The sequence below is a fragment of the Salvia hispanica genome, chromosome 5 (genome assembly GCF_029641045.1).
Source record: "Salvia hispanica isolate PSC_SH4W2 chromosome 5, Shi_PSC_v1, whole genome shotgun sequence".
Classification (NCBI taxonomy): Eukaryota; Viridiplantae; Streptophyta; class Magnoliopsida; order Lamiales; family Lamiaceae; genus Salvia; species Salvia hispanica.
This window is the reverse complement of record NC_142696.1, coordinates 36,010,055-36,081,289: the sequence shown is the minus strand read 5'-3', so window position 1 is coordinate 36,081,289 and position 71,235 is coordinate 36,010,055. Positions and strand designations below refer to the sequence as shown.

The 71,235-nt window shown below is 37.4% G+C and overlaps 6 protein-coding genes and 3 pseudogenes across 14 annotated transcripts; 6 read left to right on the top strand and 3 right to left on the bottom strand.

The window, feature by feature from the left end:
• Positions 1-19,317: 19,317 nt before the first annotated feature.
• On the top strand, positions 19,318-21,681 carry LOC148926726 (nascent polypeptide-associated complex subunit alpha-like protein 1). Its single transcript, XM_089059579.1, has 4 exons — positions 19,318-19,476; positions 20,448-20,517; positions 20,986-21,113; positions 21,195-21,681. The coding sequence occupies exons 1-4, from the start codon at positions 19,417-19,419 to the stop codon at positions 21,525-21,527; spliced, it is 591 nt and encodes a 196-aa protein (XP_088915705.1). The 5' UTR covers positions 19,318-19,416; the 3' UTR covers positions 21,528-21,681.
• Positions 21,238-22,912, bottom strand: LOC125187006 (putative E3 ubiquitin-protein ligase RHC1A pseudogene; annotated as a pseudogene). Its single transcript, XR_016130872.1, has 2 exons — positions 22,848-22,912; positions 21,238-22,370 (listed from the first exon to the last, which is right to left on the bottom strand). The product of XR_016130872.1 is annotated as a putative E3 ubiquitin-protein ligase RHC1A pseudogene (transcript).
• A 3,772-nt stretch (positions 22,913-26,684) lies between these two features.
• LOC125186984 (E3 ubiquitin-protein ligase RZF1-like) lies at positions 26,685-28,664 on the bottom strand. Of its 5 annotated transcripts, XM_089058291.1 has the most exons (4): positions 28,524-28,608; positions 28,137-28,205; positions 27,959-28,051; positions 26,685-27,704 (listed from the first exon to the last, which is right to left on the bottom strand). In XM_089058291.1, the coding sequence occupies exon 4, from the start codon at positions 27,625-27,627 to the stop codon at positions 26,854-26,856; it is 774 nt and encodes a 257-aa protein (XP_088914417.1). In that variant the 5' UTR covers positions 27,628-27,704; positions 27,959-28,051; positions 28,137-28,205; positions 28,524-28,608; the 3' UTR covers positions 26,685-26,853. The 5 variants fall into 5 exon arrangements, with proteins under 5 accessions (XP_088914417.1, XP_047939436.1, XP_047939433.1 ...); XM_048083479.2 differs by lacking the exon at positions 28,137-28,205 and having other exon boundaries at positions 28,524-28,627; XM_048083476.2 differs by lacking the exons at positions 27,959-28,051; positions 28,137-28,205 and adding an exon at positions 28,374-28,432 and having other exon boundaries at positions 28,524-28,603.
• Positions 28,665-40,522: 11,858 nt separating this feature from the next.
• LOC125187679 (calmodulin-binding protein 25-like) lies at positions 40,523-41,449 on the top strand. Its single transcript, XM_048084303.2, has one exon. The coding sequence runs from the start codon at positions 40,682-40,684 to the stop codon at positions 41,273-41,275; it is 594 nt and encodes a 197-aa protein (XP_047940260.1). The 5' UTR covers positions 40,523-40,681; the 3' UTR covers positions 41,276-41,449.
• A 4,534-nt stretch (positions 41,450-45,983) lies between these two features.
• Positions 45,984-47,249, top strand: LOC125189443 (uncharacterized; annotated as a pseudogene).
• Positions 47,250-48,723: 1,474 nt separating this feature from the next.
• LOC125190491 (protein C2-DOMAIN ABA-RELATED 4-like) lies at positions 48,724-49,958 on the top strand. The gene is made up of 3 exons (XM_048087816.2): positions 48,724-48,836; positions 49,001-49,309; positions 49,401-49,958. The coding sequence occupies exons 2-3, from the start codon at positions 49,076-49,078 to the stop codon at positions 49,785-49,787; spliced, it is 621 nt and encodes a 206-aa protein (XP_047943773.1). The 5' UTR covers positions 48,724-48,836; positions 49,001-49,075; the 3' UTR covers positions 49,788-49,958.
• Positions 49,959-50,013: 55 nt separating this feature from the next.
• LOC125190490 (putative disease resistance RPP13-like protein 3) lies at positions 50,014-55,797 on the bottom strand. 2 transcript variants are annotated; one of them, XM_048087815.2, is made up of 5 exons: positions 55,240-55,797; positions 53,021-53,162; positions 50,917-52,912; positions 50,638-50,682; positions 50,014-50,246 (listed from the first exon to the last, which is right to left on the bottom strand). In XM_048087815.2, the coding sequence occupies exons 1-4, from the start codon at positions 55,657-55,659 to the stop codon at positions 50,670-50,672; spliced, it is 2,571 nt and encodes an 856-aa protein (XP_047943772.1). In that variant the 5' UTR covers positions 55,660-55,797; the 3' UTR covers positions 50,014-50,246; positions 50,638-50,669. The 2 variants fall into 2 exon arrangements, with proteins under 2 accessions (XP_047943772.1, XP_047943771.1); XM_048087814.2 differs by having other exon boundaries at positions 50,917-53,162.
• Positions 55,798-58,703: 2,906 nt separating this feature from the next.
• Positions 58,704-62,354, top strand: LOC125189092 (putative late blight resistance protein homolog R1A-10; annotated as a pseudogene). The gene is made up of 3 exons (XR_016130802.1): positions 58,704-59,213; positions 59,453-61,677; positions 62,135-62,354. The product of XR_016130802.1 is annotated as a putative late blight resistance protein homolog R1A-10 (transcript).
• Positions 62,355-63,353: 999 nt separating this feature from the next.
• Positions 63,354-66,816, top strand: LOC125190555 (putative disease resistance RPP13-like protein 3). Of its 2 annotated transcripts, none has more exons than XM_089059460.1 (3): positions 63,354-63,929; positions 64,175-66,432; positions 66,539-66,816. In XM_089059460.1, exons 1-2 carry the CDS (start codon positions 63,498-63,500, stop codon positions 66,407-66,409), a joined length of 2,667 nt encoding a protein of 888 aa, XP_088915586.1. In that variant the 5' UTR covers positions 63,354-63,497; the 3' UTR covers positions 66,410-66,432; positions 66,539-66,816. The 2 variants fall into 2 exon arrangements, with proteins under 2 accessions (XP_088915586.1, XP_047943838.1); XM_048087881.2 differs by having other exon boundaries at positions 63,355-63,929; positions 66,559-66,816.
• Positions 66,817-71,235: the final 4,419 nt, after the last annotated feature.

The window sequence follows — 71,235 nt, the reverse complement described above, 5'->3', positions numbered from 1 at the left end:
TTCCCCAATTGTTAGATTCACTCGATCGCTCATTCCTTACCAGGGATGTTAGGACCGATTCTCTCTTAAGTTATTGCCAAACCACTGAAACCTCGGGTTATGAGAATTCCTCCTTCTATCCTCCGTCACTATCCCCCTTTTTTTCTTTTTTTTTTTTTTTTTCTTTCTGGACTTCGTCCAGCTTATACCTCCTTGATTTCCTGGACTTCGTCCAGCTTATACCTCCTTGATTTCCTGGACTTCGTCCAGCTTATACCTCCTTGATTTTTTTCTCTCTTTTTATTTCCTCCTCTGGACTTCGTCCAGCTTATACCTCCAGATTTTATGATTATATATTTTCTCCTTTCCCCCTTTTTTATTTATATTTTTTTTTTTTCTTCTCTTTTCCTTCAGCATTCAGTGGCAGACTTTTGACATATGTTAGCTCTAAGTGTTATCACAGGCTTATAACTCACCTCTAGAGTAGGGCTTCACAACTAGGCAAGTAAAGGCATTTACTATCGTTCTCGCTTCATTCAGATTGGTTCGGCTTACTAAAGAATCAGGCTTCTAAGTTGGAATACCTCCTATTTTCAATTGCTCTCCCTAAGGGAATCTGCCGTATTATATCCACTAGTTCATGCGACACACCCCTAGACCTACGACTCCTCAAAGCATAATAACACTGCATTGATTCCTCTCCCCCTCCCACTTCACTCAAGCTTGTCCTCAAGCCATCGTCGTGAAGGGGGGAAAACAGAGAATTCAATGCAGAATTAAACAACAATTTCACTTCTCACACTTAGACCGAGCAACGGGCTAAGTGGGAGAAGAATAAACCAACAGAAAACATAGAACTTCTCACACTTAGACCAAGCATTGGGCTAAGTGGGAGAAGATAGCATAAAACACAGCAACGCATGGAAATAAAACACAGAAAAAGAAACACAAAAACTAAAATTTACTTGGTCTGGGGAAATTGCTCATTTCTGGGGCTGGCTCCCGCGAGAGCCAGACGGTGGTGGAACACTGGGGCGGTTTGTTTTCACTTTCTTCTTCGCTGGTTGCTCCAGCTCTTCCTTTCCTTCTGCAGCTTGATCGAGTCCTGGTTTCCTCATTAGCATTTTCGTCCTCGGTGGATTTGGAACTTTCTCGGGAATAGTCGGGGTGGTCAACTGCTGGAATGGCTTGATCGAGGGACTGCTGTGGATGATCTTCTGTGCCTCGCCACTTCGGCCGATTTGGTTAGGGTTTGTAAGCTTAGAGAGAGAATGACAGTAGAGAGAGGGAGGAGCAAGTTGTGAAATTATTATGTGGAGAGAGAAGGTCGGTTCGCATCTTTTACACAGAAGAGAGAGACGGTTGCAGGCATGACATCAGCGACCGTACTCCTCCATAATTGTCGGCATTTTGAATTTCAAATTATAACTTCCCTCCTCAACTGCTCCTTCATGCACTCTTCCTCTAATTGATTCCCTTGACCGCGACCTAAAAAAAATATGAAGACCCCAGACTCCTGGGTCAAGGTTAAAGTACGAGACATAAATCCCCTTTGAGTTTGGGTCTTCGAAAATATTTTTGGAAATTTTTGAATTTTTATTTTGTTTGGATTTTCTTTGTCTTCTAAAGCAATTAAACTATGTACAATTACCTTTGAATATTCTCGAATCCCCTGGATCAGTGTGTAAAAACATAACATTTCCCTTGACCCAGGAGTTCATCGAGAATATTCCTTTGTCTGGCTAAGTGATAACTGAGAGCGCACGTAGTGGTATTTCCTCCACTACGCATAGCTCAGAATTATCCCTATAGACTTTCAATCGATGGCCATTAACAAGAAAAGGGACCGAGTTAAGAGCACTTCCCTGGATTTCCACTGCTCCGTGTGCGCGGAGGCCAACGATGGTATATGGACCTACCCACTTTGACTTCAACTTCCCTGGCATTAGCTTGAGTCTGGACTGAAATAGAAGTACTTTCTGCCCCACCTGAAGTTCCTTGACCCGGAGGTTCTTGTCGTGCCAGAGCTTCGTTCTTTCCTTGTACCACATTGCTGAATCGAATGCCTCTAGCCGTAGTTCCTCCAGCTCCTGTAATTGCAGCTTCCTTTCTTCTTCACATGCCACAGACTTCATATTCATTTCCTTAATGGCCCAGTATGCCTTGTGCTCCACTTCCACGGGTAAGTGACACATTTTCCCAAACACCAACCTATAAGGTGACATCCCGATTGGTGTCTTGTAAGCAGTTCTATACGCCCACAAAGCATCGTCAAGGCGTTTACTCCAATCCTTCCTTGTGGTGTTAACTGATTTTTCCAAAATACTCTTTATCTCCCTATTAGAGACTTCAGCTTGCCCATTCGATTGGGGGTGATATGGTGTAGACAATCTATGATGCACGCCGTATTTCCTCATGAGCGCTTCTATAGTGCGGTTGCAGAAGTGTGTTCCTTGATCTGAGATAATCGCTCTAGGAACTCCATATCTGCTGAAAATGTTTGACTTCAGAAACTTGGCCACCTCTTTAGACTCACAAGTGGGCGTAGCCTTCGCCTCTATCCATTTGGAAACGTAGTCTACAGCGACCAATATGTAAGCATTTCCGTACGACGACGGAAATGGGCCCATAAAATCCATCCCCCAAACATCGAAAATTTCGCAGATCACTATGGGCACTTGGGGCATCTCATCTCGTCTCGAGATTCCCCCTGTCTGTTGACACCTTTCGCAGCATTGACAGTATTCAAAGGCATCCTTGTTCAATGTAGGCCAGTAGAATCCACTGTCTAGAACTTTCCTTGCGGTTCTCCTTGGTCCGAAATGCCCTCCACACGCCAAGGAGTGACAATGATGGAGTACATCTCTTTGTTCCCATTCAGGAATGCAACGTCGAATTATCTGATCTGCACACATCTTCCAAAGATAAGGATCATCCCAGAAGTAATATTTGGCTTCGCTTTTAAGCTTCATCTTCTGGGCCCGGGAGGCTTCCTCTGAACTTGGCACCTCTCCCGTGACCAAGTAATTTGCCAGGTCTGCGTACCATGGTTCTGCGTTACGTACGCGCTTTCCTCGATCAGATTCTCCTGGACCGGTTAAAACTAAGACAGATTCCCAGCTTATCGGTCTAGGTGGTTCGTCCATATAGTACAAATGCTCTTCGGGAAAAACATCGGGAATAGCCTCGTCCGTATCTCCTTGATGAATTCTACTCAAGTGGTCAGCCACTCGATTCTCTGTTCCTCTTTTGTCTCTTACTTCCCAATCAAACTCCTTTGACCCAAGAAGATAAGGGCGGAATTTTTCGAACGAGTAGACGACAGCCAACATTTCCTTCTCCGTAGTATCGTAATTCTTCTGAGCTTGATTTAGTGTCTTGGACGCATAGAAAATTACGTAGTTTTTCCCATCTATCTTCTGCCCTAGGACGGCTCCCACAGCGAAATCGCTCGCGTCGCACATTATCTCAAAAGGGTGATTCCAGTCCGGTGCCCTGATAATTGGTGCGGACACTAGTCTCTCCTTGAGCAATTGAAATGCCCTCTTGCATCCCTCATCAAACTCGAACTCCACATCGTTGTGCAGCAAATGAGTGAGTGGTTGCGCAATTTTTGCAAAGTCCTTGATAAACCTTCGATAAAACCCTGCGTGACCGAGGAATCCTCTAACTTCCTTTTGATTTGTAGGGTAAGGTAGCTTTGCAATCACTTCCACCTTTGCCTTGTCCACTTGTATTCCTCTTTCAGAGACCACATGACCTAAAACAATCCCCTCAGTTACCATGAAGTGACATTTTTCAAAATTCAGAACTAGATGTTTCTCTTGACATCTTTGCAGCACTAGGTCAAGGCTGGCTAAACAAGTGTCAAATGAGCCTCCATATACAGTGAAATCATCCATGAATATCTCGATGCACACCTCTAGTAGATCCGAAAAAATACTCATCATACAACGTTGGAATGTCCCTGGTGCATTACATAGACCAAATGGCATCCTTCGGTAGGCATAAGTTCCAAAAGGGCATGTAAATGTGGTCTTTTCCTGGTCCTCTGGGTTCACGAAAATCTGGAAATAACCGCTATATCCGTCGAGGAAACAGAAATACTGTTTGCCAGCCAGCCTCTCTAGCATCTGGTCAATGAATGGTAAAGGAAAATGATCCTTTTTGGTGGCTTCATTTAGTTTCCTATAGTCGATGCACATCCTCCATCCAGTGACCAGTCGAGTAGGCACCAACTCGTTCTTGTCATTCTTCACCACTTGTATTCCAGATTTCTTCGGTACCATGTGAACCGGACTGACCCACTCGCTATCTGGAATAGAGTATATGATTCCAAGGGACAGTAGTTTCAGAACTTCCTTGAGCACTTCCTCCCTCATGTTTGGATTCAGTTTCCTTTGTGGATCACGCCGAGCCTTTGCCCCTTCCTCTAGTCTGATGTGGTGCATGCAAAGATCAGGGCTAATTCCAACTAGGTCAGAAAGTGTCCACCCTATGGCCTTCTTGTTCCTCCTTATTACTTCCAGCAGCGCACTCTCTTGGTCTTCAGTCAAGCGGCTGTTAATTATCACTGGACAAGTTTCTCCTTCCTCCAGGTATGCATACTTTAAATTTTCAGGCAAAGTTTTCAACTCCTTCTTCGGTGTGATGGCTTCCTGAGGTAAAGGGTTCTCCGCCTTACTTCTTGGCGCCATTTCCTCTAGATTCGCTCCCTCGTCTGGGCTCTTCTCCTGAACAGATCTGGCTGATTGGAATGATAGTGGCTGGTGGCAGAATGCCATGATCGCTTCATTGATCTGATCATCTGTCAAGTCCTGTGTGAAAAAAGTTTCACACCATCCTGTCACCTCCTTTTCTACAGTCTGGCTCAGCTCCGAATTGTCAAACTGTTCCTGCATTAGTTCAGTCTCAAGATATTCTTGGACTAGGGGGTTAATTACATCTACAACATGCAAGTTTTCAACATCAAGCGGTTTTTTCATAGCTTCTTCAATGTTGAAGGTGTATTTCTCCCCATGATAGTCCAGGCATATGGTTCCATCAAACACATCAATAACAGTCTTCGCGGTGCGAAGGAAAGGTCTCCCCAGTAACACCCCACTAGACTCAGTAGATTCATTTCCCCTCATTTTTATCACATGAAAATCAGCTGGGTATAGGAAATCATGCACTCTAACTATAACATTTTCCAATACTCCCTCAGGAGAGATGCATGTTCTATCGGCCAACTGAATCACTACTTTAGTATCAACCAAACTGACTCCCACCAATTTTTTATATATTGACAGCGGTAGGACATTTATCGAAGCACCTAGATCACACATGGCATGCTCAATTTTAATATCACCTATAGAAATAGGAAGAGTGAACATACCTGGATCTGTACACTTTGACGGCATCCTCCTCTTTTGTATCACGGCGGATACATTTTCTCCTATAACAATCTTCCCATCAGGTTTGGTTTTTCCTGCTATGAATTCCTTGATGAACTTGCTGAAGGTGGGTATTTTCAGAGCCTGCAAAAAGGGTAGGTTAATCTCCAGCTTACTAAATATTTCCACAAGGTCCTCAGTATCATCTTTCTTTTTCTTGGCTTCTCCTCGATATGGGAATGGTTTGGGTCGCTTTACTGCATTCGTGGAACTCCCTGCTGGGGCTGCACCTGTCTCCCTGCTTCCCTCTTTAAGTTCCAACTCAGGTTCTGGATCAAGGAAAAATGGGTCACTTAGTCGAGGCATAGATCCCCTTAAATCTCCCTCCTGGAGGTCATCCTGTATAGGAATTTCTCTGAGTCCAGGATCATCTCCTCGAGACTTCTGATTCCCCTTTTCTCCGTTCATCTGTGAGGGTGTCTCCTCGTTTATCACTTGCTTCGGTCCTTCATAGCCTTTCCCCGATCTCAAGGTAATTTGACTAATATTTGCTCGGTCTGGTGGTTTGACAGTGGCAGGCAATTTCCCTTCATTTCCCCGCATTTCGTTCAGCGACGTGGCCAACTGGGACATCTGCTTTGCCAACATGTCCATGGCAGACTTCTGCTCCTGCTGGGCATCTTGAATTTTGTGCACCACGTCATTGTTAGCCTGCATGTTATTCTGCATGTGTTGTTGGAAATTTACCAGGTCATGCACCATGTCATCAAGATTCCGCTGTGGTCGGAAACCTTGAATTGAACTGGGATTAAATCCTTGATTTTGATTGGTTCCAACCACCTGGTTCTGGCGAAAATTTCCCTGACCTCCCTGATTATTGTTGTACTGGGTTGCTGGACCTGGGTGACTCTGTTGGAAATTTTGATTGTTTCCTGAATTGTTCCTCTGATGCGGTGGCACATAAGAATTCCCTTGGTTGCTCTGGTTCCTGTTGTTCCAGTTATGCTGATCCCCTTGGTTACGGAAATTCCAGTTGTTCAGCCCCTCTTGCTGCTTCCCTGCCCAGTTAGAATTATGCTGTGGTCCTTCCTGATTCCGGCTGGGCCATGTCTGCTGGTTCTCCGCTGGACCTGGGTGTTGTGACTGTGGTTGTTGGTTCCCTTCAGCCCATCTGAAACAAGGATTGTCCCTCCATGGTGCCTCCTTAATCTTCCACTGGTTCCAGTTGGTATTTTGATTACTTTGATTCCAATTCCCCATTGCATTCACTTGAGCTTGGAAATCTCCATCGAGTGAGGGATTATTGTAAAATTGAAGCTGATGTTCCTCTTGACCTGGGTTTTTTTCCTTATCAGTCGACCCAGGGGTATTTTTCTTTTCAATGGCATTTAGCAGTGCCTTCTCCAGTCGATCTATTCTGTCTCTAACCTCTTCTCCTTCTCGTTCCTTAACTGTGTTCGCGGAGCTTCTCCTCATGATAGCACGCGGGCAGTCATACGCCTTCTTCGCGTCGATTAATCTTCCCAGAATCTCGCGTGCCTCGCTTGCCTTATTCTTGGTGAAATTCCCCCCGCTCGAGGAATTCATTAAGTCCTTGGACTCAGGATTTGCCCCTTCGTAGAATAGATAAAATGTTTCAGCCTCCGTCATCCTGTGATTTGGGCAAGCGTCAAGCAGGCCTTTAAACCGAGACCAATATTGGCTTAAAGATTCATCGTAGTCCTGCTTACACTCTTGAATTTCTTTTTTCAAAGCGTTTGTCTTATTGGACGGAAAGAAATAGTCCAGGAACTCCAATTTGAAATCCCTCCATGTGGTGATCGAGTCAGGTGGAAGCCTCAGCAACCAAGTGTTTGCCTCTCCTTTCAATGCAAATGGAATCGCTCGCAGGCGATAGTCCTCCTCGGTAGTTTCGTTAGGCCTTTTCTGGATGCTACATAGCTTACTAAACTCGTTCAAAAACTCATAAGGACACTCATTCCTCCGTCCAGAGAATGTAGGTAAAACGCCCAGCACATTCGTCTTGATCTCAATAGACCGCTGACGTTGATTTGACACTATGGCATGAGCTGGCTCTCCGTCGAGATGTGCAGTTAGCGAACCAATCTCTGGGTCTAGGTCCACTAAGTTTGCCATTACAGACTCCTCTTCCTCCCTTTCCGAATGCTCAGTTTCTGACGACGACCGTGAATCCTCTTTCCCCGATGAATTCCACTCTTCTTCACTCCCTGATTCAAACGGAAATGGATCTACAGTTGACAACCCCGATCTGGTAGTTATGGCGGATGTTGATTCCTTAACTTGCCACTTCAACTGCACGTTCCTTGACCAAGATGGGTTGCTCCAGATTCCTGACCTTGAGCCCTTGCTCATAAACTGCCAAAAGCGAAATTCAAAAGATTAAAACTATTTACACCAAATCTCTAAACACATAAACAAACTACGCCATCCATCCCCGGCAACGGCGCCATTTGAAGAGTTGATTTTCTGCTTGCTGTATCCTTTCAATTTCTAATTACACACTTCCTAGATCCAGTAAATCAACTAGATCACAAGGTCTAGAGACTCACAAGACTGGAAGTCTGGTCGTTGGTACGCAAACAATCCTTCAAAACCCTCAACCACAGATACTAAACTAGCACAGGGAAGTAGGGATCGATCCCACAGAGATGGACTCGTAAAATACATGCGTAGAGAATTGGAAACTATTTTTGGGTTGGCTGCTGCCACGCATATTTTGGGTTGAGGAATTTAACTAAGTGAATTTGGAAATAAAGTATGCTATGCTAACTGCTAGATCTAGGCAAAAAATGAATTATGTATAAGAACTAAATCAAATCAACTACTAGATCTGGGACTTCTACGAACATCTCTAGACCAAGGAGATTAAAACAAGTGGGGACCAAACTCTGAAAAAGGTAAGTACGGACAGAATCGAATCTGCAGCCTAACTAACTAAAGCATCAACTGAAAATGACTTCATCTTCTTCAACGAACACAAATAAATGCAGAGATCGAGAAAAACAAACTCAGATGTAGATTGGAAACATAATTTTAACGGTAAACGAAACAACGACGGAAATCACACTACTAGACGAAGCAAACCAAGCAGAACAAAATCCCCATAATCTCATGCACAAATTTCACCTCCCCTGTTCAGATCCACACTTCGGATGCTAAATCCACTCCGGATCCAAGCATCAGAACAAAAATCCAACCGAACACAACTTCAATACCACGATTCTCGAATCTCCTAAAATATTCAGCAACAAATTCAAGAGAACATCTCAAATAAACAAACCAAAATAGCAAGCATCATAATAATCAACACGAAATCTAACTTCATCAAAGCAAATCAAATGTAAACAGAACGGTTAAACTAATCCAGCAACAAAAACAGCAAGCTCGACTTCCAAAAGTGAAGTTCGAGACGGAACAGAGTAGTAAACAGAAATTAAGAGAACAATTGTTTCTTCGCCCTCAAGGGACGGTGGTGCACTGATACGTAATTCACGAAAACGAAAACCTCCCCCAATTCCCCATTTCCCTAGTGTGTGTGAGCTAAGAGCGTGACTGTGTGTGGAGTGTGACGGATCTGCCATTCTTGTTGCGCACTCCTTTATTTATAAGCTTCGAGGTGGGGCCCAGCGAGGTATTGATTGACTTGATTGCCCTCAGCTTTTGGCTTCCTTCCTCTAGCTTTTCCTCGTGATTCCGTTCCTGCTCCTCGCTAGATATCCTCCTCCAGCATCTCCTGGATCTAGCGCTACACACACACCTGGCTTAACAAAACTTGTTAGATCCAGCAGAAATGTGATGTTTTTCACTACATAACCAATGCATGAAATTAGCCTTATCATCCTCCTAACAAGATTAAGGCATGGATATGTGCCCTTTGGATGTAGACATAATCAGGTATCCTATCACCCAAAGGTATCCTCGTTTGATCGATCAAAGCAGTTATTAGCATACCGCCTTGCTTTGTCTCGTTTGTTGCATCCGGTATCCATCCCAACAAATCTCAGCACTTGCTGGGCCAATCGGCATATCCAGCATGATAATCACGGCCTGTGAAAACACGACCGTCTGCTCTCAAGCCCCACAGGACTTGCACATCTTCTAGGGTGACTGTCGCCTCTCCAACCGGTAGATGGAAAGTATGTGTCTCCGGCCTCCAACGCTCAACCAAAGCAGTAATAAGCTCGTTGTCGACCTTCATCGACTTCCCACATTCGATCACACCTCCAAAACCAAACATGTTAAGCCAATGCCTCACATTGGCATGAATATCCACAACCCATGTCTTACTTTCCGTCCGGCGAACTTTGAAAATATGTGATGTGCCTTCTGTCAGTAGTTTATTTGATATGTGTTGGTCTGAAGATATAGAACTGACGGATCTTCAGGTCCATATAACAATTGCCCTCTAGAACTTGAAGTTGCCATCTAATCCTACAAGATATTCAGAAAACAATAATTACAAACATCATATTCAAGTTAATGCAACACAGTAGTACACATAACCGGTTTCTCAATTTCAATCCCTCAATCTGTACTTAAACAAGGACCCGAACAATACTTTTTTAGCATAATTCCTAAAAAAAAAACTTATATTTCACAAGCACTATAATATTTAATGACAATTGTATAATCCTTACAAGAACCATAATTCTTGTGACAATTTCAACCGAATTAAAGAAACAATTCAAATTATATACTGTAAACTATCACAAAATCATATTTCACATAAATTCCAAATAACATAGTCAACTTTAGGCATATAATCGATCAGATAATTAATCGAAAGAAATTGACATAATTAGTTCATACCAACACAACACCATACTTCATACTAGTTCATACCCAATGTACACCCAACGCACCCTCAAACCAAATAAATAAAGAAGCAAAGAGATGTTCACAGATGTAGAATTCAAATATTCTTGGAGTATGAATAAAAAAGTATGTAATTGGATGAATTTCACAACTTCAGTAATTGGATGAATTTCACAAACATATAGATACAATTGTTTGCATATCATCAATAAAAACTAGTTACAATTAAGAAAACAACAAATCATCGGACTAATTGAACAATTTCTTCATAAACCCTAATTTACAAAATGACCAAAAACCTACACAAAATATGCAATAAACAATGACTAAGGGAGGAACATTGAAAGATTGAGGAAAACTAACCGAAATATACTGGAAAATCGATTGGAATCGTCGAGAATTGGAAGAAATCGAACTCAAAATCACTGTTGTCCTCTCTTCTCTCTTTCTCTCGCGCAGAATGGTTCTTCTGCTTCTGGAACTCGTCATTTAGTTAGAGGGAGAGACGCATGTCCCTTATGCGTCTTACCCAGAGACGCATGAGGGTCATGCGTCTTTCAATAAAAAAATTTAAAAATTAAAAGGCGCACGACGGTCATGCGTCTTAAACTAAAACGCATGAACCTGATGCATTTCATTAAAGGAAGGCGCATGATCCTCATGCATCTTTCCTAAACTGGGAAGCTAAATAAAGTCTAGTATTAAGATGGAATGGGCAATGTATCCTAGAACCAAAATAGAATTAACCCTTGTTTATTTTTGAATTAATGGTTGCAGAACGACGAGCTATAATTGAGGATGACGAGGATGATTATGAAGAAGAAGACGAAGACAATGCTGAAGGTATGTGTCTTCCCTTGACTCCAAAAGAAAACTATTTCTTCATTTTCATCGAAGCTTCTCATCCCTTTAAATAGATGTTGCTAGATGGTAATTCAATAGTATTTAGTATATCTCAGATTTTTGGTTCTTGATTTTGCAAATGATTCGGAGAAATCATTGTATTGGTTATGATACTGATAGGGACCTAATATTCTATTTTATTCCGGAAGGGAACTGATATTCTCTCCGTATATTTATTTAGTTTATTTATGTTTTAGTATTATTTAGTTTCTATGATTTATTTACTTTCCCAAGTGGTTAGGATTTGATTTGCTTTTGATTTACTTCCCTAGTCCATAGGAGATCTTTTTGTACCACACATTTTAAATATGTGTGGAGTCGTTTATTATTATCAAGCTGAATGAATTAAATTAATATTTATCATTCTCTCTCTACGGTTCTCCCTCGTGGAGAAACCGATTACTCTCCAATCTCTCTCAATCCACGCCTAGTTCTCTCAAATAACTCCTTTGATAGGTAAAATCCTATCAAATTGGTGTTTTCATTGAGTTCTCATCCTCCAATTGATTTCCTTTTGACCACCATGTCCGTTTTGTTGTCAGACTCCCCTCCTACTGCTCCTCGATTTTCTGGTGTTAACCCAGTCAGATGGATTTTTGATATTCAAGAATATTCAAGATTTTTAATAAAAATCTGGATAGAGAAACATATAGGTGGTGTTCGGTTTGCAAGATAAAACAATACAAAGATACAATCAAGGATTGAGTTGTGACTTATGAGATTATTTTAGTCATAGGGGTTAGCTATGACTAATTATCCTATGATTATCTATCTAGGATTGAGTTGTGAGGTTGAATCTCATGAACCAAACACCTAACAAATTTAATCCCGTATACAATCTTACAAACCGAACACCCCCATAGTTGGTTAAGATTTGATACAACTACCTCTCGAAAATGGGATTCAGTTGTTTTCCCTTCCATTTCAGGCTGTGTCTGTTTCTAAAAAAAATGTAGGATAACAACATGCTTTGTGTTCATTTTGATCATTGAACCTATACTATCAATTTTAGTTCCAGCTTTGTTTTCATGGTTAATAACTTGGTAATAAACCTAACCAATTAAGATATCACACTATAAGTTGAAACAAATGTGTAAAAGTTGAGTCAAGAAAAAGAAATTTCTTAATGAATTTGTTTCTCTTGGCAGGAGAGTTAGACGCCAGTGGTAAGTCAGAGAAGAAAAGTCGCAAGGCAATGCTAAAGCTGGGGATGAAGCCAATCCCGGGGGTCAGTCGAGTCATTGTGAAGAAGAGCAAGAACGTTATTTTTTATGCTCTTAATATTTTTTGTCATGCCCCTTGACAGATTCTTATCAACGACAACTTGGACGTGGCTTAATCTATTGTGACACGTGTTTCAAATCTTATTTGCCATCTCAAAGCCAGACGTCTTCAAGAGCCCAAACTCAGATACTTATGTCATCTTTGGCGAAGCCAAGATTGAGGATCTGAGCTCACAATTGCAGACTCAAGCTGCAGAGCGGTTGATACGATCATGGAAGCCGTGCGTCAAGGATTTCAACTATAGCTGGATTCAACCAGAAACCTTCCTATCGAGATGATATCCGAAAGCTATGAAACTACCACCATCGTCTTCGGCTTGGAAACAACTTCGCGTGGGTATCTTTCACATCTCAATCGGAGTCCGAATGAGGGAGTTATGGCGGTTTTACAGAAGTCGCGCAGAACTGGCGAGGGAGTCCAGAGAGAACACCCGGGCGGGTGTTTTGCACCCTGCAATTCACCCGACCGGGTGAATCACCCGAGACTTAGTTTTTGAGGACCTTTTTCCACATTTTGGGCCCTTAGTATAAATACCTTTTGGTGTCATTTTTCATTCTAGATAAGATTGTGATTGAAGTTATCTCCCTAGTGAGTTTTTCCTCTTTGAGGAATGTATCCAATTCCTTCCTTGAAGGTTGCTTGTTTCAATTTCATATATTGATTCAAGTAGAGGTATGCATCAATGGGGTGTATCCATTGAGTAGTGGAGCCAAGGGGTGATAGAGCTATTGAAAGTTGCCTAGGGTTGTTTTCATCCTTTTGGTCAAGGTCCTACGGTCATAACTCTTTTATCTCATCATTATACACATGCTTTTCATTCCTAATCTTCCATCCATTCTTGTTTAGATTCAATTTTTGTTGGTTGGATCTTTATTATCTTTTGCCTTGTGTTGATAAATTGAAAATAGCCTCACAAAAATAGTTAGATCAAGCATCATTAAATGGGTAATCCTTGGGAAATGGATCATAAAATACATGGATCTTTATCATTTGGTATCTAGAGCCTAGTACCCACTAGGTGTTTGATCTATTGTTGCTTTGGGTTGGGTTTTATTTTTCCTTTTGTTCTTTGTTTTGGCTCTGTTTTTGTTGGGATGATCGGATTGATCAATTGTGCTTAGATTAATCTGAAATTTGGTGTGTATGATCTATGTTATGTGACCTAGCTATCTGCAAAATTTCATCAAATAATTCTTTCGTTTGCCTAGTTAACTGTGGAGATTAACATCATTGCCCTGTTTTGGCATAGTTGGGGAAAACCATACAAAACCTATCAAATTATCAAATCTGACTATATATGACTATTTTTCCCTTGATCTAGACTTGTTTGGGAATCTATCCACCAAAATTCATCCAAATTGGGCGCGGGGATCAATACCAAAAAAATTCATAAAGATCAGCCAGATTTCAGCAAAAAGCTTCATCCCATGTCTTGTGTTCGTTAGTGTGTGTGTTTGCTCTAGGCCTAGTTTTCCTTGCTTTCATATGTTTAATCATTATTACTTTGGTATTTACTACTTGGTGTCCATATGTTCTTGAGGTGTATACCTTGGTTGAGTTGTCCGGGCGCCAACGAGTGGGAATTGGATCGAGAGTGTGTGATACTAGCCCCACTATATTCTAAACCTACCGAGTGACATTGGTGAGTGACTTGGGGGGTGTTGGGATACTACATTGGGGTGAGTTAGCTTCTTAAATCTCTCTTTCTTAATTTTACTAATCTCTAAGACTAGTCCCTAGTCTTTGTTTTTGTGTTTGTAGGAAACTTTGATGCCTCCTATGACTCGATCCAACAAAATGGTGGACATCCACGAGGAGGAAGTCGAGAAGGGCGCGGGCTCAAGTAATTCCGAACCCGAAGGGGATGTAGTGAGCATGATGTCCCAAATGATGGAAGATTTTAGTCGTGATCTCAAACAAGAGATGAGAGAATGGGATGCCCGGATGGATGCCCGGAGGAAGGAGTTCGAGATTCGATGGAATTCCAATCAAAACACATTGGTTGGAGCCTTAAAGGAGGTTCGTGCATCAAGATTCGTCACTCCTAAAAGTGACCATCTACATCTCAAAGCTACCGGCATAGAACATGTAGTGTCGGGGGGTAATGGAGCCAATAGGTGGTTTGGAGGAGGAAATGAGGAGTATGGTCGTTTTGGGGTAGGAAACCAACATGGAGGGGTGGAGTCTTGTGGGGAAATTGAAGGAGGGAATATGGCAAATCTGGATAAGAATGGAGGCTATGGTAGATTTGGGATGGGCAATCAACAAGGGAGAGTTGGGCTCTATGGTGATGATAGAGGTGACTATGAATCAAGGTACCATGAAGATGGACTTGATAGGGGAAGTCGTGGGGAACGAGTTCCAATGTCTCATGGAGAGTGGCATTCTAGGAGGGTGAGAGATCATGTTAGCCATAAGGGGTTTGAGAGGCCAATTGAAGAAGAAGTCTCATATAGAGCTCGATTGAGGCCTACCTACCTACATGGTGGTGTTGACACGAACCAAAGAGGTAACTCATCAAGTCATTTGACTACATCCTCTTCTTTCCATTTCTCACATAAGCCTCATGATGTATATGGAAATGTCTCCTCTTCGATGAGCTTAAACCAAATTAGTAGAGAAAAACAACGAGAGAGAGAGAGAGAAAAGGCTTGAGAGTGAAAGTGAGTCTAAAAAACCAAGAGAGCGTGATAAAAGACAATAGTGTGTGGTGCAAAAGTCAAGAGAGAGTGGTGGGGGTGAGAGAAAAGAAAAATATCAAATGAGAGAAAAACCACAAGCACAAGTGAGTAAAGGGTGCTTGTTAGATTCTAAGGCCAACCTTGGGTGGGCACCAAATGATCCTTTGCCTCTTGCCCTTGGTGAGGAAAATAAGCTCTTACCCACAAACACTTCTTCTATGTCCTTTTGTGTTGATGAATGTGTAGGAAGTTTAATTGAAGACATGGAAGTGAAGTATCAAATTGCACATGGCTTGGAAACTATGCCCCCGGAGAAGGACCAAGAGGAACAAGGGCAAGTGGATGAACTCCTTGCCCAAGGTTCAAGTGCACTATCCTTGTCTCCTTGTGATGCTCCCTTGCATATGATTACACTAGAGAAGTCTCTTTGTGTTGATAGATTTGTTATTGATGACTTGTGTGAAAAGTGGTCTCATGAGCTTGAATCTTTGAATGCTAAATCTACCTTTGCACCATATATTGATCCTTTCTTGATAAGCCCAAGCATTGAGAGACATGACATTTCTCTTATGGATTCTACCTTGAATGTTGGAGTGACTTCCTTTTATGCTAAGATGCCTAAGCTTTCATTTGTTGGTAATTTTGAGCTTCATGAGTGTGCGGCTGAGAATAGTAGGACCAAGAGGAGTGACATGGATAGTGACTTTAGAACTTGATGTTTGCTATGTTTTCATTTCAAGGTGGTTAAACCCTTCAATGGGATTGGAGTGTTCTATGGCCGTTTTTTTAAGGATTTTTCCACTCATATGTCTCTTGAGGATGATGTTGTGAATATGGGCATAAAATTGCATTGTTCCCATTATTGTGGTCTTATTTTTATATTGTTGGAGGAATTGTGTAAGGCATATTTTGATAAAAATCTTATGATGCGTACTATGACTTTACACATGTTACATATGCATGATGTTGTGCTTATTATGATCCATGTGGAGCATAAAGATTTATGGATACATTGTGCATATGCTTTTGACCACTTTTTGAAATTGTTGAAGCAAGTGAGTGAAATCCATTGTGATGAACTTTGTTTGTTGAATGATAATCCTTCTTGCAAACTTGATGTGTGTTGTGATGAACCACCTCTATATTTTGACCAAGAGTTTGTCAATTTGTGGAAGAGAACTTCTTATTTGAGCAAGAGTGGTGTGTTAATGATTGAAAATGATTGTTCGTTGCATGAGCGTGAGAATAAAATTTTTGTGCTTAGACCTCTCTTGATAACTTTCCATTTTGCACCATATGAGGACCCTTTCTTGTATATGCCTAGTCTTGATGAGAATGCCAAATCTTTTGTCAAGATGTTCAATAATTTGGGCATCATTTGTATGGGAATGATCGAGCCAAATAGAAACAAGGTGCTTGGGGCATGTGTGTTTTGGCATGTTGATTGCTTTTATTGCATGTCCATCAAACCATTCAATGGGGTTGGGATGTTTTATGATCTATTTGTGAAGAACTTTATATCTAATGGCTTTGTTTGGGACTACATTGTGAAGGAATGCCTATGTTTATTTGCACCCACATCTTGTACCTATATTGTGAGATTGTTTGAGTTTTGGTATGAATGGTATCTTGATGATTTTGTCTTGATTCCTTATGGGTGGGATTTGTACATGAAAAGATTCATTAATTTGTGTTCTCATATTTATTGTGACTTGGTCTTGAGCTTGAGGGAACATGAATTTGGAGGTCTATACAACGTCTTTGGTGTAGTATTGTCTTTAAGAGCCGTTAGTGGTCTTAATCATTTTCATCATACTTTGATATTTGATTTGTTCTTTTTTCATTTTATAGGTGTGCGGAATCCGGATTTGAGGGCAAATCCTTTCCATGAAGGGGAGAATGATATGACCATGAGTGCTAGACATCAAGTGTCTTTACCTCGACGTGAGCCATGGATTGATTGGGGTGGTCCAAGGAAGAGAGTGAAGACATGCCAAGGATTCAATAAAGCTAGAGGGTCTCCCGAGGGTGCGAGGAATAGAGAAGGCTTGGATTTGAGGACAAATCCTTTCCAAGAAGGGGAGGATGATACGATCATGGAAGCCGTGCGTCAAGGATTTCAACTACAGCTGGATTCAACCAGAAACCTTCCTATCGAGATGATATCCGAAAGCTATGAAACTACCACCATCGTCTTCGTCTTGGAAACAGCTTCGCGTGGGTATCTTGCACATCTCAATCGGAGTCCGAATGAGGGAGTTATGGCGGTTTTACAGAAGTCGCGCAGAACTGGCGAGGGAGTCCAGAGAGATCACCCGAGCGGGTGTTTTGCACCCTGCAATTCACCCGACCGGGTGAATCACCCGAGACTTAGTTTTTGAGGACCTTTTTCCACATTTTGGGCCCTTAGTATAAATACCTTTTGGTGTCATTTTTCATTCTAGATAAGATTGTGATTGAAGTTATCTCCCTAGTGATCCAATTCCTTCCTCGAAGGTTGCTTGTTTCAATTTCATATATTGATTCAAGTAGAGGTATGCATCAATGGGGTGTATCCATTGAGTAGTGGAGTCAAGGGGTGATAGAGCTATTGAAAGTTGCCTAGGGTTGTTTCCATCCTTTTGGTCAAGGTCCTATGGTCATAACTCTTTTATCTCATCATTATACACATGCTTTCCATTCCTAATCTTCCATCCATTCTTGTTTAGATTCAATTTTTGTTGGTTGGATCTTTATTATCTTTTGCCTTGTGTTGATAAATTAAAAATAGCCTCACAAAAATAGTTAGATCAAGCATCATTAAATGAGTAATCCTTGAGAAATGGATCATAAAATACATGGATCCTTATCAGCAGTTCAAGGTTCCCAGCTTCGTCCCTGCTGCACCAAAGGAAGAGCCAACAACAGAAATTCAAGATGACGAAGATGTAGACGAGACAGGTGTTGTACCCAAGGATGTCGAGCTGGTCATGACACAAACCGGGGTTTCAAGGGCTAGGGTCGTCAAAGCTCTCAGGGATGCAGATGGAGACATTGTCTCCGCCATCATGGAACTCACAAACTAGACTAGGACCACACTTGTCTTACAAATATCTGATCATTGGGGGCCAAGAAGCCACTTCATTTTCACTTTTCAGTGTATTCATGTGTTATAAATTTGACTTCTGGATGGTGTCTACTTTGGTCTTATGATAACTGTATTTTCAGTTTTATCTGTTTCTGCTATTACCATTTCATTGTTTGTATCGTGTGTTCTTCTAGTTTTGCCAATGCCAGACCCATCATTTTTTAATCCTATTATCATTCTAAAAGCTTCTCTCTTTTAAAAACATAAATAGGCTTATTTGGGGCAAAATGTTCAAATATTTGGCGGGTACTTTAGAAAAAAAAATGATAAAAATTCCTTCCAAAATGAGTGAATATAGCGAGTGAAACTTTGAAAGACATACACTATACTCCTATTAGGAGAGTGATCAATTGTTAACTAATTAGCAATTTCAAACTAAGATTAAATCTTAGCTATTAGATTCTAGTTGTTAAAATAATGTCACATGGATTATATTTTTAATTAAGAAAATTAATAAATAAAATTAGAGGATATTAATGTCAATTCTCTCTCATTAAAATCATCTTAAAACTTTAAATTTACGTAACTCTCTCGATTTAAATTATTTTTTCGCAAAAAATATATCAAATTAAAGATAATTTTATAAGGATTCCAACGAGATCTCAATTGCATATGTTCCGACGACGTTCAGATGATGAAATTTGATATTTTTTATTTTAGTTTTCGTAAATGTGGATTACCAGATTTTTATCAACAAATACATCAAAAAATCTCAATAAAACCATGTAAAAATCTCAATAAATATGTGTTGATATTTTCTTGTACTAGTGTTGATATTCTTATGTCATATTGTTGATATTTGTAATACAATATGTTGATATAAAAAAAACATTCACGAAAATTATCATATGATAACATAATGACGATATTACTCTTTTGTTGATATTTTGTCTACTATTTATTGAGATTCGTAAGATTTAATCTCATTCCATTTTAAAATCTAAGGATGGAGATTTAGTATTGATTTTGAATTAGGGTGCTATAAGCATTAGAATATGACCTCTCCTATTAGTAATGCTAAAAAATAGATATTGTAAAAGAGATAGGTTTATTAAGTTACAAAGAAGTCGTTAGCGTTTTCTAATAGACGGAGACCGCTTTTACTATAAGCTACGCACATAAAAGTATCGTTGCCTTGTTTTCTCCCTAGGGTTTTTAAGCACACACACTACTCTGCCTGCCTCCCTCCCTCCCATCTCTCTCTATATCGTTTACCTGCAGAGAATCAAGCATGACTCAGCAATCCCAGGAGGAGTTATTGGCCCACCATCTTGAACATCAGAAGATTGATGTAACTTCTCTCTCTTTGAGTTTGTGTGGGTTTTGTATGATTGAGTCTGTATTTTCCATCAATTTCAGTTTAGTTTTACGATTCGGTATTTTTTTGGTCTTGGAGTGGCTGGTTTGAGCTAATTAAATAAGAGGGTGACATGACCATAAACTTATGTGTTATTTGGATTCCAGTAATTCTTCGATCTAGGTTTTTTTATGATTTTGATGTTTCAAATTGATACAAGTTAAGTGTAGAGACAATTTGTTATTTGAGACATGTACGAAATAAGTGATTAATTGTTGTAGAGTATTTTGTGAGTGGTATGAAAGGCATGTTTTATTGTTTATTGATTATGCTTGGGAAATTATTATAGAAGTGTATATAGGTATTCATTTATATAGGAGTGCATGGAAGAGAAAAGTATAGAACTTTACATATCCTGTCATCTAAAATCCACTTGTGAGCAACTATCCAAGTGTGTCTTACGCATTTTCTTAGCTCCCCATCTGATCGGAGTTCATGGCTTATTTGACTTTGAAGTTAATTAGAAATAAAGAATATAGAATCTACATTCCAATTTGTTTTGATTGAGAAAATGGAATAGCAAAATGTGAATTATGGAAGACTTTTGTGTGGACTTCATATTGGAGGGCATAAACTGGTCCATTTATCTTTGCTGGTGGGTTTCCATTTACCACATGTTTATAAAGCTTCCCAGGTATATTGGCATTAAGTCCATTGATTTGATTTTATCTAGTACTATATGATGACCATAACTACCATGGCCAGACAATTGATTTGATTGTGTGCATGTAAATGATAGCCGCCCTGAATGAAAAAAGAAAAAAAAAACGTACAAGTTTGTTACTTGGTTGCTCATTGTTAGATTTGATTGTGTGCATGTAAATGATAGCCGCCCTGTATGAAAAAAGAAAAAAAAAAGTACAATTTTTGTTACTTGGTTGCTCATTGTTAGATATTGCCTGCAGAATGATGAGCCTATAATTGAGGACGAAGAGGATGACGACGATGATGATGAAGATGATGATGATGTTGAAGGTATGTTTCCGCACCTGGAGATTAAAGAGATACTCTATTTCCTCACTTTTCAGTTTGCCACCTCTTTGAAGGCTAGACAGTTATTGAAGATCAAGGATATCTCTGCTTTCTGATTCTTGATTTTCTAAATGATTTGGGGAAATCATGTTGGTTATGTTCTTAGGATAGATCTAGGTAATGAAACAGCTAATTTGTCCTCTTTTCCTATGTAACATGTGATACCTTTATGAGTTGTTTTGCCCTTAAATTTTATACTCTCCTTCTTTTCCTGAAAAATGCAGGATAACAATGCTCATTAGAGTTTCTATCTGATGAATGTAGATGATTGACCTATTAATTTTAGTTCCAGTTTCAGTTTTATTGTCAGTTGAAACTTGAAATGGGTTTGTTAAAGTATGACAAACAATGAAAGATTCTTATAGCATCAGGAGTTCAACCCAAATCAATCTGTGCTTGTTCTTTTGCCAGGACAAGAAGATGGCAGCGGTAGGTCAAAGCAGAGTCGCAGTGAGAAGAAAAGTCGCAAGGCAATGCTAAAGCTAGGAATGAAGCCAATCCCAGGGGTCAGCCGAGTAACTGTGAAGAAGAGCAAGAATGTTAGTTTTATTCCCTTATTTCTCTTAATCAACAACTCAGATGTTGTTACACTGACATGTTAATATTGTTACATGTTTCAGATCCTATTTGTCATCTCAAAGCCAGATGTCTTTAAGAGCCCGAACTCAGATACTTATGTTATCTTTGGTGAGGCAAAGATTGAGGATCTAAGCTCTCAACTGCAGACTCAAGCAGCAGAGCAGTTCAAGGTTCCCAACATCAACCAAGCTGCACCAAAGGCAGAGCCAGCAGTTGTAATTCAAGATGATGAAGATGTAGACGAAACTGGTGTTGAACCCAAGGACATTGAGCTGGTGATGACACAAGCTGGGGTTTCGAGAGCTAGGGCTGTCAAATCTCTCAAGGAAGCCAACGGAGACATAGTCTCTGCCATTATGGAGCTTACAAACTAGGCATCGCATCATGCTTAAATATGTCTACTTGTTGACGGCCACCGTTTTCTTAGAACTCTGGTTCATTATTCAGTTTTCCGTGTGTACCATACTGGAATTGTGATGACTGCTCTCAGTTTTGCATATGCTTTGTATTCATCAGTTTTTGCGTCTATTTCTTCATTCATCCTTTACCCCGAAAGAAATGCTACTGCTCAATCACCACATTTAAATGAATCCAGAAAAATGGTATCTCAACAGGAATCAGTTCTTTGCTATTTTTTTCATTCATTGAGAACTATAATAAAATGTGTTATTAGAGTTATTCGTTGAACAGCTATGATGATAAAAAGAAATACAGGAAAGATAGCAAGATTGAGGGAAAATGGGCAACCAAGAGCCTAGTACTAGCAGCCAAAGGAGCAAAAACACGACCAACGCCTGAGTGTAGCAACCTTACCATTATCCCTAGTGACGGGCAGGCGGCAAATAGGGCACGAACTGTGGCGTTGAAGCCATGGTACGATGCAGTCTGAGTGGTAGATATGCTTGCACGGAAGCTTCCTCGCCTGAGACCCGAGCTCGAATTTTTCCTTGCACACGGCGCAGGTGGAATCTGCATGAATGTGCTCCTTGGAAACCTTGACCTTTGGTAAGGCACTGATAGCAGATTTTGGAGCTGGTTTTCGAATGGCTTGCTCGGGGATTTGTTCCACGCCAACACCCCTCGCTACCACGCCTCTATTGCTGGACACGGTGAGGGTGCCAGTTCCACTGACAACGAAATCCACAGAAGTCCACGAATTGCTGGTCGTTGAACCATTTTTGGAATACACCCTGATCGAACCCATCACGTCACTTAGCCTGACTCAAACATAGTAGTACTATAGGTTAATCCATTACTAAAAGAATGAGAGGAATTTGATTTTTACTAGTAGTAATGAGGATAAACTTTGGAAATAATCAACGCCTTTATGATTGATCAATTTTATCATCCTTATTAATTCCATTCTTTCAAATGAGATGTGAATCAAGTGAAGTAACTCAAATTTATATCATAAAACAATAAAGGGCTTTGACATTCAAGGATCATAATGGTAATATTCTGCAATTCATTGCTCAAGAAACCTAGCTCATAACAATGTGAAGAGCATAATCATAATCTTATACCGATACAAATTGAAAAGAGATATAAACAAAATTGATCAAGCAAACCCTAACAATGCTGAAAGAGACAATCGATCAAATTCACCACACTTTTGGAAAAACTCAATAAAAATTGATAAAAAGAGTGTTAAAATTATCCATTTTGTCAACAGAAAAAAGCACAAATTTCCTCACCTTCTCTGCCGATGCAAATATGAAGAGATTAATACAAAAAATAAATCCAGAGCTAGAAAGTTGATACCTTTGAAGAGTAACACAATAAGAGAATGATTCCATGCATGATCATTTAATAGCTCTTTCACTAAAAACACGGCGTAATTGGATCTAAATCCCAATTACTCCATAATGTAAATTAAACCAAAACTATAGCTCCTGATGTTTACACGTATACTACCTTTTCCAAAAAATTTAACAACATTGTTTCATCACTTATTATTTAAATCAATAATTGTGTGTCATTGTTTGCATGGTAAACTCCAAAATTAACATATCGAAAAAGCATAAAAGATAAGCAAGAGGATTAGAGGAACATTATATATATATATATATATATATATATATATATATATATATATATATATATATATATATATATATATATATATATAGGAGTGATTAAGATCTAACTAATTTTAAGTATATAACTAGCCACACAAATAAAGGCAACAAATATTATTTATTTTAATGATGTAAAATATGCCAAGGGTATTTTTGGAATCATATTATGAAATTCATATGAGGCGTGTGTTCCATATCATATTCATTCCATTCCAAATCAGATCTGGAACCAAAATCTCATGATCGATTTCCTTCCAAATTAGATTCATTCAAATTCTGTTTTTCCATTCAATTCATCCAACGTGATTCTTCTCCAATTCACATTATTCGTTCTTCAATTCATCTCGACGCGAATTTTGTCCAATTCATTGCGATACCTCTCCAATTCAAATGTGGAGGTCAATTCAAATGTGGAGGTCAATTCACAGAGTTTATCACTCTTGATCGTGCATTGGACTTCTATAACAATCACGCTCGACATGTTGGGTTTGATACCCGTAAAAAGGGATAAAAAAATGTGAAAAAGAAGACAAAAACAAAGGCATTGAGGTTATCAATGAAACTAGGTCGAAAATGTGGAAACTGCCAAGAGATTTGGACATCATGATTTGAAGAACTGCAGAAAGGTGAAAGAGAAGACAAAACAGAGGCGCTGAGAATTTGGCCAGAAATAGTTCACTTTGTAGCAGCATATTTAGTGCACTAATGACTCGTTTTTAGTTCACTTTTGAGTGATTTTTATCTTGTTGCGAACTTGTTTATTGTGTTCTACTCAAGTGCGAATAAGTTCACTTTTACATGTGTTTATTTCACTGCTTACAAATCTTTAGTTCACTTATTAGATATTTTGGTTCACTTTACAGTGAAGTTGAAATACTATATGGTCTTTTATACTAATGTTTGATAATTCAGTGAAGAATATTAGTCATAATGAACTATTTTTTTCATTTTAGTGAAGTATATTGAACATATAGTGAAGTATATATTGTGCATATAGTGAACTATTATATGCTTATAGTGAAGTATAATAACTTTACAGTGTATTACAGTGAAGTAAATATGTTCCATAGTGAAGCAAATATGCTCTGCAGTGAAGTAAATAGTCTAACATAATATTGAATTTAATTAAAACGGATGAGCTTTATATTGAACTAAATGACACATATTATGAACCATATCAGTTTAATACAAATGATCATGAATGCTTGAAGTTTGCAATCATTTTTCCACATCTATCTCCATGTTGTTGCTGCATTCTTGATAATGTTTTGATGTTGTCGCCAAGTTATTCAATGACTAATGGTTTGTTTCAGACAACATTAATGCGCTGCAGTTCTTTGCTCTTAGTCTTTGGAGTATTCCCCTGCTGCTTCAATACATTTCCAATTTTGTTCCCGCTCACCGTAGTAACAATCATCATATACTTCACTCCAAGGTCTATAACTTCACTGAAATCAGAAAACACATAACACTATAAGACATACATCGTATACTTCACTCAAAGCATAAACTGAATCACTGCAAAGGTAAAACACTTCACTCTTAACATTTATTAGTTCACTTTAAGCTCTCTATACACTCTAACCATGGAATACTTCACTCTATGCACGTTTTACTTCACTGAGATGAAAAAACAGTGGGAATCACAAACACTTCACTCTGAGCATGAAATACTTTACTCTATGCACGTTTTACTTCACTGAGATGAAAAAAATAATGCACTGTAAGCAAGTATCACAAACACATTACTCTTAGCATGGAATACTTCACTCTATGCACATTTTACTTCATTGAGATGAAAACATAGTGCACTATAAGCAAGGATCATAAACACTTCACTCTAAGCATGAAATACTTCACTCTAAGCATGTTTTACTTCACTGAAATGGAAAAACAAAACACTTTAAGCATGGATGACAAACACTTCACTCTAACACTTTAATACTTCACTCTAAGCATGTTTTACTTCACTGAAATAGAAAAACAAAGCACTATAAGCATAAATGACAAACACTTCACTTTAACACTAGAATACTTCAATCTAAGCATTTTTACTTCACTGAAATGGAAAAACAAAGCACTTTAAGCATAGATGACAAACACTTCACTCTAATACTAGAATACTTCACTTTAATCATGTTTTACTTCACTAAAATGGAAAAACAAAGCACTATAAGCATGGATGACAAACACTTCACTCTAACACTAGAATACTTCATTCTAAACTTGTTTTACTTCACTGAAATGGAAAAACACAGCACTTTAAGCATGGATGACAAACAGTTCACTCTAATACTGGAATAATTCATTTTAATCATGTTTTACTTCATTGAAATGGAAAAAACAAAGCACTATAAGCATGGATGACAAACACTTCACTCTAACACTAGAATACTTCACTCTAAGCTTGTTTTACTTCACTGAAATGGAAAAATAAAACACTATAAGCATGGATGACAAACACTTCACTCTAACACAAGAATACTTGACTCTAAGCATGGTTTACTTCACTCCAATAAAAAAAACAGTGCACAATAAGCGTAGATCACAAACACTTCACTCTAATCATGGAATACTTCACTCTAATCATGGAATACTTCACTAAATGAAAAACAGAGCAGGTAGGAGTTACTCACGATTGGAGTCTTTGGTTGCACTTTTTTTCTATCGATCAAAACCTACATAAAAAAAAGAGAAGTAGTTAACTGTAGTAATTAACTGTAAGCAGATGTTCTTATGTTCAATTTGGATTGCATAATAAACTATTGCAGATCTCACTTATTAAAAACTTCCGATGTTTGAATTTGTAGAATTGTTAAAACTAATTAACTGTTGATTTTAACACTAATTAAATGTTCAAATCTAAATCCGTTGAAGAAATGTTAATAAAAAATGAGTTTGACGACGAAATGAGAGAAATCGGAATGAGAAATCTAAATCAGTTGAACAAACCTATAGAACAACTTAACATAAATTTGAAAAATCTTTCTGAGTTGAATCCATTGTTCGACGACGGATGGAGGCGAAGGAATGTTGACAACGACGGGAAGACGGGGGCGATTGCAGCGAAAGGAAGGCGGCAACGACGAAATTTCGAGAATAGGAGAAGGAGAAGACGGGAAGAGGAGTGATGGCAGAGAGATTGAATTCCGTAAATGAGAAATTAATTCAAATGTTAACCCTAATTTTATTTGTGAAATGTCCATTATATCCCCGCCTTGTTATAGTGAAGTAAATCTGTGGTAGAGTGAACTGATTTCTCCTTCAAATTCGAAAATCACATGTTTTAATACTAGCCCTTGATTTTCTTGATCTTGTGGCTGTGATTTATTCTCTAGTTATGTACTTAATGGGCACTTGCCATATATCACTACTCTATATATATATATATATGAACACTCAATTAATGAACACTTTGAACCCAAATAGCTAACTATGACAAAAGTCAAAAACTGCTTAAAAATGGAACTTTCTTCATAGGAAAACAAGGTACAAATTCTTCAGCTAAATGTACCATTATGTTGTTGTCTGCGAGTGATCTTATTCCTTCAAATAGATCAATCACTATGATCACACAAATTATTACTACGAAATAGAGAGTCTCAGTGGTAGCTGAAAGACCTTAATACTGAATAGGCCTCTGAACATGCTGGTGGCTAGGTTCTCCACCTCTTCCCTGACGGCTACTACCGGAACGAGACGAGCCAAACGGCCACGACAAAGACCAACGCCTCCTTGTTGCTTGATCACTGCCACCGTCAGTTATCTGCTGGCGGCAGACGGGGCAGGAGCTGCGCTGCTGCAGCCACGGGGCAATGCAGTCGGAGTGATACAAATGCTTGCAAGGAAGCTTCCTCGCTTGCGACCCCATCTCGAATCTCTCTTTGCACACAGCACAGGTGGAATCTGCACGAACGTGCCTCCTCGAGATCTTGACAGTTGGCAGGGCATCGATGGAGGGTCTTGAAGCCGGTTGACGGCTGCTATCGCTGGTGACTTGCTCGAAGAACTCCTCCACGCCGGGTCCAATGAAGTAGTCGCCCCCATTCTGTCGTCTGAACCCCAGAGTCTCGTTTAGGAACTCCACTAGGCTGCCACTGCCGGGCATTGTGGGCGGCATGTCTCCACTGAAAACGAGGAATGAGTTCCAAGAGTTGCCATTCTGAGAGGCTCTCTCGGATATGTTGCTCACGACAGCCCTGTGCCGCCTTAGGAAGCTTGTGGCTGCCTCCATGAACCTCGGCTCTTGGATGTATTCCTCATCTGGTACACCTGTTGTATCCTCGAGCTCTTCGATGAAACTTCCACGGCAGTTGGGGCATTCCGCATTTCTCCTCCGGAGAGTGACGCTTGCCCTACAGCTATAACACCAATGAGTTCCCCTTTCACTCGGCATCCTATCTCTTTCTCTCCCTCCTTTCTTGCTACCTCCACAACCACTCTGAGAGTTTAGATTGCTTCGTACTTGCAATTCTGTATGAATGGAAGTGGAGATCTATTGAAATGGAAGCATACAATAGAAGTTGTGTAAAAGAGAATTAACACAAAATCAAGTACTACTATCATTTATGTGCAGTTATCCAATTTTTTTACCAAGAAAATGCAATAACAAAGGCCAAAAATCCACTTGAATTCTCTGGGAGATTGTGGAAGAAACAACAAAATAGATCAAACTCAAAGACCAGATCACTTCTAATGATAGTAGATAACAAAATTGATCAAGCAACCTAGCTTGGAAACATTGCATTTGTGAAGCAATCTTCCTTCTAGATAGAGCCAGCAGCCACGAAATTGATTAGCTTAAAAGGATCACATTTATGCTGAAAAAAACAAGTTATAATTAACAATCAATCAAAAGATCACATCACTTCTCATGATAGAAGATAACAAAATTGATCAAGCAACCTAGCTTTGAATCATTGTATTTGTGAAGCAATCAGCTTGAAAGGATCACATTTATGAAACCTATGGATGCTGAAAAAACAAGTAATAATTTAGAATCTATCAATTCGTTTAACAGGAAACAGAAATTATGCAACTGAGCCTTACTACATTACAACAATCAGCCCCCAAATTGATGAAATCAAGGCAATAATCCAAATTTTCAACAGAAAAAAAACCCCAAATTTATGAGGCAAATACCATTTCTCGCAATAGAAGTCAACAATAATCCATCACAGCAGCACCGAATTCAATCATACCTCCTCCACCAGAAGGGTTCAAAATCAAAATAGAAAAAAGTAGAAAAAGCAAAGATAGAAAATGGGAGTAGATAAGCTAGAAAGATGATACCTTTAATTCAGGAGATGGAAACGACAAGAACAGGAAATTCAGAGAGGGAGCAAGTATATACATATAAAGTTACCTCCCTAATTATGCCTATGGAGAGAGAAGACAGCAAAGAGAGTACTCAACAGAAGCCATTACTGGATCCATTGTGATCTGAATATGGGATAAAAGATTGGGTTGGCCCAATGGGTCATTGGTCATTCTTTGATTCCAAACAAATTCCATACCTTTGTTTCAAATCACCAATTTTGATCTTTTTTTTTTCAAAAAACTATCATCTTATGCATATATTTTACATTGTTTGCAATTTGTTTTCCCGATTCCAAATTTAATAAATTGAAACATATGATTTTGAAGTTAGTGGTATTATTTCAGCAATCTAAAATGATGCTGTTGGAATGTTGGTTGAATAAGAAAAAATATCTCATTAATGTACATGTAATGCACAATCCACAACGTGTACCATAACCATCGACATTGCCAAAAAGTATACTCCCCCATCCTTAAAAAGACGAACTTTCAAATTTTGAAAACTCCCCTTTTCTCTAATGTGGTGGACTTATTTGCTACTAATATACTTTAAAAACTTTTTCTTTCTATCTCTCTCCTATTTTTCTGATTATGCATTAAAATTCTTGTTGAACTAAATGTTCATACTCTTTAGGGACGGAGATAGTATTAGCCGTTGATAGAGGCCGAGTTAGACTATGAGATGCTATTTGAATTCAAATAGACAAGACTCTCACATAGAGTCAAAGAAATCATACACTAACCCAGTTAACTATATCTAGTAACAAATATGACTCAATCATAAAAACTAAGAATTTGTTTATCCTTAATTCATATAAAGTGGATACATGGTTTAAATAATGATTTTCAAAGCATCACTAACATTCATCAATGAAATGTTCCCACAAACACTTATCATTTGAACCCCAAACAACTCCATCTCAATTTTTGACTTCCTAGCTTTAGAACAAGTTAAGATGCATGGTCAGAGATTAAATATATTTTCGAAATTTTTAGCCAGTGAACCAAGTCAAATATTTCTTAAAAAATTGGAAATATATCCACGTGTTTTTGAATTTCATTCAAATGACATGAGCACGATGAATGATTCGGTTGAGAATTATCTTAAAATGAGAACTATTAGTTGGAAGCAAAAATCATATCAACTGAGAGCAAAAAACATTAATTGAAGAAATTGATATGTTTTGTACTACTGCCAACTGATATATTGTAAAGGGATATTAGTACCTAAACCAACAATTTTGGTCAAATTCTAGTATTTTTCATAAATTTTAAAATTGGTTTAAAATATACTCCCTCCGTCCCAAATAATTCGACCCAGTATTCTATTTCGGGTCGTCCCACATAATTTGTCTTATTTCACTTTTACCATTTTTGGCAGTGGACCTCATATTCCACTAGCTCATTCTTACTCACATTTTATTATAAAACTAAAAAAGTAGGACCCACATCCAACCAACTTTTTCAACTCACTTTCCATTAGATTTCTTAAAACTCGTGCCAAGTCAAAGTGTCCCAAATTATCTGGGACGAAGGGAGTAATAAACTTTATATTCAATTTGTTATTCTCAACCGAACCAAACAAGATATCTTAAACAAAAAACTATTATACGTTGAAATGTTTATAATATTTTATACCACTTTTTAAGTTTGTGGCAAGTACGTAAAAGGCCATATAGAAAACTACTTTAATTTAGTAGTGTCAAGTAGGATAACAATGTGCGTAAGTAGTCAGATATAGTAATTGACCTCTTGTGAGAAATAACACAAAAAATAATATTTATGATATTTTATAGTACCAATTTTAATGTTAATGGGAAATACCAAAATTTAGGCAAAATTGATAATTTTGTAGACTAATATCCCCATTTTGTATTATCAATTTGTAATTCTCAAAGTTCTTTAAGATATTTCTGAATAATCCACATTTTCTGCGTTAACTTAACTTAAGTAACAATAAAATACTATATGCTTTAGTTGAGTTGCGAGGATTTATTGGAACTTTAGAAATACACTTAGGACCACTTGAGAAAAACAAATTTAGGGATACTCTGTAGGAAAATTTAGAAGTTTAATATAATTTCTAAACAATTATTTTGATATTTGTATAAGAAATATTCAAACTAAGCTCTAGATATTAATTATAGAGAAATTCTAGAAATATGTTCTTCCTATAAATAACACAAGATTTAACAATTTCCAATAAATGTTGAAACAAATTTATAATACCACATGGACAATACTACACAATATAATCCTACTTTATTTGTCAATTCCTTTCATTTATTTGTACTCCATGATAATAATCATACGGAGCATATGTGGAAAATAAAAAAATTATACAAGTGAATTTTAATATAGCTCCTTCAGTTATTTTCATATATATTTTGAAGTTAATATGTGGTTATTTTGATTCTTGTGGTTTAATTGATAATTCATATAGAAAAGTCAAAATATTTTTAATCTTGTTTGTAGCAACATGTTATTGTTTGCCACATAATGATTTGGACTAGTGAGTGGAGTACAATTGTATTTCAAAATTTACAATTTTATTATGTAATTTGCTTTCAATAGAGCACCGGTGGTCTAGCAGTAGAATTTTAAAGCTCTAAGTTGTCCTAACTATTACATAAATTTGTAGTTATTGTAATTATCGGTCAAATTTGAAACTTCAAGTTTTGAATTCTGAATGTGCAAGTTATTGTAATGTTATGTATCATCATCCCAAATAAAAAATTATACTGAGCACTCTCGAATGTTAGTTGAAAAGGAGAAAATAAAAAAAAATAAAAAAAAGAAATTTATAACAACATTAATACATGACTAAAGTCTAATTTTAGTCCTTTACATTTACTCTAAAATTCTTTTTGCTCTCATACATTAAGTTTGTGACCTTTTGGTCCATAACATATTGTTTTGATATCTTTGGTATCAAACATATTGTTTTGATCCAAAATAATCATTTTCTGTTAAAATTAACATTCAAAATGTTTGATCAATTTAATAACTTGATTATAATCTAGGACTAAAGACCAATTTTGATCTCGTATATTTTCCATAAAATTCTTTTCGGGTCCCATACATTAAGCTTGTGACCTTGTTTGAGACCAAAATGTACTAAAACAATATGTTAGAGACAAAAAGGTCACAAACTTAATATATGAGACCAAAAAGAATTTTAAGGCAAATGTAAGGAACAAAAATTGGACTTTAGTCTAAATATATATATGTCAACTTACCTGATTTTTCATCTTTATCATTGTAAAGTTTAAAGACGTTAAAGCGTGACTGCAAAATTATGAATTCGCTGGTATAAATCATTCTCTCTCATTTAAGTGCGATAATATAATATAAATCATATTATAAATACTGTTATTATGACATCATGATCATGACTCGCACTGGCGGACACAGTAACAAGAGATGGAGGACTTAAGCCCCTACCCAAATGAATTTTTGTGTTTTTTCTACTTATAAAATTTTTGAAATCATGGAAAACTAGGTTAAGCCCTCACCAAATTGATGTTATTGAAGGTTAAATGGTTGAAAACTGAAGGATAAAAGGGGCTGAAAATCCTTAGTTGCAGAGAAACCCGCAAGATACAGTGTTAGGTGGCTTGAGGAAGAAGATGATGCCGTATAAAAATATTTATAATATAATGTGTTGGTCTCGGCAAACGTGCAACATTAGTATGAGTGTCCACTATAGTTAGTCGGGCCAAGTCACAAAGTGTGGCCAGGCCACAAAATCGGCCACCAATGCCCATGTTTCCTACTATAGTGGACATGGCCAAGCCACCAAAAAATTTATTTTTTTCATTTTATTTATATTTTAATTCTACTACAGTAAAAATTGTTAGACTACAATAATTAAATAAAATGCATAATTTAATGAAAACTAAATCGAAAACCAAATCTTCTTTGTATTATAGAACGGGGTAAAATTATACAACGGAAATTATTTTAGAACACGCAAACAAAAACATAAAAAAACACCGCCATCGCCGACTACTTGGTCTCATCATCAGAATCCGCCACTTCAACTTCACCCGTTGCATCGTCACCGCCAACGCCATCACCGTCACCACCACCGCCACCGCTCTGAGGTCCCGTCGTTGCCGCCGCCATGTCCTCCCACCCCAACAACGAACTCAGCCTCACCATAAGGTCGTAGTACATCATCTTGGTAGTCGGGTCGGTCGACTTCTCATACAAGGCTAGAGTGTCCTTGAGTTCCTTTATCATCTGCACCGCTAGGGTGTTTTGCAACGCCGCTCGGGCCGATCCGGGGGCGGGTGCAGACGGGCCCGCAGCAGAGTGTTGGGAGGCAGTGGCGGAGGCGGATCTAGCGGCTCGGATTGCGGACTGTTGACCCAGGGGCCGTGGACGCCGGGATAGTGACTGGGGGGGGGGGTCCTCCATGACCTCGTCGTTGAGGTCGAAGGTCCTTGAACCGCCGCTACTACTGCTGCAGTTGCCACCCCTGCCCTGTCTTGTACGGCTCGGCCCAGAATCAGACACGTTCTCGCAGATGGCTCTGAATTTTGGGGAGTCCCGCAGAACGAGGAATTCTACCTAGTAGGTAAACTTCTTGCCTACTTGCACATTGAACAACTGCATCGACAGGAATTTTATGTCGGCTTCGCTGCGGCCACTCTGAGCAGTGCGCATTTGGTTCTTGTATTAACCAATGAACTTCTGAAGAGCTGTAGTGATCCTGCCGAACTTCTTCCGAATCTGATCGGGTGTACGGTCGACGCTCCCCGGCGGTTTGAATTCATTGTACACCACCAAGACTTTCCGCCAGAAGCATAAGTCGGTCTGATCCGTGCCAACTATGGCATCTGTCGTCACCGCATCCCATGCCCTAGCAATAGCAATGGACTCGGCGTCTGTGTACAGAATCCCTCGTCGACCACGACCGCCATCGCCATCTCCGTGACCGCCGCCGCCGCCTTCCTGCCCGCCGCCGCCATCGCCTTGTCTGCGACCACCACGGCCGCCTTGCTGCCCGCCGTCGCCGTTGCCGCCACCTCGCGCGGATCCTCCGCCTCGCCCGCCGCCGCCTCTTCGCCTGCCGTTGCCACCGCCGCCGCTTCTTCCACCGCCTCCTCTCCCCGTCTCTACACGACCGGGCGTCGGCGTTGGGGTATCAGGCGACCCCATCAATTGTTCCCATGTGAATCTATCAGATTCATCAAGCGGAGATTGACTGCTCTGGAATGAGGATGATTGAAATTGGGACGGGAAGTTTATCGCGTCCATGTTGGGTCGGTAGTCGCCCGTCTCCGGTTGGGTACGACCTGCATATCTCTGCTGATAAGCCGGGGACTGACCCCGGTTTTGGGGTGTTTGTTGCCACGGCGCCGGCGATGGCGGACTCCACATCTGGGATGGAGGAGGGGCGGGACTCGATCTCCAGCGTTGGGGGGTGGAAAGTTCCCCTGTCCCGAATCTCCATAACCGGGATCGTCTCCGCCTTGCATTTCACAAAAATTCAAATTGAAGGGAATAGGGTAAATTGTGTGTGAGGGTAGAGTTAAAATAAGATATGAATTTTAGATATATATAGAATAAATTTTGAAAATTAAAAAAAAAAAAATCGGAAATAGGGGAGCCGCAGTCAGGCCACGATCATGGCGCTCCCTTGTCCACCCCCATCCCCCCCCCCCCCCCCCCCGGGCTGCCCACCCCAGTCACTCCAGGGAGCCGCGGCTCGCGGCTCTCCCGTGGCCCGACCGCGACTCCCCTATAGTGGATGCTCTAAAGGCTATTGATTATTTTCAAATTATTTAAAACTAAAACTAATTCTCTCCTCGTTATTTAATTTGGCACTGGAACCTTCATTTTAGGCGGTGATTTTTATTGGTAATATTTCAATTTTCAAATTCTTTCTTTTCTTTTCAGTTTTATAACAATTGTGCTATAATACTTTTTAAGAAAGCATGGTGCATTTACTAAAAATAATAGAAACGAAACGATATACACTACGTATTAATGTAAATAAGTTATTTGAAAATAGAAAAGTATAAAACATAATAAGAGAAAGTAATTTTCTAAATAATATATATATAGATAGATATAAATATGTTCATATAATAACCAATTCTTATTGTATAACTATAAATTATAAATCATAAACATTTTATACATTTGTAATGAATATTTTTATGCACTTTGTATTATGTATAGTACATCCCTTATAATGAACATTATGCCCTTGTAATTAACATTATATGCAGGAGTATTCATTATAAGGGGCGCATTCCATTATATATATACACACAAATATACATATATTGACTATAAAAAGTACTCCCTCCGTCCATCAATAAATTTTCCATTTTGCTATTTTCATCCGTCAACCACTAAACTTCTCAGTTGTTTTCTACTATTTTTAGTAATGGACCACACATTCCACTAACTTTATCCTACTCTAGTTTTATTATAAAATTAATATATAAAGTAGGACTCACCTTTCACTATTTTTTTTAATCAATTTTCTACTATATTTCTTAAAACTCGTACTAGGACAAAATGTTCTTTGTATTAGTCGACGGAGAGAATATCTAATAAAACCCCTATTGAAAATAATTCTTGCGTCCGCCACTGAGCATATAAGAATCTTATTCAAAGTTCTCAAGTGTAAACTAATGTGAACTAAAAAATGCATGCAATTTTGTTGCGACACTTCAGAGCAAAATCAAGGAAGTTGCCAATTAAATGGACAAAAATATGTGCACTAACTTTTTTTAAGTTGAGTATGAACGCATATGGGCCCACATTAATTTCGTGATTACTTCACAAAAGAAAGGCGAGAAAGGGCCCCCACTCCAATGCCTTTCCATCCATGTATTTTTTTGATATAAGACAATCATAAATTAGGTTGATTTTTCACCCACTAATAAAGTTGATTCTACATCGAAGATTTATAGATATATTATCCGATTTTTAATTATTTCTTTGGTAGATAAGTTTGTGGATTATCTGATAGAAGCCCATCAATTATATTTCAATATCATGTTATAGGAGTATTAATTTATAGATAGACAACTATAGTCTATATTGAAATATTTGAATTTTTCCATATATGAATAATTGAACGTGTAACATACTGGGCTGGGATACTGAAACATAAAATAATTCAAGTAATTCAACCCATGATGATAAAAACATAAAATAAAATCTGAGTAATATTTTAGGGAAAGGGCAAGTGAATGGATTTTACCTTTTACCCACAAGAGGTAATTCTGGGTGTGTACTTCAAATTATTGAAAAAAGTAGCTGTCATCATATAATTTGGCAATGATTATATTGATTTGGTCAAATATATAGTGCATGATATAAACTGATAAATATTTACAGCGTATGCATGATTTCATAATTTATTTATTTTTTTTCTGTTGTGCGTATATGATTAACTTTTAGTAGCAACGTAACAACAAAAATCGTCTTTATGTATTCGCAAAAATAGACAAACAGCAGAAAACGCGTTTTCACAATTGACGTTCACACTATATGAGTATTAATTGTGGCTTATAAAGCAACCAAATTTACGAAAATTAATAATGTTCCCATTAAAATGCTCTTTACACTAATATTGTTGACTGTTTATATTAACTGGCTAATAAAGAGTGTTTACCCAAATTATATTTGTAGCTATTTTCCTTAAAATATTTAATACTATACTATATATTTAATAAAGAGTGTTTAACCAAATTATATGTCTAATTTATATAACATTTACTTTCTTCGTATATTAAATTTAAGTATTCTTATCTCCCATAGGAAAAATAACGAAGATATATGATCATTGTTTTATTCTCTGCACTTCCCAGAATCCAAAAACAGAAACAAAAAAATATAGATGAGTTTGTGGGTATTATTAGGTTAGGGATTTTGTCAGCACAGGCTTTAATAATTTATGAGTAGTGATATAAGTCAATGATGTCAGTGAGCCATATTTGAAAATTCAATAATTTGGAAACAGCTTAATAATTGTGAAAAGCTATAAGACCACAGAAAATGACGGAAATTGAAAGTGGGGTTTGCTAGCGAAATTCCAAACACAGTCTATTTCATTTAAATTACAATGAAGCCAACAAAATTATTATTATAGCTTAATAGTAATAAACTATTCATTGTTTAACTACCCCAATTAATTCATATAGGGTCGTTTAATTTCTATCACAATCATATTTTACAGAAGTTAACGAAAATCTATTAAAACTAAGTACAATCTATTACTATTACAAATAGAAGAATTAGCAATCTCATTCTCATCATATTTTACAATGAAATTTAATAATCCATTGGTAATTTAAAATATATAGCATATGTATATGCTCGACATATAGAGGCCTATTATAGATGAAAAGATTCTCCGGACCCACACGGAGAACTGGATAATTCCGACCCGACACTACATGGTTACACCTGTTAGCCCACGTGGCCCATTGGGCCCTCTTTGCAGTATGAGACTTGAATACGATAGGTGAAATCAGAAATGTGAACATACTTCGAAGAAAATATTTATAACTTAAAAAAACAATATATTCGTTGATGTTATGCCTGATGTTATGCCAAAGTGTATCATAACTTAATTATTAAATCGAAGAAAATATTTTATAACTTAAATTATTTGCAATATGGAGTACTACTAGGGCTGGGGAAAAATACCAAAATACCGAAATACCGGCCTTATCGTACCGAAAAAATATCGAATTTTCGGTATACCGTGACTTTCGGTACGGTATGATACCTTACCGAAAGATTCCGGTAAGGTAACGGTATGAATTTTCAAATACCGCGGTATACCGCTGCATACCGAAATTCGGTATATACTGTAAATTAAGGTATATACCGTAAACTAAGGTATATACCACAAAAATATAAACACAATTATATATAAAATATATTTTATATATTTTTAAATTATAAAATCTATCATAAAATATAAATATAATTATGAATACATTATATTTAATTTATTTTTAAAATTATAAAATATAAATAATATTCTAGAAACTTTAATTTTTTATTTTAATTGATGTTGAAAGTCAGGTATACTGTAAAAGTAAGGTATACCGAACTTCGGTACGGTATACCAAAAATGAGATACGGTATTGGTATGGAAATTCGTCATACCGAAAATAAGGTATATCGAAGTTCGGTATACCGAAAACTTTGGTAAGGTAAAGGTATGACTTTTTCGCATACCGTATTTACGGTAAGGTATACGGTATGGTGGTTTCGGTAAGGTATACCGTACCTACCCACCCCTAAGTACTACTCCCTATTCATTGCACAGTATAGAAAACGGTGGCTACATATTCTAATTTTGAAATTTCAAGTTAATAGGACATTTAATATGCTTTGCTTTTGACATTTAATCATTGAATTCGTTGAATTGTTCGAATAAAATTATTTTGTAAGTGAAGTTAACTTAAGTTTAGTTTTGACTAGGCTTTATTTCTTAAAAAATTACCATCAACTTCAACGAAACTTTACTCATTACTCATAGATAGACACTTTCACGAACTTGAAGTTAAGCTGTTGGAAAAACATTTCATATATTCATAATCATTAATCCTATTTTTCATTTTAGAGCAAATAAGAAAAAATTATGAGATTTAATTAGTCATAAATGGTTCGTAAGCAAAATAATTGTCATTGGATATAATAAAGGGCTGCAATATTGTTTTAATGCGCGCCACGTAAGAGTATCTATAATAGTGCGCACGAAGTGCTGCTAACCTATCTCGCCAGAATGAGACGACAGGTAACCGTTGTGGGTGTCTCGTCCCGCTGGGCTACCCGACCTAAGGACTGAGCCCAACAAAATCTAGCACATATAACAAGCCGATAAATTTACATGAAGCAATGAATTATTTTAGCATATTAAAACAATATCATTTTGTTCCAGCTAATATGAGTAATTTTTTCAAACTTTTCTCATCTTCAAATTCTCTATTAAGTAATAAGGCCATCCCCAACACTAGGGGCCAGACCACGGGTGAGGTTCGGCCTGGGGCCTAGCAGGTTCGAGGTGGATTTTTCAGGGCCTTGTGGGTTTGAGGTGGGTATTCCGGGGCCTCGGACAAGACTTGGGACAGTGGAGGAGCCTTTGGCCACACCCGTTTGCGCCCTGTCCAGGCACTGCAGGCACACGGGCCGGATCCAACTCAATTTTATTTTTTTTTTAATTCAAATATTTTTCCTGTAAATATCATATCATTCCACAACATTTTCATTTGTATTCTACATCATTCATATCCTTCTCAAACTTAATCTCCCACTATATCCGTCAAAATGCCCCCTCAACCCGATGAAAAAGTCATCCGCGAGAACATTATTAAAATGATGAATGAGGCGACGCCTGCTACCCAAGAGAAAATAAACAACGAGGTTGCTCGCAACCAAGCTGCAATTCAAGCTTGGAATTAACAAAGCGTACCACGGAGTCAGATGTATATCCATCGAGATCGTGAGGAAGCTAGTTTGCGGTTCTTCACTGATTATTTCTCAAGAGACCCTCGATAGAGTGATCAGATGTTTCGCCGACGGTTCCAGATGGGGATGCCTTTGTTCCTGCGTGTTGTCAGCGGAGTTGTTGCTCGTGATTCGTATTTCATGCAATGCACCAAGGTTGTAGGCGGCAAAGTCTATCGTCATTGCAGAAATGCACATCAGCAATACGACAACTCACTTAAGACACTAGTGCTGATATGTTCGACGAGTATCTCCATGCAAAATTTTTTCTAACGGTCACCGAAGCTTTCAAGGATACGAATGACTCACAACACCTAGATGTTGGTGAACATGCACGAGGGGGTTCACAACTTCCCCAAAATATTGGGCAGCATCGACAGCATGCATTGGTAGTGAAAGAATTGTCCCGCGGCATGGAGAGGTGCATACACTAGCGGGTACAAGGGCACACATTTGACTATCGTGTTGGAGGTAGTTGCCAACCAATAATTGTGGATCTGGCATGCATACTTGGTGCCGCTGGATCGAGCAACCACCTCAATGTGTTGAATGAGTCTTCAGTGTTCAACGAGCTAGGCGTCGGGCGATCGACAAACGTAGAGTTCACAACGGTCGTCGGTACAATATGAAGTACTGTCTGGCAAATGGGATATAACTGCGATGGCCCGTCTTCGTAAAGACAATCACATGTACGGCAACTTCGAAGAGGTTGTTGTTTGCCCAAAGGCAGGAGACGGCTCAGAAAGACGTGGAGCATGCATTCAGAATCCTCCAAGAATGGTGGGATACAGTAAATTGACCGTCATGTATGTGGCACTCTCCACTAATTGTTGACATCATGTATGCATGTGTCTTACTGCATAACATGATCGTGGATGATGAAGGAGACAATGTCACCGCATGGAACGACTACGCCATCGCCAGTTCATCCATTTTAAGTGACCCTCCAACGCAAGGTGTTTCTCTCAACATTCGCAATGTCATGGCTCGCGAAATTGATATGCGCGAAGAACATGCCCACACTTGCATCCAAGCAGATCTAATTGAAGAATTTTGGACACACATCAACATTTTCCAGCATTGATGTCATGTTTAATGTATTTTTTTTCTCGTCGTTTGTAATTTTATTCAGAATGAATAAAATTAATTTTTCATTTACATAAATGGTCATTGTTTCAAATTATTGCATTAAAGGTAATGAATAGTGCAATTTAATATTCGTGGTCTGGATGAGGCTCGGATGAGGCCTGCAAAATTGTTAAAGTTGTGGCCTTGGTGCATAAAATAAGAGAAATGATGACGTGAGTGAGACCTAGAGCTTGGCCCCGTGTAGAGTTATGGATACCCGAAGTGAATGAGAGAGTAATAACTTATTCCCCTAGCATAAAAGATGCCTGCCACCTGGCCGTATCAACGCGTTTCCTTTCTCACCGTCCTATTTATTCACCACCCTCCCTTCTCCCTATAAAGCTCCCATTTCTCACTCTGTTTCATTTCACATTCAGATTCATTCCAACTACTCTCTAACTCACTACTTCTCCCCTTCTCCTTCTTCAAATCTTCTAACAACTAAAATTAGGTCAAAATTCTAAGGTCAATTTCTAATCAATTTAGAATTTGTCGATTTCTAGCTACAAACAATGGCGTCTTACGATCATCTCCTGGCGGAGCAGCCGTGGTCCTACCGCCCGGCGTATCCCGACACATGGCTTTCCGATCTATTCACAATGGAAAACGAAACCCTAACGAAGGCGCTGCACACCTCCATCTCCGGCGCCGAGATCTCATCCGGAATGCTGCACTCTGTCTACTCCAAGGCGGACACGACGCCGGTTCACACGCCGACGGTCTCCGGCGTGTCGGAGAACGAGGCTCTCGTCTCGAAGCAGCGGCGAGTGGCTCCGATCTCCGGCGGCAGGGTGGCGAAGCGCAAGGCGCGGCCGTCGAAGCGCGCGGCGACAACGACGTTCTACAACGCGGATCCGGAGAATTTCATGTGGATGGTGCAGGAGGTGACCGGCGCGAAGATCGGCGGCTCCAGCGCTTCCGCTTCGGCGGTGTCTAGACCGGAGCCGCGGAGAGCGGCGGACGGATTCCCGACGCTGGACACGTCGGCGGCGTTCATGCTCGACGCCTCGGCTTCGTACGCTGCGGCGGCGACCGACGGCGGAGCGAGGGAGCATTACTTCGACTCTCTCTGTAACTTCCCCACGCTCGAATCGTGGGAAGCTTAGATTAGCTATGCTCTGTTTTGAGAAATTTCGATTTCTCATTTTTTTTCCCTCTTTTTTTGGTAGCATAGAATCGCTAGCTGTAGTATAAATCATCTTTCAATTTTTCCATCATTTTGATGATGCTGAAATTATTTCTTCCTTTCTTTATTAGGAAACTTAATTCTTCTCATATTACATCTACTAGTACTATTATTATTTGATGAAGATGATATTTTTGTGTATAATTCTTGGCTTATAAAAAAATTATTTAATTGGAAATTAAGAAAGCCACATGACATTTATTATAACCACAATCTCTTTACTGTTGGATCAAAGATCTCACCAATATAACCCAAATTCCAACAAGAAGTCATACTAAATGAGCAAGGATCGTCAGAGAAAATTTTTATGGATTTATTATTTTGTTTTGTGTATAAAATAAGTTTGTTAACAACTGTGATAACTCCCAGTAATGATCCCGCATAATCAACTTTGCAAGGCCAATGTGTTACCGAGGATCGATTTTTTAGTATTAAACGCATACCCAAAACATATTTTTAAATACACGTTTCATGTTACAGTTTTACCGAGTCCTACATATGTAAAACAAAGTTTCTATTGTGGGAATCTCTAACGTAAAATGATCCCAAAGTAGAAATTGATTCAGTTGAAGTGAAGGTATGTCTTAGGCAAATGGATGGATGATGCATTAATATAGCTTTATTACATTTATAGGAATTTTATGCTCAATCATACCAAGATTAGCGAACTTATTATTGGGACACTTGATTCTTGAGCTTATGTGTTATGGTAGGTGATTATTTTCATAGATTGATTAACATGAGATTGATCTTGTGGCTTACTTTAACACTCATCCAGTCTATCAATTTCGTACTTAAAAGTCAAGTTTGATATTTAATTCGTCTTTTTTTATTTTTCTTACTTTCTGAGTAGTAAACTATGAGCATTTCTTTTAGTTTACATGCTTAAAAAAGTTAATTTGGTATGGTTATTCTATTCCATAATTGAATTAACGTCATCAATTGCGTACACGCATAATTAAGTCCTTAATTCGGGTCTTTCACCATCAAAATATCCGGTCAAAATTGATTAGTTTAATTATCACATGGAAACATGGTTTAAAAATTGATCTACTAAAACTATGTACGTGTTTAATTAACTCCTAGTAGTATGATTATGGATCTCCACACAATTATATACTACTCTGAGCAGATCTAAATCAACCCAGTTCCGAATTTTGAAATCCAAAATCAATATATTAAATCAATTTAATAATGCTTCAAATGTTTGATGAAGTCAAAAGAATTATCAGAGACTACAATAATTAATATTCTGCCATGTTCGGTGACAGCATTTGGTTGACTTTGGTCTCTATCTTCCTATCTCTCTCAAATAAATGAAAAAATATTAATTAAATTAATTTTTGAAGTTGACGAAAACCCGTGATTCATAGATGTCTATATCGACGCGTCATCTTGTCAAAGATTATTTTGGGTTAATGAAAATTGACCTATGCATAAATCCTTATATATTTTTAGTTATATTATTATACTTAATCAAGTTTTCTAGAAACTTAAGGGAATTTTTATTTTCAAATTTATTTTTTATTGGTGTGATTATTTTATGGTGTGGAAAAAGGCAAAGCCGGGAATAAACTAGGGACTGTAATTCTATAAAACTATGTTATTACCCAATGTTTAGCTTTAGCACTTGCTAATTGTGAGCTGACTGTGGAAGAGTAGTTATTGACTTGTAAATAATGTAGATAATGACGATATATTAAAGTGTTGGGTCCTACGTGTAATGGGCCCATTCCAATTTATTTATTGATTATCTTGTGATCTTCTAGATATTATGGATGGTGCATAATTTATTTTGGTTCCTACTTTAGAGTTTCTTTATTGTATTCGTGTACATTTGGTTAATTCTTTAAAGCGTATTGAATACGTATATATATTGGATAATGACTTACTTCCTTACTACGATTATTAAATTAAATATTGAAATATTCCGTGGTGAAAGTTAGGAGGGAAGAGCATAAAAAATTATTTATAAAAAAGTGTATATCACAAATTATTGTTGTGTTTCAAAATTTATAAAAACGTAAGTTGACAAATACAATGTGTTGTGTGGTGTTTTCCTTCGGATTGAATAATGTGTTAGTGTGATATTTTAGGAATATCTTGTGGTCTTCTAGATACTTATGGATGGTGTATAAAAGTTTATTTTGGTTCCTACTTTATTGTATTTGTGTACATTTTTTGAATTCTTTAAGCGTATTGAATACGTATAATGACTTCCTTACTATGATTATTGAATTAAATATCGAAATATATCCGTAGTGAAAGTTAGGGAGGGAAGAGGATAAAAAATTATTTATAAAAAACGTAACTGACAAACCTCTTACAAAAGATCTCTCAGTAATTATATATCAATAGTTGCAATAATTGAAAGGCCAAACCTCGATAGCCCGAAAGAACAAATACCTTTCGTACATTTGCAATATGCATATGCAAGATAGTACATAGCATATCAATTCTTTAATACTAGATCTTAGATAAAATATCAAATTAGGAGTTAGTTATATTCAACAGAACATCACCCTTTTTATGTCTTACCAAATCAAAGTTCTTAGGAATATTACTTGTATAGTACATATTGCATGGCTTCCAAAATTCCAAGTCCAACAAATGGGAGTGCTAAAGTTTTAAAGTATGCTTATTCGTCGATGATTAAGACCGGTACTGTCAGCCTAAGTGATAGCTCCTTAATATTAATATTCATTTTCATAATTCATTCGCGATAAACAAAAAAAAAAAGGGAAGAGAAAATCTTGCAGTCAACGTTGACATATACAATTAAATGATTTTCTCTAAAAAGATAAATTATTACACATATATGACAGTTCCACATAGTGACCTCCTCACGGTGCTAAGTGAGATGCTTCTTTTTTAAACATAAAAATTGAGAAAAAATGATCATTAGTTAATAAGCTGAGAGAAAATAAAAAAATAATATTACAAATGAAGATATATTAAAATAAAAAAGAAAATAAAGTTAGAGAAATCAAACTAGTTAGTTTTGTTAAAAAGAGGAAATGAATAATTTACCTTGGGGCATCTCAAACGAAATATGAATTACTCCCATAATTTTGATTGATTTCTGGTTAATCTCGTAACTTTTATAAAAAAAAGTTTCATTTAAATCATAACTTTGATTTTTAGTCAATCCCATAATTTTAATTCAGAAATTAAATAATAAAAGCTTAATTGTCCCTTACAATTAATATTTTGATAAAATTTGTTGTGACTTGCGATTGTCATCATTGTCACTGTGTAACAATCATTTAGAAATTGACACCTTAATATAGAACAAAGCTAAATTGTCCATAAGTTAACAAAAAAATTATGATTTAAATAATAGTATAAAAATTTTAATGGTATGAGACAATTATAAATATAATTTAATTCGGTATTTTCAAAAGTTATAAAAATTACTAGATGTGAATCAAAACTTATAGGAGTAGTAATTTAAATGATAATGTTCACTTTTTCTATTCACATGTTTTATATACAACATTTCACCATGTTAAACCAAGTACATACCCTTATTGCCATCTCCAATAACGTGAAAAGCATTCCCTAGCAGGGATAAATTTGTCCACTTAGATTTAATCCTTCGAATAATTATGTGTGTGAACTGAATTATGTTATTTATCAGACCGTCCAATCTTCCCAACGGCTCATCCAACGGCATTTGTCTAATGTTGACTCTCATCCGTTGAAGGAATGATTGTGGTTGGTATTACATGTGGGAATCCACACCGTTGAATTCATACATCCCTATCTACAAATCTTGTCTTTCTGTTGTTAATCAGATGGTCCATCTCTTGTTTAATGAATTTGAAATTTTTATTAAATTATTAAAATTGACACATTATACAACTGAAATACGCGATTTCATAGTATTAATTGGGTGAGCCAAGGCATGTATCATTATTAATTGGAACAATTGTTGTTCTTAATTACCTCTTTTCAAACTATATGTATAAATTCATTATTGAGAATTAAGTTGTTTCATAAAATAAAAATACTGCCACGGGTCCATTCATTTTACTCAATAAGTCAATAGATAATAAGTCGACATGGAGAGATTGTGTAAGTTTAATCAAATAGTTAGCTTATATGTATGTGTATGCAATTAATGTTCAATGTTTGTTTCAAAATTATTTGCTACATACACCTACTAATATATTCTCCATATTTAGTGTTCATAAATTGGATATCGATATAGTATGATATTTTCATATACTCCAATAAGTTACGAGTAAAATTTTGTTCACATAATTTGGTTTTTTCTGTGATTATCAAAATTTGATGTGCAATTTGAGTGTGTCGTTAAGCGTAAAATAAGACGAATTGACAATGATGAGGATTAATAGTTCGTGCATAACTAAGTAGAAAATAGAAATGAAAAACTATAGTAAGGTGTCGATATGCAACCCATGTTGACTGTTTAAGACTTTTCAGTATCTAAAAAATTCAATTGACATTTTTCACTTTAACACCAAACAAACTTACAATGAATCTTTATTTGTTGGAGAAAAACTCTCGTTAATCAAAATATGCTCACGAATATTATATGAGTAGGTCACGCATATAAATGCGTGTATGTATATGTTTGAAAATGGATTTGGAAGTGAGCAAGAATGTTGGAAGTGGGGAAGGTTGTTGACCTAGAACTAGCAATGGCAGTGACGTGGTAATTGACTTTGTCTTCATCATTAATTGTTATTAATGAATAGTAACAATATGTTGCTATCACACCCCCATATATTGTAGTATTGCTTTGCAACCATTGATCCTCATGCTTACCTTCTCACGACGTCATTATTTTTCTCAATACTGATAATTTTCAAAGTAAAAGAAATGAAAATACCATTTCAATCGATTCTTTAAAATCTTAATTTTGATATAGACTAAAGGTCCTTTTTGGTCCTTTACATATGGAGATTTTTTGATTTTGGTTCATAACATTATCTTTTGAATTATTCGGTCCCTCACAAATAAAAATGGGTCACATTTAGTCCGAATTGGACGGAAATGGTCAACTTTAACAGTTAACAAAAATTAATCGAATTTTGACCGGATTAGGTTAATAATTAAGTTAAGAATTAAGTTAATATTAAGTTAAAAATTACGCTACCGGAACCGGTCCTCTCCCCTCCGCCGCCGGAGCCGGTACTCTCCGCCGAAGTCGGTCTCCTCTCCTCCGCCACCATCTCAAAATCCCAAAATCCCATCAAAATCCTAACCGTAGCTTTATCATAGCCGCAGGAATCACTACTCCGAGGTGCAACTCGCGCCGATTCGTGCCATGGAAAGTGGAAACCGACGATTCCGGTGCGATCTCGCCGCCTCTGTGGAGGAACAGGAGCTCTAGTCCGTCGCTCCCCCTTCTCTCGCCGGATTCGCGAGCTCAGGCGGTCGCGAGAGGGCGGTCGGAGCTCATGGAGATGGTGAGGCACATGCCGGAATCGTCGTACGAGCTCTCGCTCAAGGATATAGTCGAGCATCATCACAGAGCGGAGAATCAAATCGAAGGCGGTTCGGATCGAGGAGGAGCGGCGACGGGATTGAAGAAGGAAGAGAGCAGAAAAATTGAGCGGTGATTGAGCTTCGAGGATAACTGTTGTATAAGGGGTTCTTTTTGAATATGGCGTTTCCGGTTGCGTTTGTCTAAGAGAAGGAACAAAACTGTTGTTGTTGTTGGTGGTGGTGGGAGTGGGAGAGTTTCGCCGAAGCTGGAGGGGTGGAAGGGCGGTGGTGAGAGGGATTGGTGGAAGAAGAAATTTACGGGATCAAGCAGCAGAACTAGTAATACCAGCGGTGGCGGCAGCACCGGCTCTGGCGGTGGAGGAGAGGGGCGGTGGAAGAGAGGGGACCGGCTCCGGCGGCGGAGGAGAGGAGACTAGTTCCGGCAGGCAGTGTAATTTTTAACTTATTCTTAACTTAATTATTAACTTAATCCGGTCAAAATTCGATTAATTTTCGTTGACTGTTAAAGTTAACCATTTCCGTCCAATTCGGATCAAATGTGACCCGTTTTTATTTGTGAGGGACCAAATAATTCAAAAGATAATGTTATGGACCAAAATAAAAAAATCTTTATATGTTAAGGACCAAAAAGGACATTTAATCTTTGATATAACTTGAAACATATTAGTTCTATTTCAAGTGATTAATAAGTTTGTTTGATCATTGATGTCACGAGTGGGTGATGCTTCTAACAAAGTACTACAGTAGTACTATATTTAGCATTTACCTAGAGGTATACTTATAATTTAATTCCAATAGTAATGAATAGACATATTGTTGGTTCCACACAAGGCCATAATTCCTTTCCATAAATTGGGTTGCGCCTGTCCACCCAAAAATTTTAATTGGTCGAGAAAAAATAAAAAAATTACCAAATTCGAAATGCTTTATGTACAATGCAAAGATTTTTAGACCAGGCTTGACCCTCCTATGGATTTGGCTAACTATTCAAACCAAAAATTTTGTTAAACCTGACCCCCCCAAGTCAGGTTGGCATGTTAAGATGGCTGGAACTGTGGAAGTATATGGACTCAATGTTTGACTGTATCTTGCTGATACTCTCATTTATTAATTTTGGTAAATGTCAAGTGATTATAAAATGAATAAGAATTTACTATAGTCATGGTTCAATTAATTAATATTTGAAGGAGTAATTCCTTTCTTCTTGCTCAATAGGTTATGAATAAACATAAAATAAATTATGTCTTTTCCTCTTTGAATTCTAAGGCATTTGACCCCTCGAAAGTTTTTCGAAATGGGCAAGTTAGTCGGAAAAGTCTAACTAATTACTAATAAATTAGTTAGACTTTTCCGACGAACTTGCCCATTTCGAAAAACTTTCGAGGGGTCAAAGAGTCTTTTTATATTGAAAAAAGAAAAATAATTTAGCTATTTGTAATTAATTCTCTACATAAATTTATTTATAAGCAAGAAAAAGCATCGCATGATTGAGATATGGATGAATTGAACGTTTTCTTCTAATTAAATGAAAATTTTGGAATAATTAAATAATGCCCAACTTATAAAAATTTAAATAACTGTTTTGAATGATAATGGTTCGAAGTTGATTTGTATATTGGGTGGAAATTATGTACAATTATTTTATCTAGAGTTGAACAATGTCGTATTAAGTTTGACACTACAAATACAATTTTTTTTAATGATTAAACCCGAAACGATGTTCTACAGCTCCCACAAAATATTCACATAGTAATATACACGTCAACTAATCAAATATTTTAAAAGAAATTATAATACTAGTATTGATCAATTCTCTCCCTAAAAGTGTATACTAATTCAGAGCGCCCTTTTCGCCGTAAGCAGCAATGAAATCCAACAACTTTGTAGTCCCATTAACACCATTAACACAACCGGTTACCTCAATTTCTCACATACAATACTTTCCCATATATTCAATGCTCATACTTTAATGGGAACTCCCCGCTCTCTTGCAATTAGATTTGGTAAACACAAACACTTCCAATCAACCCAAAAAACCTACTTCTTCATCTCATCTCAAATTTGAAGCATGCAAACATACAACATTAATTCTCTTTTAATTTAACAAACAAACTCATCATATTTTCTCCCCATATTAGCTATAATTATTTCTCCTTTATTTCTGCAGGGCGGCAACCAATTTTTAAGACAAGAAACATAATAAGGGCGCAAAATTAGAAATTTGTTGTTTGATCATAAATAAATGGCGGCGGGTTCTCCACATTCAGAATCTCCAATGCGCCACGATGCAGCGGAGCATTCGCCATCGCCATCGCCATTGCCATCGCCGGTGTTGGGGCATGGACACAATCCAACGCATATGGTGATGGATGATCTGTTGGGATTGCTTCGGATTCGTATCAAGCGAGGCCTTAATCTCGCTGTGCGCGACGTCCGAAGCAGCGATCCCTACGTTGTTGTCAGGATTGGCAACCAGGTTCCCAATATCCTATTTTACATATTCATGCATTTATACTTTTAATTTGCATTTCAATGTGCATGTTTATATATTATATGATGGAATGCAGAGGATGAAGACCCGAGTTATCAGAAAGGATGTAAATCCAGAATGGAATGAGGACTTGACACTTTCTGTTACGGATGCCGAGCAGCCAGTTTTACTTGAGGTATACGACCACGACACGTTCAGCATGGACGACTCCATGGGAGACGCGGAGTTTGACATACGGCCGTTCGTGGAGGTCTTGAAGATGCACCCAACGGAGCTTCCAAATGGGAAGAGAATCAAGACGATACAGCCCTGCCGGAGCAACTGCTTGGTGGAAGAGAGCAGTGTTGTTTGGAGGGATGGCAAGATTATGCAGGACATGTGCCTGAGACTCAAAAATGTTGAATGTGGTGAGCTCCAAGTTCAGCTCCAATGGATTGATCTTCCTGGCTCTAAAGCTTTCTAGCCATCGTCATCGCTGCTCAAACTACGTTCACGTCTGATTTTTTGTATCTCACCTTTGTTTCATTGTTGTTGTTGCAAGTGTAAGTAAATATATTCAAACATGTCTTGATGATGATTCACTGAAATTGCCAACTTGATCATACTTCATAGTCAAATAAGCACAATTAAATTACCTTGGCAGATTTAGATGCATTTTTAGATTGGTGCAAGACTTCAAGATCGCAATATAGAGGAACGAACTTCTAAATTGGCTTAGCTTGTAGACAGCGAATGTGATGTCGGGCCGAATGATACATGAATAGAGGAGCATTCCAATGACTTAAAACATGGTCTAAATAATTAAAGTCAGCACACAAAATCAACAATTACAACTGATTACCAGAACCAGAACTCCAACGTATAATTTATCTTCAGATAATTCTTTCTTCTCTGGTTTCTTCGGAACCTTTGTTCGCCATATCTGTATTGACAATGAGCCAATTACTTGATGAGATCAAACTATAAAACACTGAAAACTTGTGTAAGACCATCTCACCTTAAGACAGGCCAAGGTTAAAAAAATCCCAAACTCATGTTACACTTCAAAAAACCATCAATTTTGGAAAAAGTTTATTTACACATGTAATTCGGCTGTAGAATTATGAATCATCATGCCGGATTCTTAGGTGGATTGATTATACGTGAACTTTAGATGTTTAGGCTGCATAAGAATCTTGTTCAAGAATCAAACGAGGTCATTATCAGTCTATGGCTGTGTAACGTGGGGTGTAAATTGTGCTATTTTTCATAATTGGAGGTTTTTAAAGTGAACACATAAGTTGGAAAAAAAAAATTTATTGCACAATACATACCTTCATTGAAAAAATATATGAAGTAGAGTCTTCTAGTTCTCACACCTAGAGACAAGAAATAAAACCACTTAGTTAAGTTATAAAATGTAAGAAGTCATAATATGGAGGAGCATATCAGTTACTAGTTGCTTCAATGCAAACATTTAACTAAACATACACCCTCAAAATGTCATAAAGCTAAACATCAACCTAGGGAAACCAAATAACCTATCAAGGAACAAATATGAAACATCTTTTAACTTCTGGAATTCAATAGATCATTGATAATCTTGTACTTGCCTTTCCTTCTCAGCCTCGGGAGGGAAAATTGAAAGCTTGAATGGACGGGGATTGGCAGGAACCTCATCTTCACGCCTTCTCTTAATCCCAAGAATTGCATTCGCGGATTTAGCTGCATTTTTAGACCGGTGCAAGTCTAAAAGTTTAAAGTTTGGTATATCGGCTAGCTGAATTGGAACTTCTATGAGATCCTCACAGTTCTTTATCTCGAGCCAGTTAAGTCTAGGGAAGTGATGGTGAGAAGCTATCCAGTTTTTCAGATTTGTTCTTCCAATATGCAAGACTTCAAGATGGCGAAAACCACCATCAGTTGCCTCCCAAGTTTCACCCCAGAACGCTTTGTCTTTGAGCTTAAGCACCTCAAGTTTGTCAAGTGAGGCCAGGACGGACATATGTGCCCAGTCGAGAGAAGTATCACATAGTGTTAGGCTCCTCAGTTTTGTCGGAAATTTATAAGCCGGAGGAAGGCCACGCAGTTGGCGCTCTGCTCCTGAACAGAGGATGATATCATTAATCAGCTTCAGCTTTTCAAGATTACCTAATTTCCCTAAACTATCAAAGGACCCTTTCTTGTTTTCCAAAAGCCAGGCTAGCTTTCCACGAACACCCAATTTCTTCAAATTCCGAGCCTTGCTAAAAACATCTTCACTACAACTCTCTGGTGAGATTGTTCCGAGTGTTTGAATCTGCTCACCTCCTTTACTATTTTTCACAATCTTGAAAGTAGCAGATGCGTTAGTCTTGAAATGCCTTAACTGGATCATGTTCATAATATCCACTTTGACATCAAGGGTACGAGATGTTGTGTCGACTATAAGAGTTTGGATGTTCCAAAGCTTTGAGAAAGCTGAAGGAAGCACTGCTGTGGTTGAATTGATAGCCAGGACAATGTACCTTAAGTGAACCAATTGGTACAACTCACCCGGGAGTTTAGTGAATTTGATCGGCTTGGCCTCTAAAACTCTTAGCAGCTTAAAATTAGCAGGAATGGCTGAAATGTATTCTGGCTGAATGGGGACTTCGTCTTTGGAGAAACAAACAAATGAGCGGACAGTCGGACCTTTAGGTTTTTCCACGAGAAATCTTGACACTTCAGAATGAATGCAAAGACGGCGACACTTGTACTCTTCATAAACTGGAGGTTGAAAACCTCCATCACTGATCTTGACTACTTGAAAGAAATTATCCCCTTCATTTCCAGCTTCAGTTCTGCAGAAATCACGTAGCAGATCATGAACACGACAAGTTTTAACTCTACCATCAGTCTTCAACTTCTCAGCTCTAACTAGGTTCCTATTGATAAGATCGTCCAGATAGCTTTCTGCAATTTCCTCCAAACTGATATTATCCCTTCGTTGTATCAGACCTTCAGCAATCCACATTCGAATCAGTTTCCACACCGGGATCTCAAAGTCTTCAGGAAACATTCCCACATAGAGAAAGCATTCTCTCAAGTGCGAAGGTAACTTTTCATAGCTCAATGATATGATCTTAGCCATTCGTTTATCGTTGTCAAGATTTAGATATGTATTGAAACTTTCCGTGACTTTCTCCCAGGCTCGTCTAATGACACTCATATCACCGTTAGCAGAAAACTTCTTTACAAGAATGCCTCCTATGACTACTATTGCAAGTGGCAACCCACAACATCTTTTAGCTATTTCCGTTCCTTCAAAGTGCAGCTCTTGAGGGAACTCACGTTTACCAAATACCTCCAACTGCAGAAGCTCACAACTCTCATTATGATTCAAGAAACGCAACATATGAGGACCTCTAGAGCGATTAGTATACCAACCCACTTCCACTAGCCTGCTGGTTATCAAAACCTTGCCCTTCTTACTGGTCGGTAAAGCAATTTGGAGTTTTTCCCAATCAGCAGGTGCCCATACATCATCCATGACTAGTAAGAATTTCACATTTGCCAGATGATTAGCCACCAAACCTGCTAACTCCTCGTTACTTTTGCTGCTAATCTCCTCAGATATCTTAGTGAACTCTTTCAAAATTGAAAGAAAGATATCTTTATTAGTGAAATCTTGAGAGACATAAACCCATATGCGCACTGGGAACTGGTACTTGATCTGTTGATCATGAAAGATCTTACCAGCAAGTGTAGTCTTTCCAAGGCCCGGCATCCCAATGATGGAGATGACATCAAGATGATCAGTTTCTTCAGCAAGAAATCCCATTAAAGTTTTTGCCTCATCTTCAAAACCCACAACATTGTGTTTCCTAAGTATGGGGGCCTGTTCAAATGATTAACAAAATATACAAGATCAATATAGAACAATTTTGTTAAACCAGAAACAAATTAAATCAATCAATAAGAGTCTAGCAGACTAGCCATTAAAGATTACTACTATTATTTTATGGTCCCAAGATTTTATAAGGATCTAGAGTTTATGTTTAGATTCCATCGAAAATACTATCTTTGAATAACGGCAGCAGGGTCACTTGTGATGACAAAAAAATTTCTTTAGTTGCTGAAAAATATGAACACATACATGTATTGTCCATTATCTAGAATTCTAAACAATAAAGAAAGACAGTTCTTTCATATAAGAATGCTGAAAGATATCTTAAGCAGTATGAATTCACCACACTTAAAATTTTATGTTACAATCAAAAAACAAAACACTAATGAAGTTGGTGTAGTTCGTCCATACCCCGCGACTAACATTTATTGGTTGACATTAATGTATGCATCTCAAAAATATACAAAAGAATTTGATCTCAATTATATATATTACCATCTCAACTTGTTTTACTTCGCATGATCATCGTTTCTCTGTATATACAATTATAAGAATTGCACAATATGAGTCCAAAGCTAGGAGATAATTATCAACAAAGGAAGATGATTGGAACCAATTAAGAGATAAAACGGTTATTACTTTTCTATTTGGTAATTATCAAATACTTGTATTCAACTATTATTCACAATAGCGTCAGTTCATAAACAAAGGGGATAAAAAAACATTAATGTAGGGTCATATTGATATGAATCGAATTGTAGTAATTTTTTTCTTTTAGTTTATGCACTTTTTAAGTGTTTCATAGATTCACTTGGATGCTAATTGAATCCTATAGGTGGTGGATCGAAGCAAGCTACTGAACAAATGACGGAGTTTGGGACATAAAAGACCATCAAAGAGTCGTGTGCATGTTGTCAATGGAATCTCGCCCAAAAAGCATATTACGGACCACACAATGTGTTTACAAGCCACACGGCCCACGTAATTTAGTTCTTTTCTGTGGCATTTCTTTTTATCTGTGTTGTGTTGTCCTAGACAACAATAGGTTAATGAGTAGACACTTTGAGACGTGTTCAACTTATCTTAGTCATACAATTCTCATGAAGTATTCAACGGAGAGGGAAACAAACACGGCCTTTAATTGCATTGAATCAAGTTATAGGATATAATCTTGGTTACATGTGTTGAGCAATTCCCAATCATGTTAGGATAGTTCTCGCTTGTTAAAGCTTTTCAGTTAAATTATCTTCATGTGGATTCGGCTCTCACTTTGTTAGCTTTACTCTTGTGATTAGAATTAATTTTACAATAATTTGTTATGAATTTTTATGTATCTATATGCCCATAATATATACTCTAAAATATGCAACATATAGTCTTGAGAACCTGTGTGTGGATGAAGGCATTAAGCAATGTTGCATAATATCCTTGGATCTCAATAATAATATATGGATGTCGTTCCATTGCTATAACTGATTATCATATGATTATTCATCTAGAATTATGTTGTGAGATTATTTTAGGTGGAGGGTGACTGTAACTTATTATTATTACAATATATGATTATCAATTTAGGATTAAATTGTAACATTAAATATAATACATATTCAATCATAAGATATAATCTTCCGAGCCGAATTAGCAAAGTTAAAAATAAAACATGAGTCAAGCTTGATATATTAAACTACAATTTGATTTTTACTTTTATCTGTGTAGTATATCACTGATTATTTATTTATTCTGAACTTATAGTATTTCTTATGAAAATAATGTATTTGAGACATTGATTAAATATTACTCCATAGTGTACAACCATTTATCATTTCAAAGTAATTAGTGAATTTATATATACATTTAACAAAGTAAATTCATATGGACACTTGAAGGAGTAATGTGCATTTATTTGGACCAATAATAGTATTCTGTCCACCTACCACCCACAGTCAATTCCGAAAGAAATCTACTTTACTAATTATACTCAATTCCAATTTTAGGATCCACAATTCAACAATAGATTAGCATAAATCGAAGGAAATATGAGAGATGAAAGGAGACAGAAAAAGCTGACCTCAATTCGTTCAGGCGGATCTACGTCGTCGACAGGGAGGAAGGCGATATCAAATTTGCTCTTGTCGCCGTAGATATCTTTGATCTTCCGGCAGACGGAGTCAACCTGGTCAGCGATATCGATTTTTGCTGACCAAAATTTGGAAATGAAATTTTTGTTTCTATTATCGGCGGCGTGCGTAACGAAGGAATCGATGACGTCTTCGGCTTCGTTGACGACGCTCTGGATTTGTCGGCCGAGCTCGCGCAGGACGGCGTCCTTGCGCCGCCTCTTCAAGGAGTCCTTGAGAAAGGCTTTGAACAGACGGAGATCGTTCTCCAACTTCTCCAGATCACTCTTCACATCTTTTATTAGATATACGTGGTGGACCAGTAGCTGCTTCAGGTTTTCAAGGAGGAATTCTACTGCTGCGTCCGCCATTAAAAACCTCTCTCTCTCTGCAGTGTAACTGATTTGGGGTTTTAGTTTTCTGGTAAACGCACTAACAAAATTGACCAATTTCTATAACATAGTAGGAGTAGTAGTACGGAGTATTTTTTTGGCAATACTTTTGACAAAGACCACCTCCCCAGCAATATTTTGATATAATCGGATTATGGCTCAATTGTTATAAATTGTTAACAATTTTAAGTAGACACTCGCTCCGACCATAAAAATATGAGCAATGGATATGACTGTCTGTCGCTGCAGGGGCAGCAGTAGTAGTTGGCAACGGAGGGACAAATCTTGCTATTTGAGTTCGAATCTCACTAGTCGCATAATTAATATGAGGCCTTGGGCTATGGGCTTCTGGCAGTCACTGGGTTAGGCCTCTCCGTTAACGAGCTATTTGCCTTGCTTCTTTGTTTAGTTATGACGATTGCTTCTTGAGTTATCTTTCAATATTAACAATGTTTAAATATCAATACTTAATGGTCAACTTTAACAATTGAAAATATAATATTCCTATCACTTTAAGGTGGTATATCATGCATACTAGTATCAACCCCGTGCGTTACACGGTCTATTAAATTTTCTCATATAAAATTGAAAATTTAAATAAAATAAATTATGATAAAAAATAAAATTATATAGAGTTTTTAATCACTAATACAATATAAACTAATGACATTTAATTACGAAGGAATTTTGATTATGTTATTAATAATTTTTGGTAATGTTGGAAAATCAAAATAACTTTCCATATTGTCTTGTAGATTTTTTTTAATAATGTTGAAATTTTAATTTAATACTTATATTGGAATTAATTACATTGTTCATCAATCCATTTAATTACTAATCATATAACATTCAATAATTTCACTATTAGAAAATCAATTAACAATAGCAAATTAGTCAAGTCCATTAATAGATCAAAATGCAACCAAGAAATGAAAATTTCAATAAAAAATAGAATCTCAAATCATTTATGCTCATGCAGCTCTGCCACATCGCCCATCGGCCCTTATCTATCTCCAATAGCTCATCGTTTCCAACACTTTCATTTGCGTCGACACCATCTTCTCAGCCAGGCCAGTTTGCTCCCATATGTAGATAAGAACTTCAAACATAGTCAACTACAGACCCCCCATATTGCACTTTCGAGAAATATTTTCATTTGTGAATAATGTGAACACAACCTATCATTTGTACTATAAAATTTTATAAAATACTTATCAATTTCAAAACCAAATTTGGCAATGTGAATGCGTCCATGATGTCAACCTTTGATTGATAAAGTTATGGTAGATTGCTAATAGAGAAATCTCATTTCCATGGTTTTAACTATCCTCTCTGATAAGAACATGACAACAAATATTAGTAACATAATAATTACACTTAAAGAATGCATAAAATGTAGAAATATGAAAAGATACTATTAATAGAAAGCAAGAATCATACTGAAAACAAATTCGTAGAAAATTCAGTAATGTAATAGATTATAGGTAAAGGTAATGAGAAAGTGAGTAATAAGCTAGTGAATGGCACATATATATAGAAAAAAATATATAGAGAAGTTATAGTGTGTTAAAAATTTACATTAAATTATTATTAATACAATTCCTAATAATGTGGCGGTTACAAAGTTACAAATCTTCTAATTCGTGTAACCCCAATTCCATGGTTGATCTATGTAATGATTATTATTGAAATATTGAAATTAAATTACAATTATTAAAAATTTATAACAGCCAAATGAAGAAAACTTCCAAGCCAAAAATTTATAACGGCCAAAATATAAATAGATGAATTGATTCAAATAATTTTTATAAATGGTGATTAAATTTGTAATAGCTATATTTATAAATTGAATTAACTTTTTGATTGGTCAACCAAAATATCTAAATTTTATTAAACAATCCAAAACTTATAAATATTTGCAATTAAAGGAAAAACTTGTCTTTTATATATCGCATTCTATCAAAATTAAAGGCACTTAAGCATCAAGTTCTTGAGAATTTGTTTGTGTAATCAACTAATTTAAGGTCAGTTAAACACATCAACTCCATGGGAAGAGTAAAAAACGAGCGGTCCTAATTGATTCATCGATATGGAGTATAAGACTTTACTGATCTCAAATTAGGAGTACATTTCTAAGCTGCAACAATTATTTTCCCAACTTTTGCATTAAGCTTTGTTACCAACACGATCTCCAAGTCTTTCATATCATCATTACTATTTTTTCTGTTCTATTATAAGTAAATAGTATTTTTTTTTAAATGTTACATTCTAGTAATTAATATATTTCTTATAATAAAAATAACATTCTCTACTTTATATTCTACTATATTTTATTTGCTTACAAAACAATATTATATAAAATGCTCTATTTGAAATGGAAGGAGGAGTATTGAATAGTAGTGTTCCTACTTATGATTAAAGTTATTATTATAATTATTTTTTTCTTTCTTCTTCTTATTATTTTTGTTAGTACTTAGCTATGATTATGTTTTTATTTCTTACTCCCTTTTAATACATGGTATCATCATTCTTTGCATTCACTTATCATGAGCATGACAATCATGTTGTTTGGTCAAACCTCCTCTGCAACATGTCTACGCCCTTTCGTGTCGTTCTAATGTGTGTTGTTCAGTTAATATTATTATTATTATTATGTTGTCATCGTATCGTGCCGCGTCAATTCAAATATGATCATGTTGTGATAGCTATTGTTCGAATATGATCGTGGCATGTCAGGTTTGTGTTTCTCGATCTTGAGAATTTTCTTAACGGACCGTAGTTTAATTTGAGTTGAATAGATTAAATTGTTTGCAAGTCAACACAATAAAAACTCAATGTACGACCATGTTGCATATATAGAAATGATAAACCATTTTTGATAAACCAATTAAAATCATTTTATTCTTACTTTGGATTTGGAGCACTATTTTGTGGGGACCGAAATGAGGAGCATATTTTATATATCATGATTCATCACGTCCATATTGATGGACCATATTAGTATATAAAGTTTAACGAAACCTTTCAAAAAAAGATGCCCAATAATTAACTGGAACTTGTACCAAAATCTAGAGAGAGAAAAGAGAGCAAAAATGGCGGACGCTGCGGTGGAGTTCCTGCTGGAAAATCTGAAGCAGCTGCTGCTCCACCACGCGCAGCTAATCAAAGACGCCAAGGGCCAGGTGGAGCAGCTGCAGGAGAACGTCGGATTCTTCAAATCGTTCCTGAAGAAGGTGTCGAGTAAGAAGCTGCGCAAGGACGAGGCGCTGAAGCCGCTGGTTCGCGACATCCGCAGCGTGATCTACGACGCCGACGACGTAATCGACGCCTTCGTCACCCAGGCCGCCGAGAAAAAGACCCACAGCTACTTCTCCAAATTATTCAACGCCTCCAACGGCCTTAGCCTCATCGACATCGCCGAGAAGGTCGACGCTATCTGCCGCCGGATCACCCAGATCTACGGCGGCAAGGACAAGTTTGACCTCGTCAATCTCGCCAACGCCAACGATGGCCCTGACGAAGACGCTCTCCAGGTACCTTTTCCCCTCTCTCTCTCTCAGTTGTAACTACTTTCAATTCATTCATTTATCATCGATTAAACTATAGTATCACTCCTTAATTAGCCATCATATTTATAGATGTTGTTAATTAACTCAATAAGCGGATGTTTGGTAGGGCAGATAACTTATTTAGGGATGAAATTCTATGAACAAATGACTCAAACTCCCAATGTAACTAACATTGCTTTGAATACATGAACTCTTTGAAACAGCCTACACCATCAAGAAAAGATAATGTGGTGGGTCTAAAAGATGAGGCTGACAAGATAGTTGGGTATCTCAACGCAAGCACTTTGTATGTGGATGTCATCTCCATCATTGGCATGCCTGGCCTGGGCAAGACTACATTGACCGGAAAGATCTATCACGATCCCGACATCAAATACCAATTCCCCACCCGTATATGGGTTTACGTCTCTCAAGAGTTCAAAGTGAAGGAGGTGTTTCTTTCCATTTTGAGACAGATGGTGACCAACCTCAACGAGGAAGAGTACGTTAAAAAGAGCGCATCAGAGCTCGCTGACGAGATATCGGGTGTTCTAGAGGAAAGCAAGTTCTTGCTAGTGATGGACGATGTGTGGGAGCCTACGGATTGGGAGAAGCTCAGAGTCTGTTTGCCTAAGCATAACTTGACAGGGAAAGTCATGATCACCAGTCGTCAAGTGGACGTGGGGAGGTATGCCAACCGCTTCAGGGAGCCGCACCATTTGCGTAACTTGAATTTACAGGAGAGTGTTGAGCTTCTACAGTGGGAGGTTTTCAGCAAGCCCGAGTTCCCTTCTGAGTTGAATGGTGTTGGGAGAGAGATTTCTGAGCATTGCGACGGCCTGCCACTGGCTATTGTGGTGATCGGAGGCGTTCTTGCCACCAAGGTTTCAAGATCTGTTGCTGCTTGGGAGAAAGTTTCCACTAGTGTCACTACGTTCCTCCAATATGATTCACAGAACCGCATGGAAAAGATCATATCTTTGAGTTATGAGAAGTTGCCTTACCACTTAAAGGAATGTTTCCTTTATCTGGGGATGTTTCCAGAAGATTTTGAGATCCCAGCATGGAAATTGATCCGGATGTGGATTGCAGAAGGACTAATACAGCCTAAGGATGGCCTTAGCATGGAGGAGATTGCTGAATTCAATCTCGATGATCTGATCAATCGGAATCTAGTTAGGGTTGAGAGATTGAAGGCCGATGGGAGAGTCAAGTCGTGCCGAATTCATGATATGTTACGTGAATTCTGCAGGGTTGAAGGTGGAAAGACAGGGAGAATTTCCTCCAAGAAATCAAGCCGTCTAGTGATGGAGGGCTTCAACCTTCCGTCAATGATGGGGAGAAGCATCGTCGCCTCTGCATTCACTCACATGTCGTGGAATTTCTCAATAAAAACCCAAGAGGCCCTTACGTTCGCTCGTTTGTTACATTCTCTGAGGATATAGAGCTGCCAAGTGACAAAATCTCGGCCATTACTGCAGCTTTCAAGCTTTTGAGAGTTTTAGAAGCAAAGCCCCTCAAATTCAGCAAACTACCAAGTGATTTCTATCAGTTAATTCATTTGAGGTACCTTGCACTATCCATGAAGCTGGACTCGAACTCAAAGGCTTCTATTCTCCCTAAAGCCTTCAACAAGCTTTGGAACATACAGACTCTTGTAGTTGACACAACATCGCGTGCTCTTGAAATCAAAGCAGATGTCATGAGCATGACTCAGCTAAGGCATTTGAAGACGAACGTGTGCACCACTCTAGCCAAGCCAGGTAAAGACAGCAAAGAAGGCGAGAAGCTTCAGAGCCTAGGCACAATGTCACCAGAGAGCTGCACAGAGGCAATATTCGACAGGGCTCGCAATCTGAAAAAGCTTGGAATTCGTGGCAAACTATCCTTATTCCTTGATGGCAAGAGTGGATCATTTGATAGTTTGAGGAAGCTGAGCAATCTTGAGAAACTGAAGCTTCTCAATGATGTTTTCCCAAAGGCGGCTTCGGATGGGAAGCTTGACGGCCTCCCCCCGGCCTATAAATTCCCGGTGAAACTGAGGAGCCTGACTCTACTGAACACGTTTCTGGATTGGACTCACATGTCTGTTATAGGATCATTGGAGAAATTGCAGGTGCTGAAGCTCAAGGACAATGCGTTTGTGGGAAGGCGTTGGCAGGTGGATGAGAGAGGCTTCGACGCTCTTGAGGTTCTGCACATTGGTCGGACGGATCTGTCGATCTGGATGGCGTCTGCGCATCATTTCCCCAGCCTTAAACGGCTCGAGCTGCACAACTGTGAGAAGCTTAAAGAAGTTCCCATAGCGCTGGCTGATATTCCCAAGCTGGAATACTTGGATTTGCAGCGCTGTAAGGAGGCAAATGCCTCTGCCAAGCTTCTTGCGGCCAAGAAGGATGGCGCCCCCTTCACCCTCTCCATTTTTCCTGCAGAAGCATGAAACTATGTGGTAAGTTAAATCAGTTTGGAATCCACCATTACTTGATTCTCCATATTCCTACGTATGAATTTTTATGCTATACATAAATTCTGGTTTGCACATAAAGTAAAAGAATGACTTATATAGATGACTATATTTACACTACTTCACCTGCTATTCACTGTAATTTGTCAAAAATTGATAATCATGTGAAAAATCAGTATAATTGAACGTTCGTGTATTCAAAGGTAGAGTTATAGTTCAAGTGCAAAACTAGGATTGATTGAAGTGGGGTTGCTTGTTACCTAGCTTTTTTGAGATTAAACTGATGAATTTATGGTCTGCCTACTAAATTGATGGATTCATGTGAAGTAAGCCAGTGAATGAGATTTGATATTAAGAAGATTCATGTATTATTAGAGTACTAATAGAACAAGAAATGCAAATATAGAAGTAATAATACATTTAATTTCTGAAACGCATGCAGGCACTTCATGCAAAGAAGTGACTGGAGTTGGAGATTATGCCTACTGAATAACTGAATCAGTGCATTATTGGATTATCTTGTATTTTCATTTGGGTCCTATCTTTGTATGTTGTGCAATTTTAGTGATAAATATTGTGGACTGATGTTCAATAATAATCATGTTGTCGTTTGGATTTTGGTGGAAAGACATATTCCAAGGTCCCTCCACTTTTATATTTTATGACCACATCTTGTAATTTATTTATTTTAATGGATTCTTCTAATTCAATAATTTGATTTCATTAATTTCCATAAGTAACGGAACTAACAGATTTGTGAAATTTTAGTAGACTGCAATTCTTTTTCAATTTTGTAAACTAAGATATGACATGGAACCATCCTAAGAAAATATGACATGGAACCAAATTAAATTTTCATTTATTGATTTGTATGGGTAATGACACCTGCGATTAGGGATGTCAATGCAATTCCTGCAACATGTAGATTGACTCGCCCACTAAATTTAGAGATTTAGCCGTTTAGGATTTAAAATTTTGTAGTCCGGTAAAATTATACTAATTCGATTAGCCCACAATCTGAGTGTGCCTAACTCAAAATCTGATGGCTAGCCCAAGGATTGGACCTTGATGCAACTATTGTCAATTACTTCTTCTTGTTTGACACTTAATCCAATACTTTATTAAAGATTTTTCATAATGTAAATAACTATAAAAAAACATTCAATTTTATATTTAATATACATATATTAAATTTTTATTAATATAATATAATATAATATAGATAAATTAAAAAGAATAAATTAACTAGTAGTACTACTATTAGATACTCCTAATATTTAATTTCTAGACTATTTTTTAAAATTTCTCAAATGTTTAATTTTTATTTTATATATATAAACTTCAAATTAATATTTTAAAATTATCATAATTAAATGTGTTACAATCTGTAAATATAATTAATTTTCATCCTTATGTATTGGATTGAAAACATATTTATTTTATCGACAGTACCCTGAAGCTCGAACCTTTATCATTATCAATTGGAATTCTTTATATGCATTCAAATGTAGTAGTTACCGGCATATTACACCCATGGTTAAACTAAAAAAGGAATTTGGGTGTGAATACGATTTCTGATAATGGACGCAAGTATAAAAATGATGAAAAGATCAAAGTTGTAATGAATGGAAAAAATCAAATTTTGAGCACGTTATAAAACAACTTTTATTCCACATTATCTCATCTAGTTGGATTCTTATAATTTGATCAACTATTCAAAAAGCAGCAATCAAATTATTGGAGAGAAGATGCGATAGTGTGAGGGAGAAGTAGAGAGTAGAGAGTAGAGAGAGAATTTAAGAAGAATGGCGGACGCAGCAGTAGAGTTCCTGCTGGAAAACCTAAAGCAACTTCTAGTCCACCACGCGAATCTGCTGAAAGACGCCAAGGATCAAGTGGAGAAGCTGGAGAACCATCTCCGCCTCTTCAAATCTTTCCTCAAAGACGCCCCCAAGCACTGGAGGGACGACGACAAGCTGCGCGAGCTCATCCGCCGCATCCGCAACGCCGTCTACGAGGCCGAGGACATCATCGACGCCTACGTCACCCAGTCCGCCGAGAACAAGAGCAAAGGCTACTTCCATCGAGCCTTCCAGGGCCCCCCCAAGACCATCAGCATCGCCACCAAGGTCGAAGCCGTGCTTCAGAAGATCGATGATATCTACAAGGATAAGAACAATATCATCGATTTCGCCAACATCACTGTTCACGATGCCGCCGATCACAACGACGACAAGGTCAGTCAACGCCTTCTAGATCTCTTCACTTGATCCTTAATTCCAATTATTATTACTACTATTTAATTAGTGTCATTTTATTAGGACTTAAAAGCCCTTTTATTTTGCTAATCTCGCTCTAAATCATATAATACTTGTCCAAAACCCAATGTCTCTTGTTAGATTGGAAGAATATTCGAATATTTGTTGTATATAATCTGCTTTTTTGATTGATTTTTGTGAGTTTGTATGAATGTATGATACAGGCCCCTCAAGTTAGGGAAACGAATGTGGTGGGTTTTGACGACGAGGCCAAAAAACTGAAAGAATATCTGTATGCGGATTGCGAGGAGCTTGAGGTGATCACTATTGTTGGAATGCCTGGGCTTGGCAAGACGACGTTGGCAGGGAAGATCTTCCGCGATCCAGAAATCCAGTACGAGTTCCCCACACGTATATGGGTGTATGTATCGCAAGAGTTCAAAAGGAAGGATATCTTTCTAGCCATTCTCAAAGAGTTCACCAGACTCACTGATGACATCAAAACCAAATCCGACAAGGACTTAGCCAACATGGTGCTCGGCTACCTGGACACCGGAAGGTTCCTGCTCGTCATGGATGATGTGTGGAGTTGTGAGGATTGGGACAAACTTCTCATTGCCTTGCCAAAGGGAAATCCCAGGGGTAAAGTCATCATCACTAGTCGTCAGAAGGAACTTGGGTGGCATGTGAACCGTCGTAGGGGCCCTCACATGTTGCGTTTCCTTACACTGGAGGAAAGTAAGTTGCTTCTGCAGTTGGAAGTCTTCCAAGAGCCCAAGTTCCCTCAGGAGCTAGAAGCTGAAGGAAGCCTCATCGCAGAGCGATGCGATGGCCTTCCTCTTGCAATTGTAGTCATTGGAGGCATCCTTGTCAAGAAGTTTTCAGGGGACACGTCCGCCATGAAATCTACTTGGCAGGATGTCTCTAAAAGCTTCGACACCTACCTCAAGGACGCGGACGCGGGCAAACGCATGGAGAAGATTATACTGTTAAGCTATGAGAAATTGCCTTACCACTTGAGAGAGTGCTTTCTTTACTTCGGAATGTTTCCAGAAGACTATGAAATCTCTGCATGGAAATTGACTCGTCTATGGATTGCAGAAGGACTAATACAACAGAAGAATGTCAGTCTCGAAGAAACCGCAGAGAACTATCTCGAGGAGCTTATCAACAGAAACTTAGTCAGAGCAGTCAAGTTGAAGTTCAATGGGAAAGTTAAGACATGTCGGATCCATGACATGCTTCGCGACTTCTGCTTAACCGAAGCTGGAAAAGACCGCGAAGGTTTCCTGCAAGAAATCAAGATGTCCAAGGATGAAGGCTTCCAGCCATCGGTTTCAGCTTCATCAGAACTCAACTTTCGTCGCCTCTGCATCCACTCCAATGTCCTGGACTTTGTTTCCAGGAAGCCGTACGGCCCTAGTGTTCGTTCATTTGTTTGTCTCCCGAGGGATGAATCAATCATGCCCCTAGGGGACATCTCACACATCCCTGGAGGCTTCAAGCTTCTTCGAGTTCTAGACGTTGAGCCCATCAAGTTCACCAAACTCCCGAGCGACATGTACCACTTGCTTCACCTGAGGTACCTCGTCCTATCAGTGAGTCTAAAGTTCCTCCCATCAACATTTACAAAGCTATGGAACATCCAAACTCTGGTCGTCCGGACGGATTCCCAAACACTCGCAATGAAAGCGGACATTCTCAACATGACGCAGCTACGCCATTTCAAAACCAACGCCTCGGCCACTCTGGAACTAGCGGGAAAAAGCAGCAAGGGCGCGGGTGAGAAGATCCAGACACTCGGGACCATCTCACCTGAGTCCTGCACTGCGGATGTCTTTGATAAGGCACGTAACTTGAAGCGTTTGGGCATTCGCGGGAAACTATCTCTGCTCCTGGATGACAAGAGTGGCTCATTCGAGAGCCTGGGAAACTTGAGCAACCTCGAGAAGCTGAAATTGCTAAACGACGCATTCCTCGCTCCGCCATCAGGGATGCAGCTGAGGGGACTCCCGCAGGCGTACAAGTTCCCGCCAAAACTGAGGATCTTGACATTGTCGGCGACAGCCTTGGAATGGCGGCACATGTCGATCATAGGGTCGCTTGATAAGCTGGAGGTGTTGAAGCTTAAGGATAAGGCGTTCCAAGGCGAGATTTGGCAGGCGAACGATGGGGGGTTTCGGCATCTTGAGATCTTGCACATTGGCCGCACGGATTTGAAGATTTGGTTGGCTTCGCCCCATCATTTTCCGAGGCTCAAACATGTTGAGCTCAAAAACTGTAAGGATCTTCAGCAGATTCCGGTTGAGCTCGCTGAGGTCCCCAGTTTCGTGAAGCTCGACGTTTTTCGGTCAGAACGAGCAGCGGCGTCGGCAAGGAAGATAGAAGCTAAGACAAAGGATATCAAAGGCAATGTTGCAAGACAATTTAGGCTTTCCATTTTTCCTCCTGAGGCATGACCATTCCCTTCCTAGCAAAACAGGTATGCTTAACTTTTTAATTTGACTATTTGAGTTATCAGTTAAATTTTTTTTTACCTTAAAAGTACTCAATCTCTATAGATTATCAATCTAATCTGTTATCTAAAGTAAATGCATCGATTGATAAGGCTGAAGGAATCACAATTTTTATTGATGGCTTGATGATCTAAGGAAGGCATTTGCATTTGTCGCCGAAGAGAAGAGAAGTGAGTAGAGAGAACGTGGCCTGTGTATTTATGTATTGAATTTCATAGATAAGTGAATACTTTTTTTGCTGAATAACGGTTTGCTTATTCCGTCGGACCTTTGTTTGTAGATTTATTTTCAAAATTTGTGTCATGTCTAATACTTCAACAAATTTTAACTGCATATTTCACCTTTTTATATTTATGTCTATATTCAACTTTTATTATAACTAGTATCTACACTCCCGTGCGATGCACGCTTCAATTAATTTTACGGAAACTAATTTAATATATCACTTTATCATCACTCGAATTTGAAAACTAAAAAAACTAAACTTGCGAAACTTAACATCTACAAAATATTTACAATAGGGATATATATAAACTACATATGTATTTGTTCTAAAGTTTTCATCCTATTTTTTTCTCTTCTAGAATTCTCTACTTTTTTCTTATATATTCTATCTATGCCTAAATATTTCTATTATAAATTATCTTCAAATTTTAATTACAAAAATCAGGCTTTTTATTTATTTGAACACATTCCGTACAATAAAAATACTAACATAAGAAGACGATGAAACACTACTCAGTTGATAAAACATTTTTTCTCAATTCAATAGGTTAGGAATTCAGATCATCACGAGAATAAATAGGGAATCTTTATTGATCATTTTTTTCAGAAAATAAATAAAAGTTGTGGATTAAGTAGGTTTAAGATGGTTTTCTCAATTTCATATACAATTATACTTCCGCAAGTTACAATTTATATATTTAATATTCCTATCAATTTTTTTTAATTAAATAGATGTATGAATATAGCAATAATTAAGTATAAAAATAAATTTATAATATAGTAAAATTAATCACAACTAATAACTATAATCTCAATCTATAGTAATATAAGTAAAATGTTAAAACCAATTATGCAATTAGTATATTATTTAAAATTATATTAAATAACAAAAGCATATATATTGATTAAAACATTTTTAGATATAAGAAGAACAATCTTACTTAAACAATACATAGTAAAATTTAATGTCTAACACCATCAATATGAAATTATTAATGTACAATTTATAATGTTCAAAATATGGAAGCCATTGTCATAGAAAAATATAATAAATATAATCTACCTTCATATTTTATCAATTTCAAAGATCTACTCTCTCCGTCCGCCATTAAATGTCTCATTTTTTCTTTTTCGTTCGTCCTCCAATAAATGTCTCATTTCACTTTTAACATATTTGGTAAGTGGACCTTACATTCCACTAACTCACTTCACTCACATTTTATTATAAAACTAATATAAAAGTAGGTCTCACATTCCACCAACTTTTCTACCCTGTTTACTTTATAAAGTCAAATAATTTCTTAAAACTCGTGCCGGTCTAATATGAGATATTTAATGGCGGACAGAGGGAGTAATTTATTAAATTAAACAATAAATTAATCGCATTAATCCAAGTCATCACATAAATCCATAAGAATTTGTTATATCATATATGTCTCATAAAAATATATGTAAACCCTTCTATAATTGGGTCAACTAATTAAAAAATGTATTGCTAACAAACAATTTATTAGGTATAGTAACTCATTCATATTAAAACATTACCCTCTTACTTCTCTTCGTACTCCAATACCCCTCTACCTTATCATTTTTTCAACATCTTTTATCTGCCTCCAACTAGCTCGGGTGCCCTTCTTCATCACCAGTTATCATCTCATGCACTTTTCTCGTCCTGCACCGGCACAATCTATTCCATAAACCAAATTTTCACATCTACATGTAATAATTTCAAACAAAAATCAACTACATACCCTATATTACAACGTTTGTCATTCCGTTGACTTAGGTGATCTTTTTACATGAAATCAGTGTAAGTGACGAAGTTTGAGATGAATATGCCATGCATTAACTATAAAATATTATAGATGGCTTGTTTCTATGATATACTCCCTCCGCGTCCCATTAAATATGCAACATTTGGGATTCGGAACGGGTTTTTATATAGTGTTGTTTTGTGAGTTAATGAAGAGAGAGTAACGTAAGAGAGATGAAAAAGTAGAAATAGAGATGTTTCCATTTAAGAAAATATTTTAGTTTTAATGGTACAATCCAAAAAGAAAAACGTTTCATTTTTATTGGGACAGAGGGAGTATTCTATTCGTAAAAAATTATTATAGCTAAGACAAAAAAAAAATTAAAACAAAACTAACAAAAAATAAAACAAACTAACATTAAGACAAAAGCTTAAATATGGACTAATATCACTTAGAGCATCTCCAGTGGCGGCTAGCCGAACTATTGTAATCGGCCAGCGCTAAATCGGCGAGAAAATAGGCGAGCGCTGGCCGATTTCGTTGAATAATGTTTCCCGTATATGTCTCGTAAATTTAATTCCGTAAATGCAGTTGTTTTTGAATTATTTTTATTGCGGCTAGCCTATTTGATTAAAATGCTGATGTGGCAGGTGAAATTTTAGTGCTGATGACGTGGCAGAGAGAGGGAGTGGCTAGCCTGTGGCTGGCCTATGGTTGGCCTATTGCCACTGGAGATGCTCTTAAACATAACATGATCCTCAACCTTATTTTACTCCCCACTCTCCAAATTGATAATTATACATGTACGCGAAAACAATGTGATATTCTATACTCTACGTCTTCTTTGCTTTTGTTTGCCATTTCGTTGACTTTGAGTGTTCTCTTTGCATGAAATCTGTGAAAACGATGAAGTTCAAGATGAATATACAATGCATTAACTTCAAAATATTATAGATAGTTAGATTCTATGATTTATTATATTCGGAAAAAATAATTTACAATGATAATATAAATTTTATGCTTGAAAGTTCAGACATTTACAATTATGTAAAAACGTTTATAATAATTAAATAAAATTAAATATACATAAATATCATTATGAATAGTATAACACCCTTTTATTTTCTATAATAATTATGACATATTTTATAAATATTTAAAATTTATACTCATAACTTAAATATTTTAATACAAGGTCAAAACTCATCTTTTATATAGGCATAGATTAAGGTGATTATACTAAATTTGATTTAGCTATTATATTTATCGTTAGAAAGGTTAAGACAGCGATAATTTAGTTATCATGAATTTTCAGATTTTGATTTAGTTTTAAATTACAATTAATAGAATTTATTCAACAATTTTACTATTAGAATTTAAACAATTTTATTGAGATGTGTATGTATGTAGTATACTGACAATTGGGCTCGGGCTTATCATGTTTAAGAAGTGGGCCAATTAATCGAGTGGCCTTCAAATGATAGAACTGTGTTAAGATGAATAATGTGATACAAAAATGGATTTTATAAATGAATCTGAAGCCCCTCAATTTTGAAATCTGTGGATTTGAAAAAAAAAAAATTGGTGGTAAAACTAAAGTTATGCAATAATATTCAAAAGTCATAAGTTTGACATTAATTAGTTCATAAAAAAAATTGTTGTTGGAATCTTATTCATCGATGAAATTTAAATTAAAGAATGGTATTGATACACTAAACTCAATTAAAATCAAATTAACTTATAAAATTGTATGCTCTTTCCTTTGTTATTCGATTTGGAATTGTAACTAGATTTGTGATTCATCTTAAATAACCGGAGCCAAATTTTAATAAATAGAAATAGAGATTAGGGCATACACAGAAATTAGTGAAGGCTGGGACAAAAAAGTTGGCCTTTTCAAGATTAACCCAACCCTCTTCGTTTATTTAATTCAAGATTACACAAAAATCATAAAAAGTGGTCCTAAATCTCGTGTATCAATGAGTATTTGGGAGTAAAAAAATGAAATGTTAATAGAATTTAAAGCCTAGACCATGGATAAGGGACAGAAGATGAGTTACCTCAAAGTAATAAAAAAATTGCATGCCCTTTTATACTCTTTGAAACCGATGAAAACTCCCAAATTTCGATAGCTATTTTGGGTATTCAAAACATATGTTTGGAATTTATAAAACCAACAACGATTGTAAATCTGACACGCCAATCTTTGCCCCCCATTAATTTGATCACGCCCTCTTTGAAACTTTATAACGAGCTCATTTTTCATCATTTAATTCAAAGCATGCTTGAATATGTTTTTATGTATTTTATTTGATAATTCCTAGGGCGACTAATTCCCTTAATTTTATTAATATAAAAGAGTATTAGTACATTTTATTTAAAAATACTAAACTAATGATTTTACTAAATACTCAAATAAAGATAATCATAGAGAGATGATAATTTTCTTCTCCAATAAACATATGGTAAGAGCACTCCCAATGGGTTCCCTTAAAACTCCCTTATTTCTCCCTTATTTCTGCCACATCAGCGCCACATCAGCACCATAATTTATCCCCAGTTTTTAGCCAACTTTTAGCCAACTGCTCCAATGGTTTCTCCCTTATTTCTCCCTTATTTCTCCCTAACTCAACATTTCATTTTTACATCATCATTTTTAATATTATTTAATTTTCCCTACAAATGTGTTTAATAAATAGATTTATAATGAACCCATCGACAACAACGAGCTCATCCACTGCTCATTTGCTTCATCAGTGTTGGGAAGTTGCGAACTCGACTCTTTGCCCT

Excerpts from the sequence above, each read along its gene's own strand:
- LOC148926726 (XM_089059579.1), top strand. The coding sequence starts at position 19,417 with ATGACTCAGCAATCCCAGGAGGAGTTATTGGCCCACCATCTTGAACAT. Across the intron at positions 19,477-20,447 it reads TTGAACATCAGAAGATTGAT|AATGATGAGCCTATAATTGA; the intron begins GTAACTTCTCTC and ends TATTGCCTGCAG. Across the intron at positions 20,518-20,985 it reads AGATGATGATGATGTTGAAG|GACAAGAAGATGGCAGCGGT; the intron begins GTATGTTTCCGC and ends TTCTTTTGCCAG.
- LOC125186984 (XM_048083474.2), bottom strand. The coding sequence starts at position 28,586 with ATGTATATACTTGCTCCCTCTCTGAATTTCCTGTTCTTGTCGTTTCCA. Across the intron at positions 27,727-28,523 it reads TTCCATCTCCTGAATTAAAG|ATCTCCACTTCCATTCATAC; the intron begins GTATCATCTTTC and ends CCATTTCAATAG.
- LOC125187679 (XM_048084303.2), top strand. The coding sequence starts at position 40,682 with ATGGCGTCTTACGATCATCTCCTGGCGGAGCAGCCGTGGTCCTACCGC.
- LOC125190491 (XM_048087816.2), top strand. The coding sequence starts at position 49,076 with ATGGCGGCGGGTTCTCCACATTCAGAATCTCCAATGCGCCACGATGCA. Across the intron at positions 49,310-49,400 it reads TTGTCAGGATTGGCAACCAG|AGGATGAAGACCCGAGTTAT; the intron begins GTTCCCAATATC and ends GATGGAATGCAG.
- LOC125190490 (XM_048087814.2), bottom strand. The coding sequence starts at position 55,659 with ATGGCGGACGCAGCAGTAGAATTCCTCCTTGAAAACCTGAAGCAGCTA. Across the intron at positions 53,163-55,239 it reads ATCCGCCTGAACGAATTGAG|GCCCCCATACTTAGGAAACA; the intron begins GTCAGCTTTTTC and ends TCATTTGAACAG.
- LOC125190555 (XM_089059460.1), top strand. The coding sequence starts at position 63,498 with ATGGCGGACGCAGCAGTAGAGTTCCTGCTGGAAAACCTAAAGCAACTT. Across the intron at positions 63,930-64,174 it reads CCGATCACAACGACGACAAG|GCCCCTCAAGTTAGGGAAAC; the intron begins GTCAGTCAACGC and ends TGTATGATACAG.